Genomic DNA, 72,089 nt, shown 5'->3' with positions numbered 1-72,089 from the left:
CCAACCCTTATGAAAATTTTGCATCGGTTCTTACAGACAAAGAAAATTTTTTTAACCAAGCTGCCTTGGTCAGGTTGTGGGGAGAGGGAATATTTCATTTTTCTTCTTATGTACGCATAGTTTATTGTTTTCAGAGGCCTCCACAGAATTTTCCTTTGAGATTATAAACTCTCCAAACTGAAAGTACAACTGAACATCTGTTGTAATGCTGGGTGAAAAAAATTATTTCTCTAATAAGTGTCCTATTCTTTGAGAACCTTTTATTATTTTCTCTCCCAAAAGATTCTGTTTTTTCTGCCTTGTTTAATTTTAAAATCCAAGAATCTATTTACCTAGGAATTAACTGACATTTGAACTTAAATAAGCAATTTACAATGAGAGTGAAGCTCAGCAAAGTGGAATAAACGCATGAGTTGTTCCAGCATAATCCATGCAAACAAATAAGAGAAGTACTTGCTACAGCTCAAAACTTTCAGACATATCTCACTGAAACAAATGAAAATAATTTGAAAACAAAATCAAATAAACACATCCCAGATTTAATGGCCCTTTGAATTAGAGGACAGCTTTCAGTTATCGTGGAGCAACCAATTTGGGTTGCCACAACCTGGGATCCAACCTGCCTGCTCCACCCACTGGGGCCCGTTTGCTTGCTGCTAATTGAAGCCACCTTCATCTCTGCAAAAGCTGGCATGTAACTTTCTGAGGGTGAAAGAATTAACTTTGAAATTCAGCCTTGCACATAAGAATTCTTCACAGACCTTTTAATGTTTTCTGTTAACCTGCCCTTCCTTCCGTGTCATTTTGCTCTATATGATGCTGTCATTTTGTATAAAACTGCTCTTATTAGGGACAAGAAAAATTTTAATGAGGATGGAAAGACATGTAAAGACATTCTTCTAATTGGTCTGTAGCAGAGCATTTCTGTAGTAGGAGTGACAAACTGATGAAACCAAAGGCAGCTGAAACCAGACTGCCCAGGGAGGTGTTCAAGGTGAGACTGGATGTGGCACTTACTGCTGTGGTCTAGTTGACATGGTGGTGTTCAGTCAAAGGCTGGACCCAATAATCTCAGAGATCTTTCCCAACCTAAATATTTCTGTGATTCTGTGATCTCCCCCCAGCAGCAAGTTACCTGTTTGGCCATGGGACAGAAGCAGTTGTGTCAGCTGCCCATCCATTCCTCTCAAAAGAAGTTTGCTTTGAATTTTTATGCTAACCTGATCCTATAGCAGGAAGACTAACTACTTGTCTCTTCTTCCAGACTTTAATAATGCCTCCTGACTGATTCTTTTAAAAACTAATAAGAAGGTAAAAATTCTCCTTCATCCTCCTGGACCTGATCAACTCTGCTCCAGCGCCCCACGCTCCTGCAGGCAGACAGAGTGGCTGGGGCACTCAGCAGCCAGACAGACCCACTCCAAACCACATTTCTCCACAGTGCAACATCCAGAAAGGCTGCACAGTTTCACACCCCATCTTTATTTTCTTTTTTTTTTTTCCTTTTCATCTACTTTACCAGATTTACTCCGCTTGCCATCTCCATTGTGCAGTTGTTACTGATGCTGGAACATCTGAGATGTTCAAATCTTTCTGAAAAGGCTGTCAGTCCTTACTTAAGAAATCATGACAAGCAAATGCTTCAGGAGACCCAAATGTGATAAAAATAATTTCAGGAATCAAAAAGTCACTATTTTAATACAGTCTCATTTCAAATAAGCTCTATTTTTTCCCAGTGTATGTCAGCAATCATCAAACATCATCTTCTACAATGAAAAACGTGCACACCCAGCTCACAGGCATGCTTGCACTTTTTTTCATACCCCTTGGTTTTGCCTTTTTATTTTTTTCATGTTGCTGATTTATTGTTTGTTTGTTTTCAAGCAAGACAGAAATAAAATTAACTTTCCATATGGAGAACACCAGCCACAGAGCACTTGTGTCTGTGCAGTACAAATGCTCAAGAATAAACTGCTTCTCCTCATCCAGCATGCAGAGTGCATATCTCAGGCTGTGCGGGTAGAAGCTTAGAGCTTCAGTCAGATGAAAGATAATAAAATGAGCTTGGGCCTCATTAACTTACCCTGTTGATGTGAATATTAACATAAATTAAAATCCAAGCTCCAAAAAGAAAACGCAGTCCCAGCTCTCATCACAGGCAAACTGCAAGCAGTAATAACTTCCTTGAATTAATTTACTTCATCATACTCTAAAGCTACAGTAAGGCACTCAACATAAAGGCCTTCTTCACATGGTTTTGGAAGTTTTGTAGCCAAGTGCAATTTCAAGAATTAAATCTCTGGTTATGCACTTTGTTTATGGCTTTGATTAATACCCTGCTGCTTTGGCTTCATATAGAGAAAGAGTCTAGGAAGGCATTTTTCTTTCTTTCAGGACCTAGTTCAGCTTGATATGCACAAAAACATTTATGAACATATCAGAATCTAGACAACCTTGCTCAAATTAATTTAATGAGGTGTATTGAAAATGATGAAAAGATGTTTCTCATTAATTTCTCTCTCTTCTGGAATAATGCTTTCCTTTTACTGATGTTCAGTTCTTTTACTCTCTTCTAAATAGATGTTATATTACCTTCATTATGGTTACATTATTAGTACTTCACTAGTTATGCAAATAAGGACTCTTCATATTATTTCTCCCTTCTGCTATTCCTACAGGGGATCTGTGTTTACAATGTAGTCTTTGTACTTATGAAAAAAAACTAAGGTGGAGGGAAGAAAGGAACTGCTGGATTTTTTACTTATAATATGAACTTCATGTTTATCATGGAAGTTAAAAAAAGTCTTTAACAACTTAACAAAGGGAAAAACATTTATGGAGATCATTCATTCCTCCTAAAGTTCGGTTCAGTCTTGAACTGTCCTTCAGGAAAGCATCACCCTCTCTCTGGTGTAAGAAGTTCAACGCATTAAGTGGTCATCAGTAATCTTCATCCAAAATCTTTAGGCCATTTTTTAGCTTTGCTGATTCTAGTCACCAGCTGAATATTTAAAAAGTGCTTTCCCCAGAATCCACTGCCTCATTTGACTACCATCATGAGAGTCGTCTGCCACACCACAGGACACTGCTCTGTTCTTTCCTGACGTAGCTGACATGGAAAGACACTGAAGTTGAGTTTACCCTCAGATTCCCCATGCTGAATGGCCTCAGATTTTGTTCATCGTGGAACTTACCCCACTCTTTAGGATACAATTGCCAATTTCTCCATCTACATTCAGGGTTGTAAGCTGTCCCTTGTGAACTGTGATGGTCTTAAGACAGACATCTGTTCCTGCCTTTGTAGCAGAGACATTTCCTACCAGTAGCTTGTAAGATATGTCCTTGTGTCCCTGTAAGGACTCTGCAGAAGGGTAGAGCAGCAGATCAGGTGGTTTTTCAGCATGTGTTTATTTAGTTGGCAAAGATGGATTTGGATTTTTTTTGGCACATCAAGCTACACACTGCATTATGCACTGTAGTTTTCTTTATATTTAATACCCAGATCACTGGCTTAGCATACAATGGATTCCTCTGCTGATGACAGTCCTCTGTCATACCTTCCTTCTGACTCTGTTCCCGATACAGTTGCTGTGGGCAGAGCTGCATCTCCCCAAAGACAAGCTTTCTGCATAAAAAGCATCCCACAGTCTGCTAAACTGCTTTTGCACCTGTCAGGCAGTCATTTGGCTACCCATAAATTACATTATTCCTTCTTGCTCTACGTAGCATCCTCCTCATATTTTTTCAGTGCTCTTGATGAGGGCTTCTGCCTTCAAATGCTAAAAAAGTCTCTTCTACTTTTTTCGAACTACTCAATTTCATGTTTTTGTTTTCTTTGGTGGCCAAACATGCCACTCACAACGGCCAAGTGCATCAGACCACCTAATAGTTTGCTAGATTGCTGACTGAGCCCTTCTTTTGCAGGTGAAGTATCAAGAAGAAAACCAAGAACAAAACTTCTTCCAAGAAGATGCAAGCCAGTATTGCTATACAGGCCACGTTATCTGCATTTTCTGAATGATGACTCTGCTAGCAGGACTTCCTGGGCTGTATTTTGGCACCTCTGATCTTGGTTTAGCTATGGCTGCAGAATCACAAAACAGTTGGTATCATCTGCTTAACTTGTTCTTCAGCCTTAAGCTGGCAGGTTTCAGTGTATATGGTAAAGGACTAAGAAAACACAGTGATTGTAAGTGTAACTACTTTTGTTGGCTTGCCAACAAGAAAGACTGGCCAAACAGACTAGCAGGGTACAAAGATAACCTCTCCAAGCCAAGCCAGGGCTGGAGGAAGGGAGTCCACTCCCACTTCTGAACTCTTCCTGGTGAAGAATTTCAGTGACCAACAGCTCACCTCAAACACTTTCTTCTAAAGGAGATCTGGCGCTCTTGACCTTCAGGGCACAGGAGAAGTGTGTACAAAAGCCCACATAAGTTTCATAACACAAAAAAAGGAAAAGTGCATTTTTTTCATCTGAAGTCATTCAATCATTTGGATTACCATGAGTCTGATGGTCTTCTCCCATCTCCCAGAATTAGCACAAGAGAAAGAGAGAGCATAGAATTCACCAGCTCATGTGAGATGCAAGGTATTTTCTGTGTAAAGTCTTTATCCTGAGAGTTACATAAACTAAATGATTCAATGCTCCCTGAAATTGCCATAGAAAAGGCTGACGATGAAAAGTGCTTTCCCATTCCTGCCTCAGCACTCACCATTATTTTCCACCATTATATTTATGCCACTTCCCCTTAGGTTTACTCTAGTGAAACAAGTCCATCTTGTCTATAAAAGAGAATAGGCTGTTGCCTTATTTTGATAATTTTTAATCATTTTTAATTCTAGACATGATCAAGAGTCTGGAAATCAAATGTATCTTTAAAAAAAATTAAAAAGAGAACTAGGAATACCTGAAGAAGGAAAAAGGATGGTTTTCCCACTCTTTCTCCTTGGGAGAAAATATTTTTACAGATGGTTTTTAGATCAACCTGAGCAATGTCTCAAGTAATGTAGAAACAAGCAAATAAAAGTAAGAAAACAAACCAAAACCAAACACAAACAAAAAAACACACACACACATGCATTACAAAAAAAAATGGTGGCAGAATTTTTCCACCACTTGCCCACTCCTCCTCCCCCAGTGGTTATGTTGGTCAAACCTGTCACTGGGCAAAACACATTACTAGCAGAGGAAGAAGACAATTCAATATTGAATCATGGTTATTTCATATGGTTTCCCAGATGGAAAACCATAAATCAGGGTGAGGGTGTACTGCAAAACAAAACAGTCTGGAGAAGGGAGAAAACATATGCATGGATGCATATATTAAAAGCAATTTGAGAAAACCAATTAGACATTTAGAAAATGACAGGCAATGAAGAATAAGTTTCCACATTTTTCCTAATCAAAATTTTGCATTTGAAACTGTTCTCTGGATGTATTGACAATTTGAGTAGATGTAAGTTCATTGATTTTTCAGTGCAGAATTAAACCTCCCTGCTGCCAAATTTGGAACACTGAAGTCCTCTGTGCAAAGCTGATACGGAATCCTAGGCTCACTAAGGTTGAAAAGACCTCCAAGATCATTGAGTCCAATCTTTGAGTGACCACCACCATTTCAACTAAACCATGTCACTAAGTGCCACCTCCAGGTGTTTCTTGAACGTATCCAGGGAGGATGACTCCACCACCTCCCTGGAACAGCTTCTCCAATGCTAAACAACCCTTTCTGTGAAGGAATTCTTCCTGATGTCCACCCTGAATCTCCCCTGGCACAAGTTGAGGCCATTTCGTCTTGTCCTGTCCTAGTCCCTTGGGACAGCTTTTCAGGGAGTTGTAGAGAGTGATAAGGTCTCCCCAGAGCCTCTCTATCTCCATATACATACACAACCCCAGCTCCCTCAGCCACTCCATATAGGACTTTACTCTCCAGACCCTTCACTCTGTTACCCTTCTCTGGACCCACTCCAGCGCCTAATTTGTCCCTTCTTGTAGTGAAGGTCCCAGAATTGGACCTGAAATTTGAGGAGTGGCCTCACAACTGTTGAGTACAGGGGGACAATCCCTGCCCTGCTCCTGCTGGCCACACTATTCCCCACACAGGACAGGATGCCATTGGCCTCCTTGGCCACCTGGGCACACACTGGCTCCTGTTCAGCCACTGTCAATCAGCACTCCCAGATCCTTTTCCGCCAGCAGCTTTCCAGCCACTCTGCCCCCAGCCTGTAGTGCTGCCTGGGGTTGTGGTGACCCAAGGGCAGGACCTGGCATTTCACCTTGTTGTACCTCATATTGTTGGCCTTGGCGTTGATCCAGCCTGTCCAGGTCCCTCTGCAGATCCTTCCTGCCCTCCAGCAGATCAACACCAGGTGTTATCTACGCTCACTGACATGATCCCCTCATCCATGTGAGGAGATCAGAGGGGATATGAGGATATTAGTCAGGATTGGCCCAAATACTGAGTTTTGGTGAGCCCCACTGGTGATCAGCTTCCAGCTGGTTGCAGCATCATTCACCATGACTCCCTGACCTGGCCATCCAGGCAGTTTTTCACCCAGAAAGAGTACACTAATTCCAGCCATGGATTTCCAGCTTCCATAGAAAAATGCTGTGGGAAACAGCAACCAAGGCTTTACTGAATTCCAGGCACACACATCCCCAGCCTTCACCTCGGGTCACGGGCTCATGTAAGCAGATCAGGTTGGTCAAGGAGGAGCCGCCTTTCCTAAACCTGTGCTGGCTGGGCCTGACCCCCTGGTTGTCTTGTCCATGTGATTGCACTCAAAATGGTCTTCTCCACAAGCTTCCCCAGGCCTGGACTTCTCTGGATCCTGCTTCTGACACTTCCTGCAGAGGGGTGTCCCATTTGCTAATCTCCAGGTGTCTGGGATCTCCCTGGTTAGCCAGGACCAATGACTGATGCAGTGTGGGGATTCTGCCAGCTCCCCCAGGCACTCTGATGAATGTCACCAGAGACTTGTGAGTGTCAAAGTGGCTCTGCAAGTCACCAACTACTTCCCCATGAATCACAGGTCATCTGTTTTGCTCCCTGTGTCTGTGTAGAAGCTCAGGGGGCTGGCTGCCCTGAGGGTAACCAGTCTTTCTGTTAAAAACTGAGACCAAGTGTGGGAACTCAGCACATCGCTTCTGATGTCTAGAGCTACTGAGAGAGCCCTTGGGGGGCTCGAGAGTCTTAGAATGTTGCCAAAAGTATTTGGTGGCTTGATTTTGACTCTTCGAGAGATGTACCACTTGTATATGGGGATATGAGAATCACTGGGGTTTAAAAGGTATAGAAATAGTATAATTACAGGGCAAAACACAGATTTTAAGATTTTGGTACAGGGGGGTTATGGAGACAGGATGGAGGAATTTGAGCCTGCCTCATGGTTCTCCTTCCTTCTTCATGTCTTCCATTTTCTGTGTGACGCAGATATTTTTGATAGGTTCTTAGTAAAGGTACACTTGGTAATAAAAATGATAAGTATTGGGGACAAAAGATAAATATGGTTTACATAGTCTTTGTTATAAAAGGATGCGACCGCCCTGTGGGCAGTCAGAGTGCCTTTGGCTGCCTTGCTGGTCAAACCCCAGCTGGGCAGAAAGAAAACTTTGTAGATAAGAAATAATAAACAACCTTGGAGACCGAACCTGAGAGTCCAGCCTCATCCTTTGAAGCCCGATCAGAGTGAACCCATCTCACCCTTGTCTGGGCAGAGACAGACAACAGCCAGCCCAGACAACCAAGAAGGCATTAGATACCTCAGCCTTTTCCTCATCCTCAGTGGCAATGTTCCTCCCTGCATCCAATAAATGGTGGAGATTTTCCTTGGATCTTTATTTATTGTTAATATATTTATTTAAAAAAATATATTATCTTCCATAGCATTCCAGATTGAGTTCTTGCTAAGCTTTCACCTGGTTTTCTCTGTACATATTCTAACGAGACCTTGTATTCTTCCTGAGTTGCCTGCCTCTTCTCCCAAAGGTCATAAATTCTGTTTTTTCCCTGAGTTGCAGCAAAAACTCCCCGTTCAACCAGTCTGATCTTCTTCCTCAGTGGCTCATCTTTCAGCACAAGGGGACAGCCTGCTCCTGCACCTTTAAGATTTCCTTCCAAAAGAAGCTCCAGCCTTCCTGGATCCCTTTGTTTACTAAGGACTGTTTCCCAAGGGAACCAGTGTCCTGAACAGTCCAAAAGGTGCTCTCAAGAAGTTCAGGGCAGTGGTTTTGTTGATGCCCCCTCCTGACTTAACCTAGGATTTAAAACGCGCTCATTTCATGGTTGTTGTGCCCAAGACAGCCTCTGACCACCACACCTCTCACCAGCCCTTCTCTGTTTGCAAACAGCAGGTGTAGCAGGACCTCATCCCTGTAGCTTCACTTACCAGCTGCAACAGGAATTTATCTTCCACACACTCCAGGAACCTCCTAGGCTGCCTCCTCTTCTCTGTGTTCAGTTCCCATCAGAAGATCAGCGAGTTAAAATCTCCCATCACCCATATTCTTGAGCTGATAAGACATTTTGCATAAATATTGTTTTGGTTTATCATGTAAGAATATTTTGACAGGATGTTCTGGGCTCATGTATTTTTTATAAATTTCTGCTCTTTTGGTAAAGCAGAAATGTGGGGTGAAAAGCAGCAGCAAGTAGCAATTTCCCATCTAGCTACTACAGAGCATACCAGGATTTACATGTAACTTCACCAATAGCTTTCATTGTCCTGCCTTTTTACATTCTCCTTACTATGTTATTGTTGGGGGGTTTTTAATCATTAACTTCAAACTGACATCCTTGGGCCAACTCAGTTTTAATTTAGGAGTATGAAACAAAAATAGCTTTATAAGACAAGAATTGAACAAATGAGAAATGAGCATATGGCAAAACCCAAGCCCTTTTAGCTGCTCTTTGAATGTAATATGATTTATAACACTGGGGTTATGTGGTAGAGTTTAGAGTGCAAAGCTTACTAAATAATGAATACAGTGCTTCCGTGTAATTTTGTTGGCAATGGCCCTGAACAATTTTAATTAGCTTCACCTCCCATTAACAGCAAGGACAGCTGGGGATGTGCAGCCTTCCTACAAGAGTTCTGCAAGTTGACTTATATAGATTTCATTTTTTTCTATCAAAACACATGTCCACCAGCACAAAAGAGCATGGAGGAGTGATGACAAGCCACCAAACTCCAATATCCTAATCAGAGCGGAGCACCCCAACCTGGCTATTCCCAGGCTCAGCCCACTGTCCTGGTACAAAACCCATCATCAAGATGAGTTTTGGTGGGAGAGCCCTTCTGGATAGCCTCACAGACTGAGGGGATGTTACTCCCTTAAGGGATGGGAAATTCATTGAGGCATGCCAGGGAGGAGCATGTGGGGATTTTGCAAGGCTAACTACAGGTTTTAAGGGAGGAACAGTGAGGGATAAAGAAGGTTTCAGGGAAATAAGCACAGAAACCCCCCAAGAAATAGGATAAAAGCAGTTGATTGTGTGCAAACAGGTAATTTTTCAGCACACTCATCAGGCCATGCCTGACTGCAATAGCCTCTCCTGCCTTCTCATTGAACTCCATTCCTATTTTCCTGGGTGAGGACCTCTCTGCATTATGTCCATGGAGGCCCAACTATCATTGATAAGAGACCATGAAGAGCAGAACCCCTTTGTCTGGGATGCCAGCAACTGGAGAAAATAACACACCTGCAGACACGCACGGGTGTGTAGAGCGCTGTGTAATCGCCGGCAAACACGGAGTGAGACTGGCCAGCGAGCAGGGTGAGAGTCCTGGCAGCCAGAAGGGCTGTCCAGATGGGCTGGATATTGGAGAGACCAGAAAGTCTGAGAGCTGGCTGCTGCAGGAACCAGGAACCCAAAATCAGCTCTTGGAGAGATTGTGGCCAATGGAGGTTGGCTCAGACACCTTTGCATGGTGTGTGCCAAAGGCACTGGAGAGCAGAGGATCCAAGGACAATTTGCTGGGTAGTCTGTGGGTCTAAGGGCAGTGGCTGGAGAGATCCCTGGTGTGCCTCTGCGTGTCTGAGCACCAGCACTGGATAGTCACAGATGCCATCTGTCCCAAAACTTGGGCTGATCTTGGCTTGTCTGGTGATATGTGTAATAACAGCTGCTTCTTTACTCTTTGCCAACAGTGGGAATTTTTGTCTGGATGTTTAGCCGGACAAACCAGACCTCATCTTTGCCAGGCCTGGAGTTAGTGCCATCCTGTTGTTCCCTTCTGTGTTTATGTCATGGCAAAGTCCTTCCATGGCCTTAAAAGTGCTTGAGACAGGGAACTGTGCTCTCTAAGTCCTTACAATTCCCTGTGTGCCTGCAGGACATACCTGCCCAGCCTGGCTGCTGGGGACATGGGGCTGCAAAAGCAGTCTCCCCTCCATCTGGCTACCAGATTTGGCAGCTCCTGACAATTTCTTCCTGAGATGGCAGCTGAAGGGTGCAAACAGCCCCCCACATCATTTCCTTGAGGAAAGATTAACAGGACATCTTGCTACTAACTCAAGGTCAGACAGCAGCTGTCCTCTGACACTGACCTTACCTGTGCTGGTGGAATCAGCGATATTTATGTCTCTTGCTATTATCTGAAGCCTGGTGTTCACCTACAGCATTAGCCTCAGCTGCAGTTCCAAAAGGCATGGCTTAATGAATGAGTTTGGAACTCTTTGCCCTTAACCACTTAGCTGCTGCCACACGAAGAAATTGCATCATTTCTGTTCTTCTGCCCATTTACCTCCTCTGCCCCACCAGCCAGATTCCAGCTTGGTATCTGTTCCCTCCAGTGCAGAAGCCTTCTGGCAAATCCCTACAATGAGCTCAAGAAATGTCTGTAACACCCAGAGAGCAGCATGCCTCTGCCTGCCACCCTGGTGGCTGGAGAGCAGACCTCTGCTCACTTGGGAGGCACATCCCAGTCTAATTCCTAACATCAGGGAAATTTGGAGAGACAGCTGTAAGCAGAAGAAAGTCACCTCAGCACCAGAAACCTGCTGATTAGATGATGACAAGGGCTAGGTGTGCTCAAAGAATTTTAACCCTGCCCTTCCTCGAAGCTCAAGCCCTTTCCAGCCTCCACACCAGATACAGAGAATTTCTCTAGTGAGTGTGGATAACCCAGCAAACAAACACAGCCCAAAATGCAAGACTGACTGTTCCTTGCCTGGCCCAAATTTTCACTTATTTTAAAGGAGGAAAAAATGAATAGGGGTGTTTTGGTTATTTTTTAAATGAAATCTATTATAATATCTGTATTATTACCAGAGATATGTTACAAGGACCATAAATCTGGGCTCACAGCTCTCATCACCTTCTGTTATCTGGTAGCAATTATCAGGGGCAAGGGGGTGGGGTGGGGATACTTTATCACTGAGGGAATAAAAAAATTGGACCTATTCTGTTTCAATATTCCAATTTGCTACAAAATGTTGATATTCTTGGACAGCAGATTCTTGGAGTCTTGCCAAATGGGAGAAGAAAATCAAAATAGTTTTTTGTTGCTATTACAAAGAGTACTGTATATTTATAGGTCTATAACATATCCTCACCTCTTTAACAGTCTGTCAGACAGCTGGAAGTTTTCTAAATTACACAAAAATACCAGTTTTAGGTTCTGTCACTACAGAAACTTAGAGCAGCCAAATCCAGAGAACAGAGCAGAAGTCTACACCAAAAGGATAAGCCAGATGGGAGGGCTCTACATGATGGCAGACTCCACAAAACAGTCTGACTGCTCAGAGAAAGCTGAATGAATTACTTAAGGTTTTTCCTTAGACATGCATTCATGTTTGATGTGGAATATGTGAGCCCAGATGTTTTCTCGTGTTGTATTTTAAAAGAACTCTAGCCACAAGGGATAAAGCAGTAGCTGGTGAAGGGTGCAATGGCTCCAACTACTTTGCTGAGGAGGAGAAACAGCCAGTGAAACTAATCAAGGAGAAAGAGCAAGCGGGAAAGGGACTTGGAGATCAATTAGTGTCTTGTACACCTTGTTTTCCAAAACACTTTCCCCCCAGCCTGACCCACCATCTAATCAAGAAGTGTTAGCCAGCAGGAGATGCTCGGGTGATGTCTGTACAGCCAACACCTTCTTCCCATAATTACAACGCTGATGGAGCTCCATGCACAAGCCTGCTTTGGCAGCAGTGGAGATCCTCAGAGCAAGGGGCAGCTTTAGAGGACAGGTAGCCTACAGCTATTAATTTATTTGATTGTGTCTTCACTGTTATTTCACTGCTGACTGTAATGCAGGTTGCTTGAACCTTCAGAGACATAGCTTTCTGGAGGGAGCAGGCTAGCTTTTGCAATATCACAGGGGTTGTTATAATTGTGGTACTTTTCATACCTGAGGTAATAAGTAGACTATTCCCCAGAAGACAGAATTAGCAACAAGGACAGAGCACACACCTGGAGCAAGTTAATTACTCAGTACAGGACAAAAGCTAATAGCTGTGAAAAAAGCAGCTGGGGGGCTGCCCAAAGTGTATTTAAGGGACTTCACTTTTAAAAACCACTTGGTCCTCAAAGTAGTCTGTAATCAGATATTCAAAACAGAGCTAACAAAAAGAAAAAAAATCACTGAGTTTCTGAAATCTTAAGGCAGGAGGTCTTCCTCTCAAGAAAGGGAGGATGTGCTGTCTCTAGACAGATTTCTAATTTAGGAAAATAAGTTCTCTCTATACAAAGATTTTGGCAGGCCTACCTAGCTCTTATCAACTTTGTTTAGCTTCCTAGCAAGTCACCACATGATGTCTTTAATTACAGAATTAAAGAAAGCTTCTAGCTAAATGGCTTACTGACAAAGATGTCTGCTTTTAGACTACATAGGTGTAGTCTATAAAATCGGTACTCAAAAATTCATCCAAACATCTGGGCTCAGAGGTAAAATATCTAAGAAGAAGACAACAACCACACATATCCTAATGTCAACCATTATCAACCATTCATGAACCCTGTAAGTCTCACCCATCAGCCTCTCCTGATCCACTCCACTCTTTTCACCCAGGAAATTTTGCACCAAAACCTTCAGGTGCACAAGTACAGTTCCTGGAGGACGAGCACTAAAGCTATTTCCAAGGTCAAGGTCTCTTCTGTTGAAAATACCATGTGTCTAAGCTTTCTTCAGCTAAGCTGTGAGATGTCAGCTTTAATGCTTCAGGCAATTGTAGCTGTCATCAAATAAGAGAAAGTTGGCCTTTAAGATATTTGAGAACTTTAGCCATTTTCTGGGGTATTCAATTTGTAATAACAGGAAGCAAACTCAAGATCAATACGTAGCATAGAACATGGGTTAATCATAATTTTACTGACAGGCTCATTCACACAAGAAAAACCAGTGCATTTGGAGAAACAAGGTAAGCAATGGCTTTTAGAAAGACTGAAGCTCTTCTGTTGGGTACTTATTTGCAGAAATAGGGCTGGTCCTATTCCAAGAGGTTCTCACAAAAATCTTGCACTTAGAAATTTAGAAGTTAAAATGTACTTTCTGGGGGCTGAAGAAAAAGCTGGCTGCAGGAAGTGGCATTATATAAATGAATTTTAAGCAATGAGAAAGATAGAATAGGGGAGACAACACATTGGTATGGAAAACCTGAATCAATCCTAAAACCCAGAGCCATTGTTATCCTCTTCCCTTGGCTTCTTCACAAGCAAACAGTAGCTCCACCGTCCTCCTCACAAAGCAGCCCAAGTGGAAAGTGATCCCTGGAGGTCATTTACTGCGACCTGCCTGCTCAGGCAGGGCCATCTAGAGCCATTCACACAGGACTGTGTCCAGACGGCTCCTGAATACCTCTAAGAAGAGAAATTTCACAACCTCTCTCACTCTTTCTGTGCCTGTGTTTGATCACCCTTGACCATAAGGAGATCTTTTTGATGTATAAATGGCATTTTCCCTGTTTCAGTTTGTGCCCATTGCCTCTCACCCTTCCACTGGAAAGCAGTATCCTACCTCCAGGGATCACATCAAGCCAAGGCCTCTGATGTGCCAAGGGTATTTGTTTGAGTCACTGCAAGGGACCATGTCCCTACTGACACCTGTCCATGGCCCCCAGGCAGCCTCTCTTGGCTGCCTCATTCAGTGCCTCTCCTGTCCCACCCTGCATTTTCACCTTCTTCTAACCAGAAAGAAAAGTCAATACAGAGCTGCCTCCCCACATCCATTTTCCTTTTCCCGGTCTCCTTCCCTGTCCTGTTGCCTGGGTTATTCCCACTCAGTGCCTCTTTCCTCTCACACCCACCACTTGCACCTCTGCACCATCTCTTCTCCTTTACTAGCTGCGCCCTCACATCTGCCCCACAACTCTTACAAGCTGTTCCAGACAACCAGAGGTGGAGGCGTTTTGTTCATGGCAACCTCACTCTCAGGAAACCCAAGTCATTAAGAACTGCAAGAGGATTGTACCAAGCAGTTCAGCCTAACCCATCACTCTGATACATTTGAGATACGATCAGGCACTAAATCACACCAATATTTCTGTTTGTCATTTTTACTCCCTCTCATTATCTTACTTTTATATTTCCTATTAGGTTTCCCAGCACAAGTGTCAAATTTAGCAGCCTACATTTTCCTCTGTCTCCACTGGAAACCTTTCTAAAAACTGGTGCTGTGGTTTTAACAACCTTATAACATCAAACTGGTTTTAGACAAGACTTTTCAAGCTACTGTAGGCAGATCAGCTTTTGCATCCTTCCGTTCTCCTTTGGAAGACTTGGGTGAATGCCTCCCAGTCTTGGTGATATGGTAATATTCATTTTGTCTATTCCTTCCATAATCTTTTCCGCAGTCACTTAGGACTGGGCAATTCAATGTGTGACTTCTTTATGATGTGCTAATCAGAGATAAGCACTGCAGTCAGGATCCTTTCCCCTGAAACATCCACCCTTTTTGAGATGGTGGGAAAGGAGTGCAAACACTTTGCTCTCTCACACACCCACTCCCTGCCTACTGAAAATGTATTTTTTAATGCCCACACTCAGAAGAAAGAAGTAGGAGTGCTGCAATTTTAGTATACTCATTTGGTTGAGAATTTATACAACCTGCTTGCTTTCTGCTTCCCCCACCCCAAAGGGTCAGAGAGCCAAGCAAGATGCTTTCAGCTGCTCCTGGCAGATGCCTCCAGTGGCCAAGGCATGCGGGCATCCCTCCTGCATTTCCCTGGCACTGCAGAGCCTGGACCAGCCCTGACGTGGGCTGTGGTACAGTGCAGCCAAGTCCCCTTGTACCAAGAGTAAACCTCGGCTGTTACATAAAACACACAGATTCCCTCTCCTGCGCTGGAGAGGTTTTTGTTTAGCTCCGACCCCTGCCCTGGAGGATGGCACAGATGAGATGTAAATCCATTCTTGTTCCACCAGCAGAAGAGGTGGATCCTGCCAGCTCCCTGTTTCCCAGGCCCAGCTCTGGCATACATTTGCACACTTGCACTCGGGGCTGGGCGCGGGCGGTGTCTGCCTCCCGCACGTCACTGTCGTTTGCATCTCTCTCCTTCCTCAGAGGGCTCTTACAGATCTGAAAAGACCTAACTCCACTCCACTGGCTTTGACAGGAGAAAAAGCCTCCCTTTCTAAGCCTCATCTTATAGGAATGTCCATGCAGATTTTTAAAACGTATATATAATGTTTAAAATATACTACAGTATCATTCCACTGTCTTTTATTGAGGAGGACTGATGTGGATTTCCATTGTTTCATTATGCAAAAAAAAAAAAGATAATAAAACATTCTGCCAACCACACTGGCTGTGAAAATTAAATGTTACAAGTGACCCAAATAAAATTTAACCACTATGTTTCTCATTCTCTCCCAGTGAAGCCATCACCAGCTCTGATCCCTGACTACAGATTATGGAAGCAAAATTTCCCATGTACTTCAGTTCTTTCTATATTTTTAAATAAAAAACAAAGCAATTAATTTGATGTAGAGTGATTCAGATATAGGATTCTAATCTGCATTTCTATAATCTTTGAATAAAATACTTGTTACTGCCTAAATGGTCATAGGTTTGCCACCTGGATGATAATCCTGGTGCAATTTCACACTGATTATCAAGGACTGGCATAGCAGATCAGAGAAGCTTCATAGGAGACTCTGTAGCAGTCTAGGTGATCTGTAAAACCTTATTACTTCCTTATTTCTTCATGTTTCTAAATCTGCTACATATAACACAGCAAAACAGAATAAAGAAGTAAGAATACTAAAAATTGTTTTAAGCAGTGTAAGCAGAAATGTAGTGAGGGTGGTGATGAGACCTGAGAGGAACCTGCTGATGGATTTTGTTGTCAGAGAGCAAGACAATTTCATTGCCAGGAAGCACTTAGGAGGAAGGGGGAATTGCTAACAGCAGACAGCTCCACATGGCATCCACACTTCTTCTTAACTGTGTGCTTGGGCAGCAGTGCAGAGACATTACCTAAGAGCAGCTGATGGTTAAATTCAGTACATCCACAAAAACCATGAGGGACCACTCTTAGGTACAGGATTTAAATTACATAGAACAAAACTTCATCAGAAATCCCTTACTTTGAAAAGTAAGGGCTGTGGTTACCATTCCTAGACCTGATTCCTCAACACACTGCTTCTGCTATTGACAGGGAGTCTGCGCTCGGCTTTGTGCCAGCCTGCTGTGGTCAGATTTGGGCGTTGTAAACCCTCACTTTGAGCTGATTTCTGTCAGCTCTGAGCCCACCACAAGTGGAGAGTTCAAGAGAAGATCACAGCCAGTTCCCCACCAGCCATTAACCTCTGCCTCCCCCAGACCTTCCCCTGGCTCAGAGGACCAGCGCACAGCTGTCGGAACCCAGGGCATTCCTCTGGCTGCCCTGGAGGACTCGAGCCCTGCCCAGGGGGCTCAGAGACCTTGGCACAGAGCCCAAGATCCTTGTGCCTTTGATTTAGCCCTTGGAAAAAACAATTACCAATCTTATATGAAGAATTACAAGCCATGACAGTTTAAGTAGAATGATAGTGAAAAATAGATTTTTTGGGGTTATTAGCATGGAGGTTCAGGCAGCAAGACGGAGGAATCTGGGCGTGTCCAGTCTTTCTCCTTCTTCTTCTTCTCTGCCTCCATCTTCTGCTGTGCTGTTGGCACTTTTAGATTGGTTTAGAGTAGAAGCTCACTGTCTAACATAGGTGATAGGCAGTGGAAAGTGATTGTAAATATTTTACATGTAGTTTTTAGTATAAAGAGATAACACCGCCCCGGGGGCAGGCAGAGTGCCTTGGACTGTCTTGCTGAACAGACCTCGGCAGGTCAGGAGAAAGAATTTTATAGATAAGAAACAATAAACAATGTTGAGTTGACTGAAAAAGGAAGAGTTCTGACTCCTTCTTTCACCGCCGGGCTGGGAAAAGAGACTTTCTAGCGTACCTCAGGGTCACTCTGACCAGCTGAAGTCCCAAGACACAGCCACTCCTGTTAATCCTCCCTCTTGTCTACAGCTGTCCCAGCAAGAGGCAGGTTTCTTTTGCTTTCCTCATCCTTCCCTTCCAGGCTGGGATCCGGGACAGCTTCTCCTCCCTCTAAGCACAAGGGAAGAAGCAAAGGTCTCTCCTGAGCACCCTGGAAATGCAGCTGATAATTTTCACCCTGCATGCACAGGACTCCAGCTGCACATCTAACATTATCTACTAGGACTTAAAAATGCACACCCAATGGATCTCTTCAAGCCAAATAAAATATAAGTACCTGTTCCATCCTTCAAATGGAAACAATTTTATACTTTCCTATAAATTATTAGCTGTTACACAACCTCAATATTTAGTTCCTTTCCTCAACTAGTTAACAATGTTTCCAGAAATGCTCATTCCTAGAATCATTATTAAATTGGAAACAACCTCTAGGATCATTGAGTACAACCATAAACCCAGCACTGCCAATTCCATCACTTAGCCATGTCCCTAAGACATTTACACATCTTTTAAATACCTCCACAGAGGGTGACCACCACTTCCCTGGGCAGCCTGTGCCAATGCTTGACAGTCCCTTCAGCAAAGAAATTCTTACTAATATCCACTCTAAACCTCCCCCAGTGCTATTTGCATTTGTCCTGTTGCATTTTACTTGGGAGAAGAGACTGACACCCACCTTGCTTCATCTTCCATCTCCTGGTTTTAAAGGATTGCTAGAACACAGCAGCCGCAGCAGTAGTCAGGGAGCATCAATAATTAAGCCAAAATTGGGATAATCTCCTGGCAGGAAACTTTATTTGTCACTTAAGTTTGAAGTTATATTGACTTTTTTTTCTAAAAACAGTTTGGGCCATTGTTTGCATAGAAGACATTTTAAAAAAGTACACTGTGTTGTATTTATTTTTGAATAATTTTGATATTACTTGCCAATGTGTGCCATACAAATTTCTGTTCTCTTTGCTGCATGTCCCACTATATTAGGAAAGGACTTTAACAACTATCCTAATTCCAGAAAAAGTAAGATAACAGTACCAAGACGGATTCCTTCTGTCCACTCTTGCCATGCTCAAAATCACTGAATTGTCTTAGTGCATTGCTGCAATTTTTTTTCAAAATCCCATTTCGCAGGTTGCATTGGATTTCTTAGATGCACAAGTGACTTTCCGCCAATGCTTGGGCACAGAAAACCATTCAGCAAGAACATCCTACCAATCCTGTACTCCTAATGAACACACAGATTTTACCTGCCCTCTGGAAGCTTTACCCTGTGGATAAACAAAATTTCTCCTCTTTCAAAGCCTGCTGCAGCCCCAAGAGTCTCCTCAGAAAAGCAACAGCTCCCCAGCCATTCTGCAGCCAGGTAATTCCAACTCTGTGCAGAAATGCAGGATAATTACAGCTGGATTTCTACACTCAGCCCACAGACCTTGCCATCTCCTGGGGAGCAGAGACAACTCTGGGAGAGAGAGGGGATCTGTGGGGACAGCTCTGGGAAAATCTGAGCCCAGGGAACACATTCAGCCACACATCAGGTTTTGTTGCTGCTGCATCTGCTCTCTTTCCTGTGTGCTCTGTCTCTCCCCCGAGGCAGGGATGCTCAGAGCCGTGCCTGGCTGCAGCTCTCCAAGGCAGGAGTGCAGCAGACACTGCTGGCTGCCACGTCCCCAGCCACAGCTCCCTGCCGCGTGTCCTGCACCGCAGCCTGCTCCTGCTCCTGGCCCCCTGCTCCACACTGACGTGTCTGCCACGCTCCTGGGGCCACTCATCCGCCAGGCACACACACCTGGCCCTTTCCAGAGCCACCCCAGAGTCAAGGATCCTTGTCAGCACATTATGGTGGCTGTGCTGCTGCCAGCCTGGGCCAGGTCCCTTTGTTCTCACACATGTGTTGCCATCAGTGTTGTTCTGCCCATGGCAGAAACCTGATGTTATCCCCTGTAGTTTTATGATCAGTTTAGATTTTAGTTACTAATGAAACCAAGCCAGGCTTGAAAATACACTTTTTCTTCATATGTCTGGGAATTAAATGGAGCTGCTTCACCAGCAAGAAAGCTGTTGTACTCTTTCAGGTGCCTAATGCTAAGGTCTCGCTTGTACTTTAATTATTGTTACTTAGTTTGTTCAGGAAGTTTTCACTTGCTTGTTCCTCACTCTGCAGGTCAGAGATGTCCTTTCTGGATACAATCCAGTCTGTTTGGAAGAGAAGCAGTAAGGAAAAGTCATAATTTTTCAATAAAGCATCTTGTAATCATTTAGAAAATAAATTGGAAAAGTGTTTTCAGATAGTCCGTCTAGTGAAGCAGAAATCTGACCGAGGAACAGGGAAATTGTCTGAGAGAAAATGTGGAACAGGAGTTTAGTGTCATGCCAAAAATTTCCGATGGAAAAAAAGACAATGCAAAGTTGTGATCAGTATTCAGTTCAGCTTACTGGAGGTCTGCATGCGTTACCCTCTGCATGTCCTTCCCTCTTTAATTATCTTGCCAGCTTCAGTGGCTCTCAATCTCAGGGTCACCAAAGCTACTTGCTGGTAACCTGATTGCCAACAACAGCAAAAGACCCAGAATTGCCTGTTTTGATTGTTGTTTAATTTTCATTCAATTCACAGTCAGTCCATGGTGAAAAGGGCTTCCTAATGTCTTTCTCATGATCTGGAAATTCTCACCAGTGAGTGAAAATAGCTGACCCTCAGAAGGGAGTACAAGTCCAGAGCTACTGGTCACTCAAGGACACCTAAATGCCAGCAGCAGCTATTTCCTTCTAAAAGAGCCTGTCCCAGATGTTCACTTATTCCCCCATCTCCATCACCCTTAGGTGATACTTCAGCTTCTTCTGGTGAAGTCGACTGAAAAATACTTGCTGTTCAAAGATCAAAGTAAAGCAACAATTAAAACTGGGTGAGGGTGTTGCTGAAGTTTAAAGGAGAAATGCTGGAAGACATTCACAGAGAGAAATGTGGAGATGATGGGCATGCCATTTTGCAGCACCGGAGCTCTTTCTGATGTGTGATTTCACACGGCCCTAACTGGCGGAAAACTTTCAGAAGACTTCTCCAAAACAAAAATTCAGAAATACTCTGAACTTCTTTAGGCACAGCTCAATCAGGCTTGAGTCGGGGGATGAGAAGGGGGAAATTAAAAAATATAATGGAACACAGGCCAGTACCCCTCACTATGCTCTCTAGCTTTTCAGTGCCCACCTGTGAGGTAAGAGCAACTCCGAGACTGCTGCTCTTGCAAGCAGCCAGTTTTCCCTGGGGCCTCTAGATCGGGGTGAGATGACAGCAAGGAAGCTGCAGGGGCCTGTGAAGAAAGCACCACTAACACTGAATTGGCAGCTCAGTGCAGGAGGCAGAGCTGTCAGGCATTTAATTTGTCTTCCTCACACAGGTGCTTCTCTACTGCAGCCACCACCAAGGTCCCTGGAAGACGGAGTGTAAGGGAGGAGGGCATGTGAGAAAAGGTTTTGGTAGCTGGCCAGTTCCTAATGCTCCCCCTGAAATATTCAGGGAAAGAAAATTATATATTCCTTCAACTGCCTCTTCTCTTTCAATTCTTGAAACTCAGTCTCAGTGGTTTTCCTTTGTGAGAAACCCTCGGTAACTAGGAATAGCTTCAGGATATTTGAGGTGTCATCTTTGTGACATCAGCACAGGGACATTGATAGTTCCAAGGTGCTAGGGAGAATTAGGTGGTGGTATTACTGTGTAGAAATAGTAATGATCTCATTCACAAGAACTGGGGAGGGCCAGAGATGTGCCATTTCATGAAAAACTGTAATATCAACAAATATCTGTAACACAACTCCAAAGAGTCTCTCAGAGTGGCTTTTAAATAATTGATGAGTTTAGGTGCTGCTGAATGATGATGCTCTAGGCTTTCAGGCCAAGTTTTCTGAAGTTTACTATAGACTCCAAACAGGGAGTGCATTCTAGCTTGAAAGCAGATCTGAGTGAGCATCGAGCTGCCCTGGGATCAAAGTTTGTTAATATTTCAATGTTTCTAACATGACGCAGAGTGCATGAGAAGTATAAGCCTTGGGGACCATCCTGCTTAATTTATGTAGTGAGTCACTACCCAAAAGCAAGGCTGTAGCTCTGCCTTCCCGATGGCACATTAAATTCTGGCTATTCTCAATAGCCCAATACGGAGGATCAAAACAACCTCTTCTTCCCCTTCTACATTTTTAGCAAAGACAATAGAAAATTAAACCGGTTCAGGACAATAATAGGCAATCAGGAGAAGATGTTGGAGCTGACTGTCATTAGCTATACCGCTTTTCAGTCTAGTACAGAGATAAATCAGATCAGCATTTGGCAAACAAAGCAGTCATGCTGGTGCTGGAATAATTGCACACATTGTCAGAAATGCAAGTAAAGGCCTTCAAATGTTCTGCCTACTTAACATCAACTCTGCTTTATTTTAAATAGTCATCCACAGAGAGAAGATTATTTAGGGAAAAGCAACACAGTGAGCCACAAATGGGTAACAGTAATCACAAAAAGCTGAGCAGAGCACGTGTGATGGGCCACACCGTGGGACATGCAGTAGCAGGCTGGCTGCCCAACTGCAGGACACACAGCGGGGTCAGGAAGAGGACAGACCTCTCAGGGCTCCTCTTTGCCCTAACAATCCCAGGCAAAGTGCTGGTTCTCCAATTTCATGGGCAGAGGGCTTAGGACAAGAATCTCCCAGGAGAGAGGGTGATGTAGCACAGCTCTTTTCTCTGAGAAGAAAAAATTTGCCGGCCTTGGCCTGCAAGCATTAGCTCTGTGGTGAGCAGACTGAAATAGAGTCCCAATCCCCAGATAGCTTTGGATGCTGAAAACCACTGTGTCACCAACAATGGTTTTGGCCCTCCCACTGTCCCTGCTGCCCCTTGTAATTTTGTTTGCTCAGAGCAGGATGCCAAGATGAAACCCAGGACAAGTAATTTGTGGCCACATGAACAGTAAGGCTGTTGATGAGAAGGGCTGTACCTGTGCTCCTGACAAACTTCCTGCAAGTCCCAGGAGGTGTCCTAGGAGGTGTCACCCACCCAAGGGAGTCCATATGGACCACAGTACATTAAAACTGTTTCTGCTTTCTCCCTGACAGTACACAATACTGGGCATTAAGGAAAGATCATCTGTGCAGTGGGCATTTGACCCCAGTTCCAGTTTCTGGCCTCCCAAAGCAATGAGTTATCTTGTCCTACCACAGCTGCTGCCCTGCAGTGCAAGTGCTGGATTTCCACGACTAGGGTGTGAACTTGCAATTTTTTTAAGTGAGTTGAATGCAAGCAAAGGCTGTGAATTTGGCTTGAGCACCAGTTCCTGAGCCATCTCAATTTTACAGCTTCTGGTGGCAAGATTTATACTGAATTCAGCTATTTTAGGCGATCTTTAATCCCCAAAGGAAAAAAGGGAAAGCAGGTTGATGTTCTCCTCAGATAAAGCAACAGACCTCAATATATCAGGCAGCCTTTTTACCTGACAAAGAAGCAAAAACTGTGCAGCTCCATGTATTCTAGTGAGTGGTTTTTACCTCGTATGGAAGGCTGTATACACTGATACAAGGTTTTATCCTAGTTTGAAAAGACCGAAGAATCTGATTGTTTTGCTGCAGCTTTGTTCATCCCATCACAACATGATTCCCCAGAAGATTTCACTAGGAATGATGCACTGTTCTGTTTGTGTTCTGAAAAGTGGCACATCTCAGAGATGCTGCAACATGTCACTGGCTTGGTGTTTGTAAAAGAGGCTCCACAGCAGCCAGACAAGCCAAGGGCTTAGGAGGCAGAATGACACTGTGGGGGCCAGCTAATCCTGTGGCAACCTGGAGAGCACTGTTTCCCAAAGCTGTTAAAGATGCACCAATCATTGATCTGGGCCTGCAGTGGATCTCCCAAAATAGCCTGGTACTGACTATCCTACTGGAAAAGGGAATAGCTCAGCCAAAAGCCTGCAAGCATCTGGCACCAACATGCCTCCACATGTCGTGAATGCCTGCTAGCAAAGCTTCATATGGCCATTATCCTATGAAAGGTTCATTTGTATATCTGTGCCACTTGGGAAGTGAATATTGTTTATACCAGCCAAGAGCTGATGACAAAAAAGGGAACGTCTGCCTGGGACATGGTGTGCTTTCAGAAACCAAAGTGCATTGGTCTGCCAACACATTGCCATGAGACACGGCAAACAGCTTCATGATTTGAACACGGGACTGCCACCACAGCCAAAGTCATAACTGGCCAGTGTCAGACATCAACACAACATTGTACATGCCTAAAACAGGGTCTCCACCTGGCTGCAGCACAAGGTGGGAAGATGTTTGGAAGGAAAAGACCACAGAGAACAGCCCCAAGCTGCTGCAGCCCAGCTGTAGGAAAACTGGGCTTGTCATCACTGCCAGCTGAGGAGATGGTGCAGAGTATGAATCTCAGACCTAAAAGCACATTGCCCTCTACATTGACCTCAGAGCCTACTGCACCTGTCAAGAGCTGCTCCTATCACAGGGTAAACTATGTCCTGGTGACTCAGAGAGCACATACGGCACCTTTAGAAGGAAACAGGGATACAACAGCGTCTTCAAAAGCATATGTTCACCTTTCTCCCACGCCTACGCAGAAGCACAAGGTGCAGAACATGTTCCACGCACACGTCATCGTCACAGCCACAGCAGAATACAGTCTGCTCCCAGAGGGGCAGGGGTATTGCAAACATTGAGCCCTCAGGCAAATCTCAAAACTCTGCAGTGCCTTCATCTGTTGTAGTTCTGCCCATGCTGAAGCTGTGCTCAGGCTGAAACCAAGGATTTCTGCTTGCTTTGGGCTGGCTCTTCAGCTGGGTCTGGGGCACCAGTTCCCACCCTCAATCAAACAGCTGCTGGGGAAAAAGGGGATAAAGGACAGTTCTGGGCAACATTTTTCTAACATTTGTTTCCTCTTAGAGGCATATCAAACACAAATTTTCATTTGCTTTCTCAAGACATATAGAGAAAAGCAGGTACTACTTTTTTCACACAACTTCTCTTATTGGCTAAGAGACCACATTTTGATGTCTTACCAGTCAACCCCACCATCACCGTAATAGAAGAAGACTCAGAGCCAAGACCAACAGCACAACCCTGCAAGCCCTTTTTTGCTTCTGGAGAACCTCTTTTAGCCACATTATAGTGAGTGAATTGTGGAGGAGAAAGGAGAAGTTTCCAGCTTGTTTTGCTTTTTTTAAAGACCTTTCTGGATAACCTGGTTAACCACAAGTCACTGCACTGCTCAGTAACTCAACAGAGTACAATATCCCCTCCTACATTATGCAAAAGGACAAGCTGAACAGCAACTGCACATTCCTCTAGACTTTAAAAAAATCAATTATTTGTTTGTTTTTCAATCTGTAAAATCCCGTGGAGACTTTTGCCTCTCTGGCTGATTTTGTGGGCAAGGACAGCTGTAAAGGGTTTCCAGCATCTGCTACATCTGTGGGGAAGCTTTCCACACAGTGTGAAAGCCCCTCTTCTGACGTGGCTGGAAAGGCTCTCACCAAATCACAGGAGTCACTCGCCAGCCTCCTCTGTTTTTACCAAGTCAATAAAGGAAATTCTCACCACTGTGATTGACTGATACTTTGATGGAGCTGAAAAGATGCAGGAGGCATAAAATCAGCTGCTGCACAGACATCCCAAGCATATGCTGCCAGTACCTTCAGTCTTGGGTTGCAGCCACCCTGTTATTTCAGTACTGGATTTATCCTTTAGCAGCAAGTGCTAATTGTTCCACACTGGGCTGTGATGCTGAGGCCTCCGCAACTTGTCACTGCAGACCAGAATGATATTAGAAAAATCAATTTATGACTTAAATAAGGAAACAAAAGACTCCAAAGACAAGATACTACACTCTGTCCCAAATATCCAAAAGACAGCATTATAAGCCTTAAATGCTTCAAATAAGAGTTTTGACTTGTTTCAAAACAAAAAAAAAAAAAGAAAGAAATTATTTGCCAGAACTTTAAATAAAACAGTTTGGTTTGTTAGGCACTCCCAGATAAGCATAAATAAATAAAAAGAATTCAAAACCAGTAATAAATACCTCTGCATTGTTGGAAATATTGTAGCCTTGGGGAAGAGGCAGTAGGTTCAATGAAAGGAAGAGTACGGCTGCCATAAAAAGGACATTTAATTACAGCAGGATCTTTTAAACTGGAAAAGAAATCCATGAGCAGGGAATATGCTAGAGGTCTATAAAATCAGGCCTAACAAGGAGACAGTGAAAAACAACTAATCCTTTTCTTTTCTAATATAATAACAAGGAGGCATTAAATGTTCCAAACAAACAAGAGATGCATCTTCTTATTGGCACAGACTTACCCTGAGGATTACCAACTAATCACAGGGGAAATTATGTGTTTGCATGGATTCAAAAAGCAATTAGACAAACCCATGGAAGGAAAAGGAAATTCATCAATAGCTAATAGGCACCACAGCTCTTCCTCTGGTTGAAGATGTTCCTGAAACATAAGTCACTGATGTCTGGGAGAGTTTGATCAAATGATCCACTGTGATCATCCATCACTTAAAAATCATAGAATCATAAAATGGTTTAGGTTGGAGGGGACCTTAAAGTTCATTACTCCCACGTGCAAAGCCACATCCAGCCTCGCCTTGAACACTTCCAGGAATGGGTCGTGTACAACTTCTCTGGGCAACCTGTTCCTGTGCCTCACCAGGCTTACAGTAAAGAATTTATTCCTAATATTTAATCTAAATCTACCCTAAAATCTAAATGACAGCTGCTATCAGGAGGCGTGTGAGACCTCATTACCTTAAACCTCTCTCAGGGCATCCACATGGTTAGACAGCCTTTCAGAATAAAAAAAAAACCAGAAAACAAAACAGACAAAGAAATTTAGGTCCCATTTTACACTTCAACAAGGTAAAGCAACAAGATTAATATTTTCTTACCTCTTCTTCAGACTGAGTTGTTGGGGTGAGGGACAATGTCTATAGCAGACAGTAGGACCCTGTGGGATTAGGAGGGCTCACTGCTTTTTGAAGTTTACAGTTTCCCAACCCAACTGCAGGATAAAAATGGAAGAATGCTTTCAAAATTCGTGTTTCATGAGAAATGCTTGTCACTGAAACAGTGCTTTTGAACAACTCATAGGAGATAGAATACCTATGTTTGAACATATTTGTAATTTATTTTGAATTTTTGGGTATACATGACAGGTGCTGCAAATACACACATCCTTTTTCTTATATTGCCACCTGGTGGTCCTGGGCATGTGGAAACAACCAGCTCACTGATTTTTCAGTGAAATGACCACAGTTCAGGCATTTAAAAAAGCATCCATTTCTTTCCCTCTAAGATAGATGGTAAGCAATTTCTTAAATCTAGAATTTTAGGGGTGAGGGGTTGTTTTGGGTTTACGACCAACATAACAGTGCCTGTGTCAGCTCTCAATTATCTAAACAGATGGCTGCAATGGCCACCCCAAGTCCCAGGGAAACAGAGATGGATTGCAGCCCTGCCGTGGGCTCTGGACACCTGCCTGGGCTGGGTGCCTCGCTCCCTGGGGCCAAGCACCCCACACTCAAATGGAGGCAGGAGATGGAGGGAGCTTCCAGCCAGAGCCAAACCATCTTTCCTCTGCCTTCTCCACCTCACCGGTGGTGGAAGGATGAACATTTAGTTAGTATGCCAGGAGCTCTGTTGTTCCCAGGGGCAGTGTGCCATGTGGCCAGAGTTCCTGTCTGGTGGGGATGTTGGAATACCCTGCACAGTGGGTTTGGGGAAGTTCCCAGCTCTGCAAACATACATTAAAATCTGCAGCTCTGTCTTGGGATCGCATCACCACCACACACAAGCAAGTACATGCAAAGAAGTAGTGTAGGAAAGTATATGATAAGGTTAAAGAAAAGAGAGTTATACATTTGGACTCCTAGGACAGGAAATTGTACCACAGACTTTAGACACTTAGTCTATTGTAGAGATTGTGGGCACTTGTCCAGTTTGGGGTTTTCCCAACACAGGAAAGATGATGTTAAACTGGAGCAAGTGCAGCAGAGGTAGAGGAAGCTGGATTAGTTGCCCTGTGGAGGAAGGCGGAGGGATGGGCCAGGTTAAACCTGGGGAAGAGAAGGCTTTGCAGGTATTTGGTAGCAGCCTTCTGATGCTAAGAAGGACACTGAAGATGATGGAGCCCAGCTCTCCATAACAAAGAGATAAAGGAAGGTAAGAGAGGCCATGAAATAAAACAAGAGAGGTTCAGAACTGAGAAAAGAAGAAAAGTTTCCATCATGAAGGCAGTCAGCAGTCAAACTGTGCAGTCTCCATCTTCTGAGATTTTCAAGACCGGACTGGCAGAAGTTCTGAGCAGCCTGGTGTGATTTCACAGTTGACCCTGCCTGGAGCAGGTTGGAAGACAGACTTCTTGAGCTCCCTTCCAATTTTAATAATCACATGATCCTATTGCTCTGTGAAACATAATGTTTTTATTACAGCTTTGAGCTAGTAATTTTCAGTACTACTAATCTATGGAAATGCACTTTTAAGCAATTCATAGGAATTGCAGAATTTGACATCAGAGACATAACTCCTGTTTTGAGCTATGACAATACCTTTTACATGATAAAACACACCAATTTTCTTTTTGATGGGTAGAAAAAGCTGAAGCTGTCATTTGTCTAGTAGCAGCTAAGCAAAACAAACATTTCTACCTTTTATTAGCTTTAATGGCCTACATTCCACACACCTGTAACTACAGGGGTGGTCTGCCAGCCTGAATCAATCCTCCCCAGCTGTAAAGGGGCTCCCACTTCAACTATTCCCAATGGACTTAGTGACCTGGAGCTATTATTGAAGGCACAGCAATGTCTGAGATATAGGGACACTGTGCACATACCAAAGAAGCAGCAGTTTGACCAGAACACCCACAGGAGATTTCTACATCACACTTTTAGTACCTGTCAAGGTCAGACAGACCCACCCTGAAGAACTACCCAGGGCAACCTACAGGCATCTCAGGAGCTTCCCTGCACTGCAGAGAGAGAATCATGTGTCGCAGCTCGGTGCTCTCTGTGGACAGTGGTGAAAATTTGTAGCATCCAGAGAACTGAATAGAGGACTGCCTGCCATGTCAACGGAAAGAGAACAGGAAGATCCTACACGCTAAAAAGTGTGTCTGTGGAGTACAGATATTCTCTCAGAGAGGCACATCTTTATATGATAACTCGCAGGAAGGAGACTCTCAAAGATTATGAAACAGAGAGACAAACAGAACGATTGCTTTATCTTGAAAAGCACTTGGAAAGCTTCCCTTTGGGAGACTGCAGTCAATTCATTTTTGCAGAGGAGAAAAGTTCCCCCCACTGGCACGTAGACAGCTTATGCTTTAGCAAGGGAGGAGGGCAGGCTGCTCACACGTATGCCAGTAATTTGTTGTCAGGGAGAAAGGAGGTAATGCTGCTGGACACGCTGTGTAAACACCAAAAGCCCAAAACCTAGGAAAGAAAGAAACAGAGACACAGGAGGCTGAACGGAAAATACCAAGAGGATGTCATACTTGATACACTTGAATTCTCCCAGGATCATGTATTAGAAAGTATTGGATTATCTTACAAGAACAAAAGGAAGAGATAAAAGGCTGTTGAGAAAATAAGGATTGCTTACAGGAGTATTTAGGGGCCTGCAGGAATGGAGAAAGGACCAAGAAAGCAAATTGTATTCTTAGAAGAGGCAGTGAATAAAGAGAGAAAAGTCCTTAGAAAAAAAGGACTATGTGGCAGGACAAGATAAGTGTTAGCACAAGCTTTTGAGGCAAGAGGAACAGCTCCTCTGCAGTAAAAAAAATCTGTTTGTTGCGTCCTTTGTTATTTCAGCTGTGATCTGCTGGAGTCTGTACAAGGGTGACACCACCGTAACACGGCAATTACCTTGGGCACAACACCTTCCCTCATCTGTGCAGCTGTAATGTTGGCTGAGTCCTGCAAACACCAATTACATGGAGCAGCTCTCCTTGAGGATTTCAGGGCATGTCTGGTTGGTAGAGCTACCCCAGGATACTGGAGCTAGTTCATTATTATGGTACAGCATTGGGATTTGTCACATGCTCCACCCTAAATTCCCTCCAGAAAGAGAGAGAGATAATTTCTAGTTTTATTATTGCATTACAGCAGAGGATGAGTTGCTGCAGAAAATAAAATTACAATGTTTGGATATTGAACACAAACTCCTCAAATACAGTCACTAGAGCCTGTCACACAAGGTGACAGCAAGAGCTGTGCTTCAACAAGAGTACCAGGGGCTGGCAAAGGGAGCCCACAGGCTCCCCCAGCTCCCTACAGCAAACACAGAAGCAGGATGAGGGAAATCTGGTGGTTGGCATGGGAGAAAAAGGCAGTTCCTAGCTGGGGGAAGAAAAGTGTCCTTGAAAGAATATCCCACAACTGTTTGAGGGTGTGACAGTGCACAGGGCAAAAATGGGAATGTTTGGACGGTCAAGGGCTGGGCATGTCACAGGGTAAACACGCTGTCCTGCCCTGCTGCCTCAAAACTACCACTGCAGAGCCTGATAAGGACTGCTGATAAAAGAGCAGCAGAGGAGCATTGCTGAACTGCGCTCAACAACTCCACCTCCATCAGCTTCCAGCACACAAAAGGCAAATTCTGATTTTTGTCCTGTCAGTGATTTTGCCTCATCTTTTGTACAGCTCCAGATGCTCCTTAAAACACCAAGTAATATTTTTGCTTCCCATTTCAGTTATTTTAAAGTTTCCTTATTGGTAACAGCCACTTCTTTAAAGTGAGATTTGAGTCTAAATGAGGACACAGCTGCTTCCTGCTCTTCTCTCAACTCTGTATTAGCTGCAGTTGGCAGTGAGCCTTGGAGCATTCTCATTTCTTCACGTTAAATATTTTGGAAAACAGATTAGTCAGAGTTACCAAAGCGATGTTTTCAATAGCTCAGAATTCAATAATTGACTTCCTTGAAATTTTCAACCGCTTCTAGTTACTTCTGAAGTATCAGCCCACAAGAGAGACAACAGCAGGATAGCACTTTTTTTAAGGCTTAGCATGATGCATAACCTGCTCCTCCTTTGCTATTTCATAACTGAAGGAATTAACATAATCAATAGCTTGGCAGCAGTGTTTAGGGAGCTTGCCACGTGGAGCCCAGGCAGGAGTTCCTCAGGCTGAATGTCAGCATCCCACATCCTCCCAGTTTACACAAACAGCTTGTTTTGTCCTCCTCATCCACCAGATACCACAGCATGCTCACCTCTAATGTCAGTGTTAGCATGGCTTGTTGGTGCAACACAGACTTGAGGATGCCTACACCTGCATCCTGGACTGAAAGATTTAAGATTGCTTTGGACAATCTCAATAATGATTTGATTTTGGTTACAAACAGCAAGGCCCATGGCATTTCTTGCTTGCTTTGTCACACAAACCTCTACTGCAAACCAAAAGAATCCTCCTCCTTTAGGCCTGATTACATAAAACAGTTTGTTCACATCTTTGACCATAAAGTCTCTTCAAATTTAGCCTAAAGCCAGTAAATACTGATAATATGCATCCAAAATCTTCATGGGATGGCTTTACCTCAAACGTAGCAAAAGGTAACAGAATGTTCTTTACAAAACTTCAGTTTATCCCATCAGTTTTCTCAACTCCATTTTCAGTGGCACTGTACAACAAGCAGAGAATTTCAGAGCGCCAGGTACACTGTTCATGCCTTAGTATTTTTTACATGCTGATTTACATTTTGAGAATACATAAGTGGATTTATGAGAAGATAAAGGTGTATATTAAAGTCACACCTACTAAATGCATAGCAAAGTGATGTGTGAGCAAAGAAAGTATCATACATAAAATATTAATCATGTCTCGAGGTGTCTAACCTCTAACTTAATTGAAAATTTAAAGTGTGTATTATAAACATCTAGACTTAGGAGACCAACAGACTAATGTTCCAGCATTTAAAGCTGGAACAATGAATGTGATTGAGTCACCAAGTCCCAGGGGTCATGGAGAGGGTTACTAAATCCTCCAGAAGCTGATGCTTGTTAATGACAGTATTTCACAAAATGAAAGAGAGGGACAACCAATATGATATTTCATTGTCAACTATACCCAGAAGTGGCCACATAACAAGATGTACTACTATTGGAAAGAATTGTACAGTAATATCATCAAATTTTAAGATACAAGATTACAATTGCAACACAGAATTTTGGCAGCTTTTTAAAACCTCGCGAGCGATAAGTTAAGTCTTTATCTTGCCAGGATATAGTTGCTTAAAAATTTCCAGACAAGTGAAATACAATACTCAAACGCTTGAATGCTAAAGCACTCGTGTAAGGAAAGCACTGGGTAACACAAGTAAAATGTAGCAAATTATCTTTATTATTAAGCCTTTTTTTTATTCCCCTGTCCCCATTTTAAAGAATTGTTTTGGTTTTTTTAATGGCTGAAAAACAGAACAGAAAATAAAGAGCTATAATACAAAACCTTTCAAGGCATAAACCATAATTGCTCTGAAGACACTATAGCCCACTCTGAGAGAGCCACACTCTTAATCTAAATATCCAACACAGTAGAAAGTTAAACAGAATTCCAGTTACCTCTGCACTGCCAGTTACAGGTAGCAAGCAGTTCTGGAATAACAATTTCACTCTCAAAGTTTAACTAATTTCTAAGTTAGACTTTGGAACCAGATACAGACCTGCTGACGTGAAGTCTTTATGAAATACTCTCAGTCTATTAGCACTCTACTGAAATTACACTATGGGACAACTAAGTAAACTTGTTTTCACAGGAGCAAAGAGGGAGTCATCAAAAGTCAGAGAGAGCCCAAAGGCATTGTAAGGAATGGCTGCCTCCTTTTAGCTCCTGCCTAGTGATATCCATAAGCTTTTCCAGTCTGAACTGTAGAGGACAGCCCTCCAACAGTCTCAGGGGTGGCTCTTCTATCACACTCTGCTCAGAGAGGGCTCACAGTGGAGACACCAGAAGATTTAAGTGGACTCTGAGTACAGCTTTAAGCCCCACCTGACCAAGAAGAATAAGGGAATAAAAGCAAGCAGGACTGTCCAAGCATCTGAACACAAACTACTCCTTCCAGAGTCAGGTGGCCTCAGACTTGGACCAGGGCTGTAATACACATTCAAGGGCAATCAGAGCAAATTCCACGTTTAACCCTGATTTTTGGCTGCACATGCCTGAACACACATTGGCAGCACTGGCAGATCCTCCAACAGTTAACTTTAATAGCAAAAGGAGATTAAAAAAATTCAGTATTCCAAGTGGAATCTCAAGCACAGAAGTACCCAAGTATCAGCAGGTTCCCACCTACCCTTCGACTCACAGCAAACAAAGCTCTCTCATTATCCTCCCATGCCCTACCCCACCTCCCATCCCTCAGTTTCAGGATACTCACCAAACAAAACATATACTTCATATTCCCAGAACTGCAGGATTAGAAAAATATTTGACATTTCAAACTCCCACTAAAGTTGCTTTAATAAGTTACATGTAAGATATTTTGCTTTCCACAGCAGAAAATAGAAAATTCAATAATCAAAGTGGCTAAAAGTTGAAATGAAATGCTGTGAATCTGTTTGGCACAAACAGGCCTGCTGTCTTTGCTAAAGAGCAAATCTGTTGACATTGAATATTTTAACACAGTGATCGGCTCCACAACTTGCAAGCTGCAACCACTTGCTGCTGTTCTCATCATTATGTCCAGCTCTGCCTGCATGATGTCTCCAACATAAGCGTTTCACAGCAAGAGCATGACTTTGGCTGCAACAAAAAGAAATCCATACGTAACTGCGAAATGTTAAACACAGTTGGGCATGTGACTGTAAACATCAACATTCACGTAATTAGTACTCTTCAGTTAACACTACCAACTGAGGAAAAACTGACTTGTGACAACCAGCAGGTATTAAGTTCTTATTAAGTAGGGTCATTAACACTAATGACATTTTTTCCTCTCACTCATCAATAATTCAAACAGCTATTGATTTTCAGTTTCACCACATTAAGCTGGAGGTCAAGTATCTCAGTTACTTAGATATGACAGATTTCTGGCTTTTAGCCTGCGATTTCCTGTTATCTGGTGTCTCTTTCCCATTCACTGCAAGCACAAATAGGCCAAAGTCACCATCAACTTCCATTTCTGTTACTATCAATGCCAGTGTGTGATAGAAGAACCCAGGGGAGTGCTTCAAGTGAAACATTCCAAGTCTCTCCACAGAGTCTCTCTAGCTGTCACCGCAGCAGCCCCACATATAGCTTGTCATTCCTTTGGTTTCTGCTGGAAGCTGCCCACCAAAGCTCGCAGTCATCCACTCCTAAGGGTTTCGCTGATGTACACAGACAGTGATCCTTTCCACTCTCTCGTCAGTGTTTTCTATCACCATATTTATGACTAAAGGTAAAGCTTATTTTTTAAGTAGGCCAACAAAGGGTAATACTCCTCAAAGCTTTTGCATAGCATGAAGTATTTTGGGGTTTAACCCCCCTCTGGTTTTTGTTCGTATCTGTTGGAAGGTTTTTTAACACATCTAAGTAACTAATATTTTTATTTCTGGGTTTTGCTTCAAGACATCTTTAAACTTTCAGGGATCAAACTTTTCCTAAAAAGATAACAATTTTTGATACAGAAATAAACTAGACTTGTACATTTTATACTATAAGAACAGAACTCCAGCACTGTTAGTTTGAAGAATAATATTTCATTGCTCCTAACTCACTTCAAAAGACATACCTGTTATCTATCTCAACACCTGTGGTCCAGTCAGCCAGTGTCGGTTCTTTCCCACTTTGCTTCCATGTGTACAAGATAATCTTCCCATTCTCTAAGCCTACTGCAACAATGTATCTATCAAGAGAATAATTACATTCATTTCACTAGAAATTACAGTAGACAGCTCAGTGAGCAGCTCAGTTCTAATGCAGGATAGAAAGAATAGCACTCAAGCACTGTTGTTGCACCTTGCCCTTTAAATCAGTATTTACTTTTCCAAGAAAAAAATTGATACATCAAAGCTGCTTCACAAAAAAATTAGCAAAGCAGAAACCTGCTACATATATTTGGTTAGGAAAAAATAAGGAGGTTATCACAACATGAAATCAGTCAATATTTTTTAAGAATTAATGCGTTTCAGGTGTGTTCACGCATCTCTCCCTCCCCTCTCGCACTTTCATTTTTCTCATTACACTGCTTGGAGAAGTCACCATACACCTGAAAGGGTGACTAGGAAAGAAAAAAAATAAAGGCCATTCTGTTAAAGAATGGTCAAAACAATTGACAGGTAGATTTTGGGAGCTGTTTAGCCGCAGGAAACTAGTTGACTAAAGGGATAAATACTAATTTCAGATTAAACACAAAATGGTATTACAGAAAACCAGCAATACCTTCCATCAGGAGTAAGCACACGGCTGATACCAACAGCAGTCACAGAATCCTCAGCATCCAGCACTGTTGAACAAGGCTTGATTGAATCCAACTCCTTCCCTGCAGTAATTACTGGCAAATCACACTGGCCCCAGATAATGACCTGTAAGCAAGAGAGTCATCTATGAACTTCCACTCTAATCTTCTTGTAAATGCACATACAAAAATATAAGCAATAACTTCATTAAAATAATTTCAGGGCACAGTGGATGACCCTAAAAATGGTAAAAACACCCTCTACCTACAAAGATTTGACTTTGTAGGCAGTCTGTCTGATTTCATTAAAGCTACTGACAACAAAACCAGATTCTGTTATGAAAGTTAAGGAAAAAATCAAGACCCATAGAATTAGGTGACATATGCTTGTCTCACTGCATGAAAAAGAAGGGAGAATGTCCAACTGGCAGCCCACAGTCTTGTATATACATATTCAAGCACTTTATTTAGCTTATGAAAGTATCACTGATTTCTGTGCTAATACATGCAATAAAATTTTTGTGTATATATAAAATAGAGGCTCATTAGAAACAGTGTTTTTTATTCTAAAAGGCGTTTAAAACAACCCCGGGCTTTCTAAATTCCTTTAACATTAATTACCTTTTTGTCCCGACTTCCAGTAATAAAATACTTGCTGTCTGGTGTCCAATCACAGGACCAAATGATTCGACTGTGAACAGCTGTATTTTTATCTGTGTATGCACAGCAAGTGAAGACTGGTCCTGGAATAAAACATGTAGAGGAAAAAGCCTTGTTTCAACTACTTTACATATTAAAAGTGATTGTTACTCTCACTTAACTTTATGTCAGAACTGCAAGAATACTTTGACATTATTCCACTCATCTTTAAAGCAACTGGGAATACTTAGGACTATATGAGGTTTTTTCCAGCACTTACCACAGTGATAACTAGCACCTGTTCAATACCATACCAGTAAGGCCTTATAGCCCTAAAGCAGTAGGAACAGTTCAATCTTTTAAATTGATTTCTTTTTTAGAAGAATTTAAGTATAACACCTTCAGGTTATTTCTATCAAGTTTTTTTAAGAACACTGACTTCAGAAGTTTTTGAATAGCGTAACATTTACCTTGTGTTCACATTTCCCCAGTAATTTCACTAAATTTCACTCCTATTTACCAGTAAAGTCCCAACTGCTTAAATCATAATGGTCCAATTGTAAAGATTAATGTGTTCCCAAAGAGACAAGCTTATATTTCAGCTTGTATACAATCAGACACTATATCTGATCAGCAGATCAGTAAATGAGAATGCTCTTCCTAAGTAGAAAAGGTTGTCATTTTGGAGCATAGACTTTAAATAACCACTTGTTGGGATGCCAATAGCAGCAGTTTTGCTTTACACTGATAATGATGTTATTTGTAGACAGAAGGGTTATTGATGAACAGATGAAAAGAAGATTTCCTCTACTTGCTATGAGTATTCATGATCCTTATCCTGAACCATTGTGTAACTACTGTAGACAATATGCCAGGCTATAGAATAGAAGTCTGAATAGAACAGAAATTCAAGCCAGGATACAACTGGACACTGTCTGAAGGGGCCAAAACTCACTGCCAAGCCTCTAGGAACATTCTATAGAGCCCAGTAGTGTTTATATGCTATTAAGCCAAGAGTGCAATGATAATCACTTTCAGCACAAGCATCTGTTCTAGGATTCTATTAAAGTGCTCAATAGCAATCTCCTCATGATTTTGCAAGGCTCAAAGTCTTAATGAGAAAGTCAACTGAATCCTTACTATCAGCTCTTTTTCCAGACATAGCCAGTTCTAGTCAAATTAATCAATTGTGTAGGATTATCAGAAAGCCACACCAAAGACAGAGATTAATCCTGTCAAGAGTCTCAAAGTGTCAGGCCATGCAAGCAGGGACAAGGCAGCCTATGCAGGATATGGGTGCAGCACTGAACCTTCCGGCTATGCCTACACACAACTCTGCAATGAAGGCTCCTTGACAGAATGCCAATCTGAAGTTCAGCTTGTGTACTTGATTTCAGTAAGTCAAACATACAATCACACGCAGAAGGCACGAGGACTTCATTACATCCATCAATTAAACACTATCTAAAGCCTGATTATATTCTTCTCTGCATTTTAATTTCCTTTTTATGTTTCCACACATTAACTGCATTTCTTAAATTCACAAGAGCCAACAACACTAATAATTCTTCAAAGTTGAAAGCAAAATGTCCATTAAAATATTTTATCAATTCTCTTTCAAATATTTTGCAGCCAAAAATACTAAACAAACTGCCGAGTCTACAAACGCATACATCCACTTCACATATCTTACCTGACTCTGAGGAATCCTCTTTCCTCCACAGTGACCAATTCCTGTCTCTAGAAACAGCTAGTAAAAAGCTGTCATCAGGAGAAAATGCCAGCTGAGTAACAGTCAGATTGTGAAAAGACAAACTCTGCAGTTTCTTCCAAGAAGTAGTGCTCCACAAAATAATTGCTGCATGTTCTTTTTTGGAAGCCTGTATGGATGGAAAACAGTATCAGTGTGAATTAATGAGAGCAAGTATAAAAGTCACACATTTCAAAGTAGTAAGATATTAGACAGCTTGTTTTTAGGCTTGCAATCCAGTAAGACCCAGCCTTCCTCTGGGAAGTTTCAACATTGTCTCCCTACTTTCTTCTACTGCTGACAATATATCAGTAAGAAAACATTCCAGACCTATATTTGCTAGAATTTATCTTACTAATATCTTCAAATGACTCATACACAATTAAGGAATAATAACTCATTGGCAATCCACCCTCACCTTTGCAAGACAACTGTCACTTCTACAAAATCTTTCACATTTTGTGAAGGGAATTCAGCCCTAGAAATTGAACAACACTTTTCACTAGGTGGTGCTAGAATCTTTTCTTACCTTAAATGCTGAGGCAATTTTCTTACCTTACATGCTGAGGCAATTAGAGTGTTTGAATTATTGCAAGCAACACAAAAAATTTCATATCCATGTCCATATCTGAAATACACATGAAAACAAATTTAACACATCACAATCATTTCTGCAGTATGTATCAAAGTTGTTATAATAATTTAAATCCCTTTTCAAAAATGAAAGGCACCTGCCAGGAACTTCTCACCACTGTTTCTGTATTACATCCTAAATAATTTGTTCAGCTTTCAGTTTAAACATCTGCACAAATTCTTCCATTAGAAACTGGCTACAGAAAAATCTCTCCAGCCCATTCCACAGTCTTAAAGCATGAGCACTGCAAAAGCCACCCTAATGACTAACAAAGCAGATTAAAGCAGCATTTAATGCAGCCATATTTTTTTAAAAGCAATTTTAACACTACCAATAAAAATCATAAGCCACATATTTGAAAACCACTGAAGAAATATGCCACAAACACACAGTCAAAGGATGCCTATTCTGTGAAATACTGCAAGAAGATTTCTGAACTACAAGACAAGCATTATGTTGAAAAAGGAAAAAAACCTCTGTAAAACCCCCAAAATTTCTAGCCTTCTCCAGAAATACATTTTTTAATCAGTCTTCACATGAGTTCTGCTGAGATCCAAGCTCACATATCCAGACTGATATTTAACTAATAAGGAGAAATTCCATACAGACTAACACAACTTAAAATCAGTCACAAAAAAGTTTGGAAGTAAAGTAAAATTGGAGATATAACCTATAAACTGTAGACACGTATCAGCTCAATACCAGCTGGGTGGGGTGATTCTCCTAGTTCTGAAGAGATGAGTAGTTCTCTTAATAAACTCCTTGGTCAGCAGTGTTAACTTCCTACATGGGACTGATGTTCATGGGATTTCACTTGCAGCCAGAACAGCCTTAAATGACAAATTACTGACCAGATCTGTCGAACCAAGTCCAAAGAATCATCCCTAGGCATATCCCATCAACAGACTGCCAAAGCCCTGTCTCAAGACTGGGGATGCACTGGCTTTTATGAAATGTAACTGTGCTTGGACCTTTTAACAGGGAGAGGGACTGGTGTGTACCCCTAATTGAAAAGTTAAGTTGTAAATTTGAGTGTGCCTTATAATGATGAAGGTACTACTGCATGTCTTACTCTCAATTTGCCACCAGAAGGAGTTTTATCATAATGCTTACTTTTAAAGCACATTCCTGGAGACTGTTTTGTAGTGAAAACCACTGCAAACCAATTTTCTAAAACTAAAAAATATTTATTGTCTCAAAAGTATAAATTTCCTGAAATTCAATGACGGGAAAATAACCTGTGGAACAAATCCTCAGGTGTTTTGGTTTTAATCTCCTAAAAGTAGTATTTGAAGAGCAGTTGATTTCAAGCTTCTGCATGCAATGCTTCTTTTGCTAAATTGAAATGTCAAAATGTAACCATTCTTACTAAATTAACAGAAAACATAAAATATTGTCTCTTGCAAAGTTACATGACTTTCTTAGGACTATCTTAGGTCAGACCAGCAGCTGTACAGAGCATTGCTGTCTCCAGTAAAGAGAATTAAGCTATTGGCAATAGGAGATGCTGTTTTTTAAAAGAGTGTATATGAGCCCTGACAGCATAGGAGCTACAATACAGTCCCATCCTCTGATCCCATAAACAAAATCTGATTTCTTCAATACATAGCACAGCACCAAATAAAGGTACACAATGGAGAGAAGTAACTACATGAATGAATAATGAAATGATATTTTCAACCACAGGCAATTTTGCCTCAGCATTGAACAATGCACAGCATTTTTTAATGCACAGGTAGACTGAATGGACTTTCAAGTGTCCAGAAAAATGAATACAGTAATTCTCTAGTGTCAAAAATGATCTCTTCCAACTTCCAAGTGTACTACGTGAAATGTACATACATAAAACACATATTTATGTCAACACTCAAGCTTTAATCTCAGCATGCTGCACATGAACTCTCTATGATAATTTTCCAAGTGGGATAAAGATTAGCATATTCTCACAAAATTTACCATGTCTTTAAAGTTATTATATTATGCAAAAATTCAGCCAGTTCTTCATACTAAAACCTCCTCAAGCAAACACTTTGCAAAACCCAACAGTAATCCTTCAAAATTTGGTGTCAAGTTAGAGCTAGGAATACACAAATGTCAATGACAAACAAGCTATTTTTAGCAAGTCAGTGCCTCACACTGTTCTTCTGCTGCTATGGCAACTTGAAATCTACATTATGCGATTTCATGTTACTTCTTTCAAGATTACTCTGACCAAAAAATCTGAGAGTCTATGAATGCTTTATATCTTGTTGCTCTTGCATAAAATGATCTATATCATTAGCTGTGTCTCTAAAACCAGAAAAAACTGCTCAGATAAAAGTCATCTGAAGACTGTCATAAAACGGAGTTATTTTAATGAATGCAGGATATAAAGGCAGATAAGCAGTACTCCCATAGCAGAGTATAAAATATTAATGTCCCACTACACTTTGTGAAATGTCAAAGGCAAATGATGAAGAATTTTGGCCTTGGCCCCTTTTCACTACTTAAACATCCTTTATCAATCTACTTATGTGAATTCATTAGCAGCCATAGAATGCACAGAAGAAACAAAGTAACAGTAAGAAATTACAAAATGTGCAGATATGGTCTAACATCCACTGGCTTTCCTCCTAAAATCATGTTAGAGTACAAACACAGTAACAGCTTAAAAGCATTCAAAGCATATTTACTGCCCAATTGAAGACAAAGATGAACTCCCACAGAACTTCTCCCTTGGTCCAATGAAAGCAAGCTGCTTATCCTTTTCCCAAAGCTTTTTATTTCCTTCCTCACAAAAGTGGTGACTTTAACCACCAGCAAAGGCCCAACAATCTTCTTGTTCCAGTCTGAGATCCCTTTCAGGAGATTCATAAACAAACCAGCAAGAGATTGAGATTATTCAATTTCTTTATGCTATACTTTGATACTAAAACTTTAAAGATTTTGAAAATATAGCCTCATGTTACTGGAATCCTTAAGGAATCATGTGAAAACATTCATGTGAAAATTGTTGTGAATTTCAGAAAAGGAGGAAAACAGAGATGAAGAATTCTAAAACCCTGCAACCTCAAAACAATTATCAAGGCCATGTAACTCCATTATCTTTGCAACTGACAGCCACTCTGCCAGAATTCAATACTCAAACTAGTCTTGCAATCATCTTACTCAACACTAATCACTTTACTCTACCACTAGACACACAAGTTTGGCTGCTGGCTCCATCTATTGCACCTTACAGCTCTGACAGGAGTTAGGGACAAGCTCCTCCATTGATGCCTCACCCCTGCCATACCACATCTGCAAGCCTGCGCCGTGAAGTGGAAAGTAGCAGAAAACTCCTTAACACAGAGAGACCTGCAGTATAGACAAGGCTTTAAGGAGAAACAACCAGCAAAAATAAAACTGTGACACATTAGTTCTAACTGCCATTTTCTTCACTGTTTCCTAATTTTTATATATATATAATTTGTTTCTTTTACAAGCAATACAGCATACACTAAGTCAAATGACATAGTAAAATAGGAAGAGATACAAGACCAGGCTTCATTAACATGTTGCAACAGCTTTCAGGAAATTTTGTAACAAAGAAGAAAAGGAAAAATAAAACTTACAACTTCTGAATTTCAGGCCATAAGGTATTCTGCAGCAAGTGATCTTCTGGTGGAGGTTCTAAAAAAGATTTGTACAGCCTATTCAAATTTGATTTTTTCAAATCAGCTAAATAATGCTTCAAGTTTATATTCAATTAACCTCATCCTCTATTACCTATAACAGAAATATTCTCATACCTGTAAGGATCAAGGGTTGAAAATAAATCTCTGGATACTGATTTGAAATGGTATTAAATGATTCTTCATCCTCATCTGGTTGAACAGCCATATCTCCTATTAAAATAAGGACTTCATTAGCTAGACAACATATTAGAAAGGAGGGAAAATGTGAGGATTTATCATACAAGTAAAAAAAAATCTATATTTTTTGCATGTAGTTGAAACTAGGTTTCTCTGCTTGTAGAGTTACAATAATATGAATACTAGAAGCTAGTTATTATAGTGCATATGAGAATGAGAAGGTTTTAAAAAAATAATAATGTAACCTTCATTTTGAAACTGACCTCTCTCCATCAGCACAATCTTTCAGAGATTCCTAAAAAGAATTTCACTGAGCAAAGCAGACACCAGAGTTCAACCTGTGTCTCCCCAGTGTTAAACCTTTCTGTATTTGAAACAGTTTAAGACAAAAACCCTGATACAAGTAATGAGTTCCTAAATTTAATGTAGATCACTATATAAAAACCCATATTTGAGCAAGTGTAGCTACACTTGCAAACTTCAGCAAAAATGCTGAAGGCTCAGTCCTTAGCTTTAGGCAAAAGTATCAGAGGTAACCAAAACTAGTTAATTGTAAGTTAAAATTCAACTCTGTCCATCCTTGTGAAGGTATTAAGAAAAAGATACAGAGACGGGGAACAGTTTCTCTCAGACAGAATGTACCTTTTTGCCAAATGTACCTCTCAAGCACAGCAGTTTCAAAAAGGTACAGAAAATGCAAAGCAAAGACTATCTTCTCATTCATCCCATCTTTGCTCTCTTTGAAAATGAAATGAGCAACATTCATCTGAGACCACTATCTGATCACCAGGAAGATTGCTCTGCAGAGTGAGATCATGTCTGTGGTGTTTTACCCTAAGCCATCAATGCTGACAGCACTGTGTGAGCAGTGGTGGATGATGCAGGGAAGTTCTATTCGTGGTGCTGCTTCTAGTTGGGCCACATGAAATCAATGGAAATTAGTTATTCTCTATGTGGGAATAATCTAGAAGAAGGAGGTTTTGTTTCCCCTCTCATTGGAAGAACTTATGAGTTAGCAGGGAAAAAAAACTTAGCCAAAATATATTTTACAAGTTATTTGAAGTACAATCAATTGGTTTTTCTCTACAAATTATTTAGGAAAATTTGGCTTATTACCATTGAAGACCCTAGAGACAAAGCTTATTAAAATGCTTCCTTTTGTAGATCACACCTTCTGATAAAGTTTTAGGCAGAGAAAAAAAAAAAACAGGTCTGACCTAATTTTACATTCCACTATAGCGCATTTTTACCAGAGGCTTTACGAAAAACCAGATCCCTGGTCTCATTCCCAGTGCCAGGAAAATACTTTTTATCATTCTAGGGAGATGTCTGACCGTCCTTCCCTGTTTCCCCACAATGTAATCTCTACTGGCTCTCCAAGACATTAGCTACTGCTGGCTAACTAATTCTTTCTTACTTGTGTTTTTTACTTTCAAACACCATGTTTAGGTGCTAGCAAAGAAACAAACACTTTGCATGATTTTATTTCTAGATTTTGAACTTGCAGTCAAGCCTACACTTACAGACCTAATATGTACACTAAAACAATCCCTTAAATAAAGTTTCCACATGAAACACCACAACCATTATTTCTCACTAGCAATACCTTCAAAAACAGCTTTATTGGATAATCCCAAAGCTGGCACAGTTGCACCTTCTGGAAGATCAGATGACTGCTGAATTAAAGAAAAAAGAAAGGTTATGCACAGATTGTGACGTAGGCTTGGATTTCAAAGGCCACAGCTTGAGGAATCCCTGAGAGTTTCTAGAGTTACTTTCCTTGAGAAGTGAAGGGGGCATTTTGAAAACATACCCTGGACAAAACAAAGACCAGTTCTCTGGCAGGAAGGGAGAAAAAAAAAACAAACCAACAACAAAAAAAGCACTTTTCTAAGGCCCCAGCTCAAGGATTTTCTTCAACACTAATTGCAGGTTTTCTTCCACAATTATATTTATTCTAGCACATACATGACAATTAATCTATTAACTGAGAGCACTGCAGTTTTTAACACAATAGAACTGGGAAATCATTGTTCTGAAGTGAAATAATAAAGCAGCATTTTGGAAAAGAGAACAGAGGGTGACTGCCTGTGACCACAACTTGAAACACAGCTCAGTAAATTGTACTGAGATGTGGCTGGAATATATGTCTGTTTAAAGCAGCACAAGGGAAAGACAAATCATCAGACAGAAAATACTTCCATAATGGTATAGGAAAAGAGTAAAAATTTAGAAAGGGTAAGTGAACTTGGGAACCTTTGTGTAGAGATAAAAAAAGATATAATAGCTGTAAGCCCACTTCCTTATGGTATCAGAAAGTTCAAAGAGAGACTGTTTTACTGAATTAAATCAATATTTTAGGTGATAGCTTAAAATGTACTTAAATGTTCATAATTAGACGAGAAAATGTATCAGAGACCCAGACAAGCATAAGGCCTCTAAAACAAAAATGGTTCCTCATTACGACCCAAAGTATAATACAATCCTATAGATTTGAACTGATTATAATCCTATTCAACCCTTTTAGAACATAAAAGTGTTTTTTGGTTTCAGGTACTTTTTTGGGGAAGGCATTTAAGCCACATTAAGAAAAAGCTTCCCCACTTAAGTGAAAAAAAGCTTCCACAGAAAACAATTTCAAGAAAGCTATTTAAAAGCAGCTGTATAATTAGAGCTCATAAAGCCTTCCTTTTAACCAAAGCCCATGTGAAACACTTTGTGATATGAATCAAAAAACAGCACTCAGAGCACGAGCCAATAAGAAAAGTCTAAATAAAGTAAAATAATGACATCTGCAGCCCTCATAAAAGCACAATGTTATTTGTACAATGGTCATTAATGCAAATGCTTACAAAATCTTGTGGAATTAAAGCACTAAGCAGCTACTTATGTAACTTCTTGCTATCGAAAATGATTCTCTTTCTATCCCAGATATTTCAATTGTTAAATTAAATGGAAAGGCGAATCAATCTCTAAAAAACTACATAAAAAGCCCTGGTTTTGAGTGAGATACCCAAAAAGCATGCAAGGCACTGTACAGACGCAACTATCTTAAATGAGGTCTGCTCAAAAAAATGCACACAAAATCAGAATTAGACCTTAATGCAAAAGAGGAGCAAACAAGGGATAGCAGCGCAGGACAGCTGACATACCCCCAACTAAGAGCTGGAATGTAAAGGCCTCAAGAAAATTTCCAATGCCAAGAGGAAATAAAACGAGTACATATTTATAAATATTTGTATGCAAGAATAAAAAATAGCGCTGAAATCTTTATGCTATTTCCAAGCAGGCAAATGCAAAAAAAAAAAAATAGTAATACCAATATATAACCACACAACAATAATTAGAACTAGGCAAGACTACTACACCCTTAAATTAAGGGAAAACACATTAAGAAGCTTTATTATTTGCTTCATTCCCAAGTGTGCACAGTGGTCTACTTTGGTTTGAGTTACCTAAAATTTACACACACTCTTTTCAGTCTTTTGACACAAGGTCTTGTTTGGTTTCAAATAAACCTGGTTTCAAATAGAATATGTTGTTTCATATAAAAACACCATAAAAATACATATGAAACAACACGTGGAAGTAAGCAGAAGAGAAAGGAAAAACAAGGTTACAGTTTCAGAACTTTTACAAAGTTTAGTGCAATCTGACATTTTCAGAAGCATTAACTTATTTTACATCTAACTGGGTTCTCTTCGTGTAATATTGCTTTAGCATACTTACACGGGAGCAGAGCTTCTCCATTGGGATACCAGTGATGTTACTGAAATTTTCTATAAAGTTCTTGGGAGCACGGAAAACCCGAAGCACTTTTTCATCTGCTCCTGACACGAACTCAAACCGGCCGATCATTGCCAGACAGCGCAGGTCGTATCCGTGCACTTGAGGCCTGGCAATTTCATGCCACGTCACCTAAAAATGAGCAGATACACAGCTAAAACACAATTCTTAAACAGAGAAACAGCACAATTAAAAGTTCCAAAAAAGCACCATTACTCTACTTGCTGAATTTATTAACACAAAACAAAGTCAAGAGCGACCTTCTACTGATGTGCATAAAACTGGTGCTCACATACATCAGTTGAATACTCTTTTTCCACAAAACCATTCCTGTAATTAGTAAACTGCGTCCCTGCACAGATGTGTTTAAGGCACTTAGTGTGACTTCTTCATGCTAGACAGTCAGGAATAGAACATAATTTGCCTAAGTAAAAAGAGGTTTGTATCCTACTACTTCCAAAACAGTAGGTCTTGAAAGACCTAGGAAAGGTAGTGATAATTATCCTGCTTCCTTCATCTGTTCTTTCACAAAGAACAGCAGCACTGCTGTCAGCAGGCTACAGCAGTTCCTACTGCCCTCTTTTCTTTAAATATTTGATTCAAGTGAGACCATTTGATAGAAGCTTTGCAAAAAACTGACAAAACTGTATTAGATTCTAAGTGTCATTTGCTATTTCACTCAGGTGACACTTCAGTTGGAAAAATCCAGTGTGTACTTTTGAGTTAACAGCTAGCAGAACCAGAATCAATTGAAATAACTTAGAGTACTTCAGTATTCCAATGCCTATAGCCAAGACTAGATATCATATGAGTATAAGCAAAGGCAAGATATTGACTGTAAACTGCACATATCACCCTAAAAACTCAACTGAGTTTTGAATGTTGAAGTTTCTGATATGACCTGAATGGGAATTTGAGACATCCTATAAAACCTCATGATTTCACAAGGGCATGCATTCTTTAAACAAAGATAAAATCAAACAGTGCAACAAGCCCTTCTTACCCTTTACTGGGTACATCTTAGCATAAAACACAAAAAACTCAAACCCCAAACAAAGACAGGGCTACATAAGTCATGCAATAAGCTTCTTCAGAAAATCAGGATGGAAATTTGCATGACAAATTGAAGCTGATATTTATCCCTCTTTTCTGATATTCTGATATCAGAACTGAGACTTTAAGAAAGGATGGCTATTTGCATTCAACTCTTAGTTTCCTTTTTACAGGGAAAAGCATGAGCTGTAATACTAGCTTTCCATAAACATCTGAATCATCCGTTGTGTCTTGTTAAGACAAACAAAGGACGTCACCTGTTGTAATTTTTCAGATGCTAAACAGTGTAATGAAGAAAGTAAGGCATTTGAAAAGCCTGTGTTATCCAAGTTCCTGAGCATCAGAACTAAAAACTTTTTCAGGGTTTAGAAGTTGTGAATAAACATCTTCAAATTACCCATTTCTATTCCAACCCTCCACTTCACCCATCCAAAAAGGACACTACGGCTTTCTCCCACACCTCATGCACCAGCAAATACTGAAACTACTTAGATTTACACCTGGTCAAATTAGCCAGGTAGCTGCTCTGTGTCAAAACAGGAAGGCAAAGTACAAGAATTCAGTTCATGCCTTATTTGGATATGAAGACTACAATCACTCTGCTAAATCGATTTATTCAAAGTTTCAGGATGAGCTGTGCAGGTAAATCACACAAAGATCAGTTCTTTCAGAAGACAGGATAAAAATTAGCAAGCAGCATACATAATAAAGAGTGGTACTTCAGTAGGTCACAGAGAAAGTGACATTGACAACCCCTGAATGCTGCCAATTTACACGATGTGCTAGTCCTGAGCTTTGTTTCGTTATATTTAATGTATCCTCCCGAGTTGAGATTAGGGTAAAAAGCAGGGAAGGGAACTGGAAATATCCTTCCTACAACACAAGGCAAAACGTAGCTCTTGAAATGGGACTGCCACCAATCCTGCATGGCCTAGAAAAAAGAAATCAAAGAACTGATGGCAAATTCACTCTCTCAGAAACATCAGACCTCCTGTGCTGGTCTAGATTACAGAAGCTTTCATGAGACAGCTATAATAGCCTCCCCAACCAATGGCACAGGGCCTTATATGACTACAGTCAGTCTAGTTTCTGCCAGTTTCCTGAATAGAATATTGGTACTGTTCTGCAAGAAAAGGTTGTATTTGTAGAGGAGGAAAATGCATGAGAAACAAGGAACAGGAAAGTCTGCATTTGTAAACAGACCTTCCCCCAGCCCAATGTAGGAGGAGTGAGCAAGCAGCTGTGTGGTCCTTAGTTGCTGGCTGGGGGTTAAAACAGGACAGGTACATGAGCTGCACTCATGTACTTCAGATAACCATTCTAGTAAAACTTAGTCATTAACAAATTAATGTAAAAAAAATACAGTGAGAACTTTGTTTAGATTATGTTTGTGTAAAAAAGCACAAAGAAAGTTGAGTTTATTATTACCTGCAGCAGTGTAGCCAATTGTTAAACACTGCAATAGGTGGTAATCCGTACCAGTCGTATTCCTCCTTCTGAATTACTGCAGAGCCTGTTTTCCAAGACTCTGAGAGAACACTGACTGAAGGTAATCTGGACATGGACTCAGGACTGAACTGCAACCATACTGTGTGATTGCAAAAACTCTACAAATAATATTTTTAAAGTGAAAACAGCACATACTCAATTACCAAACCAAGCAGTTTTAAACAGATCATCACCTGGGGAACTTTTAGGTTTGAGTTATATCCACACAACTCATTCCAAACTCCGGACTGACCAAGCCCACTTAACAACACTCACAAAATCTTTGAACATCATACCTCTGTTTCTTCCTTCCTTTTCCATGGAGCAAAGAGCCTCGTAGTTTGATCAAAGCCCACACTGATGACAAACTCTCCTTCTGGATCCCACTTCACATCTTCTACACTGTTAAAATGTCCCGAAATCACAACTTCTGGAGTCCATTCTTTCTATGAGAAGAGTTCCACAAAGAAGTAAGGAGTTTTTCATTTAACTGATTGGCACATTCTAAGCAAAATAAAACTATAAATGTGCTTACTAAGAAAGAAAAAGACATTGGTAAACAGCAAATGCTTAGAACTCAAGAGAGGCTGAAGAGACACAAATACTGATGTATTTCTCCCATTTGAAAGAAACTTGTGTTATTTGTTCAGCTGTGAACAAAGCACAACCACAAAGGAGTTCAATCTATTCAACTGACTTCATGATCCCCACAGGTAAGAAACAGGGTTTAGAGCCTGGAGGATTTCAACCTTCCTTCTGTGCAAGAATGAGACTCCTACAGAATATTACATTCTGAAAAGGACTATTTCAGTCACTAATTTTAAATGATACTGTTACACTTTCCTATTAACAACAGAAATTTACTTCAAATGACTTAAAAGTACAATTCTTTTAAGTAATGCTACTAACAAAAAAACCAACATACCTTATTAACTGTAGCCTGTTTCCAAAGGTGTAGTGCTCCATGGAAAGCATGAGCAATGATCATCAAACCATCTGGACTAAACTGGCAGTCAAAAAATCCGAGAGTATTGCCACCCACTTCACCTACTCGTACCTAAATTAATGAACAGAAGTGAAATGTACATGAAAATGGCCTTCCATTCCTGCAAAATCATTCTTCCTTCATGAGATGAAAAACTACCTCTAGACAAAAGTTCACATTGCACACAAAAACACATTCGAGGAATATTTTAATTGCAAAGTTAAGCACTGAAATGTCATGGGAATTAAAGCTGTGTGCCAGTTGAATGGAGCTTCCCTTCATAGACATCTCAAGATAGGATTTCTCCAAGGGAAAGAAAACACTACAATAGATGAGATGCAAACCCAAATGTTCTGTGTTTCAGTCCAGCTTGCTGGATGCAACAGTTCCTTATCATCTGTTGCCTGGCTACTGCTCCGTTGCACAATAAAGAAAAATGATCCCAAGAAACAGTATTCCCAAGTACATTTTTTTCCTACTCAATTTCCAAGATTCCCTAGCATACTTTCACTTTCCTGTTTCTCTACAAACACCTACAATTTGATCCATACTCCTTCTGTAGCATATTCTGGCCCCTGTTTTGTGCTTCTCTTACGACCTCTCACATATGCGCACATGCATACACACATGTTGCTCTAGTGGCCTTACAGTTGCTCTAGTGCCCTTCAACTATTTTAGTTTCATTAAAAGCTTAGTAAAGTTACATTTTCATGTTTTATTCAAGACATAGGACCACAATTTCTTTGAAGCTTTCAACTCCCCCATTCTTATACAGCCTCTATTAAGACCAAAACAAAATGAACCAATGTCCCATTTTAAATGGCCCTGCACTAGTAGTTCCGTTTTATTAGCACTCATTCAAAACAATACCACTCATATTGAAGTGACTTTGACACGCCATGCTAGAGGCAGAATTCTAGTCTCAACTCTGAGCAGGGGAATGAATTTCTGAAGACATCTTGTTCATCATATCATGATGAAAGAGAGAACCTGGGATGTTCCCCTTGTGCCCTTCCTCCCTGCAGGCTTCCAGCTCAGTTTTTCCTCTCTTGATGCAAAATGGATTTTTGCAGTTAAAATGTCTGATCTGAACTTGAAGCTACACATTTGTGGTCAAACCAATGCAAAGAGAATGTAAAATTAAAGAATCACAACTTACAACAAGCTTTACTACACAACCCATTTTTAGAAGCTTGTGAATTTAGCCACAACTACCTGTTACACCCAGGGACATCAAATGGCATCTCTATGTGATTGCCCTTTTATGAACTAATTTCTTCTTCAAGCACAAAGGCGTCAGAATTTTTCAATGAAAGAGAAGAAAAATTAAACACCCTACTGTAATTTCTGCTTTTTCACCCAAGAGACAATTGGAACTTTCTTTGTGACAGGAAAGACCACAAACAATGGCTGGCATAACCCAACACAAATAACTTCAACTAACTACTGCAATTTGGAAAAGCAGGTCAATTGAAAAGACATCAATCAAAGCACTGGAGAAATCTGGTTGTACTACTTGTTTATTTAGGATGATCCACATCAGAACAGCTTTCAGAATACTACATGAGTGACACATGAGTATTCAGCTCAAATGGAAGAAAAACCTAATGATACAGCCAATGATGAAGTTACTGTGAAACCAAGTTTGTGAATTGCATGTCAGCTGCTTTGTGGTAACGGCTTAGTCAGATTCCCACAAGGATGAACTGCAAATAGTTCAGGAGGGTGTCTTCCTCCTCTTACCAGGAGCACATAGCATGCATTACTATGCAGCACCCGCCTTGTACACTCTGAATGACAACTGAGTACAAACACCCCTAATAAACTCCACAGTACAGCAATAAGAAAACAAACAAGCAATAAAAATCGTTTTGTATCCCTTTTTTTTAAATACAGTTTTACTCACAACAGAGCATCAGAAGGAGTATTACTGCAAGAAAACACTTTGCTTTTTTCTGCCAGAATTTTAGAGAGTTTTTGCTCTCTACAGTACACACGATGCTGGAAACACAACTTGCATACAGCATATATTGTGAGAAAGACTGACACTTGCCTGTTCTAGCCAGACTCCAGATTCTTTATCAGGTTCCCAGATGATCACAGTTTTGTCCATTGATGCAGATAATATCCTCATTGGTTGTTGAATGCTGCCATCTACAGTACAAGGAAAATTATTACCCTACAACCTAGGAGCATATGTTCTGAAGAAATTAGGTAATACTGAAATATAAACACATTAAAAAAATTGTTCAGCATCAGAGACATGCAATGCATTTCTTATATGCCAAATTTACGGCCTCTACATTCTTGCCAGGCATTCTTTAGGAGATATTGTATTCTCAGCCATAATCACCCAAAGAAAAAGTAAAACACGTACATGAGAACAACCACATTCCAGTTTTCTCACCCAAACTTATATTGAATTAAATATAATTTGGAGGAAAAGCTAGAATTTCACAAAGAGAATGCTCAAGAGTTCTCGGTTCCATTCCTTCAGTAAGATTTTATTGAGCGATCTACAATTTAAAATAATTGCCCAGTATTCACTGTTTGGGTTTTTTTCTCAAATTGTTAGGTATGCTACTGACTTCAGCAGATTCTAGCAACTAGCAGTGCATACAGTAACTCAGGACTGCTCCCCAGAATGCAGTGAAACACTCCAGAAATTTAGCCCAAAGAGGAAAGAGGGAACTGGTTCATCACCAGTTGTGAAACCTGTAGGAAAGCCACTGAGGAACTCTTTCTTAATAATAAGAGATTTTGGTAGGCATCTTATGAGGTGATATGTTAGCAACAGACTTCCTACCTTATCTTCTGCACTGAGAATATGTCCCTCAGATCAGTTTGCCTCTAGTGAAAATCTATTTTAGGGAACCCAGCATTGGGCAGGCCACAGAACAGAAGCAGCTTCACATATGTGGAAGCACCTGGAAAACTTCATGGTCTAACAGGACAGTTTCCAGACTGCAGTGCAAGGCTGACAGGCCCACCTTGTGCCTAAACCTTGTTCTAAAAGGCTAAATCTTTTAAAAGAGAAAAGTTTACAGACCAGATAACTAAACCAATATTTTTAAAGCAAGTCCTGTGTCTTTCACTAAGTGTATTTTGACATTCTAATGGCACTCTGCTGTTCAAGTGCTGTATATACCACCAAAGCTGTCCTTTGTACTGCTGAAGTCACCTGCCATCTAACTCTAAAATATATCAGAAAAAAAGACACCTTTGGCAGTACAAATGGTAAAGAGTGCTCTGACAGAGCAATGTCAAATCAAGGATCTCCTCTTTTGTCAGGCAGATACATAACAGCAAACCAGTACTGTAAACAAGGCTGTCAGAATTTAAGGATTTCAAAAGAAAAATAAATAGTAGAGCAAAATTTAAAATTAAACTATAAATAACACTGTTTCAATGGGAGTCTGCACTAATGCCTTAAAGTTACATGCTTGAGAAAAACTGATACTCCAAGAATCTACTCATAAAACATTATTTGCAGAATTTAAAGACTGTCATCTCTACAGGAACAAGCGAACATGCAAACACAATACAAAGACACATGACTGTACTCTATGTATACGACACAACGCTGGTTAAGTGTTTGATATCTTTTTACCTTTGGAAAATGAAGGTTGCCAGTGAACTGCATATACCCAGTTTTCATGACCAGCCAACACAGACTCCAAAGAAACTGCATATGATGTGTCAGTATCTACCACAAATCAGAGAAAAGCATATTTCTTTCTAAAAGCCAAGAAAGACCAGGTCATTTCTGATATCTTTAGTTTAATCAATTAATTTTAGTTTAAAATAATCAACTGCTTTCAACATCAACCAATATCTCAAAAGCCTCCTAACTCTGAACAGTTTCTTGAAATCCTACTTTGGCAAAAGCCCTGAGGATCAGATTTATAGTCACAGGTCAGTGTATTGCTTCAGAAGGGTCTCTGAGAATTCCTGGAGAACTCTAAAGCAGCATTGAAATACATGCTCTAAACTGGCACTACACATACTCTTACATATATTTGCATCTCCAAATGACTGCAAACACAAGCATTAAGACACTTCAAACAGTGAATCAGGATTTGCAGGAAGTATCACGAGCATTTTTTACACATCCCTTCATTATATTAACTAGGTTGCCAAACCATTTACCCTACAATGTCAGCAATACAAGCATCTGATCTTATCATGCTTAAACAGCTCATTAAATGACCATAAAGTAAGCTTGCACATACTTATCAGTTATTTGCAGCAAGTTTCTAATCTTTAAGTTATAGCAGCACCTTTAATTCATTGAATTCAAAAGAAAATGAAAGCTAAGCTATTAAACTGGAGAACTACAGAACAGCTTCTCTCCCCCAGACCAATAAGTGTCCTACGTATTGCATTTGGAATATGCATAACAATAACAACCCATGTTAGTATTAAGCCCTCTCACTGCTTTACCATTTTGTGTAATGGCTTTAAAACAGTAATTCTGCTTTCTTAACAGCTAAAAATAATGCGGCCAACACAAAACACACACCATGTCAGCTTCCCCAGAACCATGAAAAGATACACAGGTGAAAAGTTGCACCAGAGAATTTTAGAGCTGTTACCTACCTTTAACAGTAAAAATATTCTCTTTCAGTTTTATGGAATCATCTTCAGTTTCTGGAAGCTGCTTTGATTTTGTACATACTTTCCAAATTCTTATCAAACAGTCCTGAGCACAGCTTGCTAAGAAAAGGTCTTCACCTATTTGTTTTCAGAAAAAGAAGAAAAAATAAATAGAGCCATATTTTCATTGCAATCACTGCTATGATTAACCTACCATCTTTCCATACATGCACCTAACAGCATTATCCCAATTTTTCCTATTGTACCCAGTATCATAAAAAAATTCAGTTTTATTTCAACATCAATTCACGTTCCTTACCATTCAAACTTAAATTTTCCCTACTACAATTCAAATTCTCTACTATTTTATAACTAGGAATATGTCCATGATTGTAAGATGTGGAAGATATGGTAAGCACTGTACATGTAATACATATACTTCCCTACTATCTATGGGCCTTTGCTTTTGGAATTCTATCAGTCTCAATACTTGTCAAAATCTCCTTTCCTCCTTTTCTTTCTCCAGGCTTGTAACATACTCAAATTCCTTTTTCTTTGGTGCCATTGCAGTAACTATTTGATTAGTTAATGTCTGAAAAGATTCCCCTCATAATTTCCCAATTAAAAATAAAAGGGGGGGGGAGGGAAGCAAGAAAAGAAAATATAAACATACTATTTCCCCCTACTCTTCCTCACTCAGGTACAGACATTTGTATATTGAAAAGGAAAAGTTGCTAAAGTCCCAATTTGTTTGCATTTAAGTACCAGTCAGGAAACATACCTGAAACAAGCAAGAAAAGTGTTTTAAAAGTTACAAAGTTTCATCTTGATCTTTAATATTAATTACCACCACCTCAAAAAAACAAACATCACCACCACAAGAGCTTAGGTGCTACACTGCATCAAGGTCAACTGTTGGAAGGGTAAAACACCAGTACTGCCACTAAACCACTTTGCTCATCTTGCATACTGACCACAGACTGCCCACTCCACGCCTCTTATCCAATCTTCATGGCCAGGGAGTATTAACATTTTCTGAAACTGAATAAAAACTCCTGTTACATCACAGAAATGCACCTAATGACCATGCACTTATCAGCAATAAGCTTTATTTTTCCAAGCCTTTTATATTTATAGCTTCTATTATCTGAAACAGAGGAAAAAAATAACCCACAACTAAGGATCGTAACTTACACACAGATTTGAGATGAGCTTTTTTTCCTTCTCCGCCATTGGATAAGCAGAGGTAACCCATATATGAGCAGGAAAGGATGTGAATTTAAGGTGCACACCTTCAAGAAGCTACAGTCTCTCTGTGATACCACTAAATTTTTTTAAAGTTAATCAGGCTTACTGTGGTACACAAAGAATAACATAATGCAGGCTTGATGTGACAATTTCTCATATTTGTGTGAAGTGGATACAACTGCAGATGATGAAGAAAATGAATACAGGTAAAATCAAGCATTAAAAGGAAAGCAAATGCTTTGACATTATTTTCAAGAATTAATTTATATTTATAATAGAATATGATTAATAAGAATCAGTTATGGCACTGGAAATATTCTCTATGTTTCTTAAGTTTATTGACAAAATTTCGAAGGAAGGTATACATCAAGAACTACTGATGGAAAACTCTACATGAACATAGGCTCAGGAACGCTAGACTGCAAACACAGTCTGGATTCCCTTTTAAGAACTTTCACTAGTAATTTATTTTCATTTATAACATATGTAACATTACTGTTTTATTTTGACTCCAGTACAACTATTTACTCCTTACTTAGAATTTAACCCATTTCTGCTTTTCTTTGCCCAGAAACAGCACTATTTCCATGACATTTGTTTATTCCAAGTTGAATTCCAATGTCTGAAGTAACTGTTACAGTTAAAACACTAGTGTAGTTTAGTATGAATAACTTATCACATTATTTCTGGCATTATAGTCTACTAAATACTTTACCTAGGCCTACTTAAAACTATGACTAAATGACAGCCTTTGCTATCAGTACAAGTCTGCAACTGAGGTCTCTCTTCTAATCTGTGACAGGGAAAAAGAAAAAAGGAAAAATTTGTATGTGTATGAAAAAGAATCCATACTCAGAAATTGGTGCCTACTGGACGTCCTCACCGTGCCTCTCTCTTTGATCCAACATTTCTGATATTCCCCAAAACCACCTTCCCATCAAACAGTGTTACTCTGCCTCTCCTCATCACACATTTGCAGTCACAACCATAAAATGATTTCGCATGGAAAAGACACTAAAGATCATCTAGATCCACCCTCTCCAGCCATGAGCTGGGACACTTTCCATTAGACCAGGCTGCTCAGAGCCCCATCCAACCTAGCCTCAAGCTGCTCAAGGGATGGGGCATCCACAACTTCTCTGGGCAACTTGTTCCAGTCTCACAGTAAAGAATTTCTTCCTAATATCTACTCTAAACCTACCCTCTTTCAGTTTGAAGCCATTGCACCACCTCCTGTAACTCCACGCCCTTGTAAAACATCCCTAAAACTACAGAACCATCTATATATGAGATATATGACCAGAACAGGATACATGATCAGACTAAGCTGATCAGATACTTCCATATCAGAAAGTTTAGGTCTTAAGAATGTGTTCTCACAGCCACCTAAGCCTCATTTGGCTGGTCACTTCTGCAGCCACTGGCACTTAGTTAGGGCACTCCAGAGAGATGTTTATGTTAAACACCAAATGGGTTATGTGTAAAGGCAGGAAGGAACAGTCCAGGAAGTGACATGAAACAGCAACCTAAAGATTTTTCTGAAGATGACATGCTTCTGACAATACATTAAAAATATCTTCAGCAACTGATACTTCAGATAATAGATAAAACACATTTATATATTCATTTATATGATCTTTGAGAAAATGCTCTGTATTTTATAGTCATCAAGGTTAGTTGGTAACCTTTTTTCTAACAGAAAGATTTGCTTAGGCTGAACAGTTGCTAACATCCTTCTCTTTTATTGTTTCTTTAACACTAAAACAGTGTGTGTATCTCCTGAGACTTGACCCTAGTATTAATCTAAACACACAATCATTTTCCCTTTTCAAGGTGTTGTGGGGTTTTTTATAATTACCCATCTTACATCAAAGACATCTATTAAGAAAAGCAGCCATTTGTTTTCCCTTAAAAGAGTAAAACTAATTATTTTGAGATTATTAATACTGCCCCAGATTTCTAAGTCATTTCCTGAACAGGTTTATAGGCACTACTTAGCTTGAAGTCAAGTCCTTTTGTGCTGCAGAACAAGCATATCTAAATAGTCAGCTAGAAGTCTGTATTAATTTTTATATGCTTACATTGAATAGACCCACTAACCTATTCACATGATTTAAGGTGGAGGCTGCTGAATTTTATTACCTCCTATTCACTCATGGCAGTAATCCCAGCACCAGATGGTGTATGAGGCCCCAGTGCTGAAGAGACATACCCCTAAACTCCTGACAATGCATCCAGCCCCTCAAATGGACTCATGCTGCTTTCCCATCCCTATAACATCATCCTCCACTCTTCACCCATCTGAGCAGTGTTAGCAGAGTGGCTGGAAAACAGAGGTGAACACAAGGGCTATTATCATATACAGAAGGGAAGCACGAGGAACACACCATTCTTAGTCATCTGATTTACTTGTAGGTGGTCTGTGAGGAGCCAGGAGTTGGAGCCAGCAGTCCTTATGGGTCTCCTCAGACCTGAGATAGTCTAAGATTTTATGATTCAGTCAAAGTTTTCAAAATATTAGTTCCCATAAAAATAAAAACTGTTGACTGAAACTGAGAAAGGAGTAGTGTATGCTGTTATGCGAGGATTTTTAGTATTGTTTTTGCCCTTTTCTTTGAAGTTCATGTCCCTTGGCATCCTATATTCAGTTTCTTCAGATGTATTCAGTTCTAAAATTGAATCAATATAAAGGTTTGTGCAGATGCACATGGTCATTACTTTTAGGTGATTCAGTCAAAGTTTCTATTATTGTCTACGTTCTATACAGACCAGTGTTTTGAGTTGTCATTCTTCTCTTTTTTTACAGAATTTGTTTTTATAGTCTCATATTTCTTCTCTGTTTCAGTTTCTACTTGGTCCTCACTGGATACATAAGAGGTTACAACACCAACAGTTAAATCTAACAAAACCTCCTGGTCTGACTACTTCACAGGCTTTCCCATGCCTCTTACCTAATCTCTGAACATTGTTGCTTAGCAGCAATCTGGTCTCTTTCCTTTTAAGCAAAGAATAAAGCTGTTCTGTAGGCAGCACAACTAATGAAGCTGTGGACATGCCCAGCACACACTGCACAACTAATTCTGCCCACACTTTGGGCACATATCTTACAGGACCAGGCTAGTAGCCTGGGTAGTAGTTTGGTAAATTTGGCAATAGTGGTCCAAGTCTTCTCGTTTTATCTCCAGCAGACACTAGATGTGATATCCCTCCTCTATGCAGCTGTTAATCTTGACAGATTAGAAAGAGTCTGAATTATCTTTGATTCATCCCCCTATTCCACTTCTCAACTATGCCAAACTATTTGGGTGGAACCCAAAACACACGGCACACCATCTTCTCAGAAAAACAAAGCTCAAATAGAAATGTTTTGGTTTGAAACTCTAATTTAATCTGCTGGTTTACTTACTTGCCCTCCACAGACCACATCTGTAGATGTTATATCCCTAGCAGGAAGGCATATTATGGTTTCTGAAAGATTTTTCCCTGGATACTTTTATAAATCAATACCCTCTTCCAACAAGCCAGACATTCATTTTCTCTGTACTATATAACACAGTAAGGGATCTGTGGGTAAGGAGTCTCAAAAGATTAAACGTGTGCCCACTCAGTTCTAAAAACCAAGCAGTTTTTAATGAATAAATACATTCTGACTGCAAAATTAATGAGTTTACCAAAAGGTACCCTGAATTAGCTAAGTAAAGATGCCTCATCCTCCCTCAGAGTCTAACAGAGTGCCCTTTTAGGTTTCATAAGAATGCCCTGTTATGAACGTATGTTCTACCTCTGAATTCATACTCACATTCATAACCACCTTTTTGAGGATGTTAACTAAAGGAAGTGCTTTACAAGTGTCACTGAATTAACTGAACAGAGCTACAGGCCCTTACCAGTAAGGGAATGACACAGGAGCTAAGATTCTAATCACTCTCCTATGCTAAGTTCCAGTAAAAAATGGCAAGGCTACACTTCCTTCAAATACCTTTAATACTACTAAGGAGCCATAAGAAAGCTGTCAGTAGATCTGAGAAAACCTGATGAACGAGATTTAGCAGCTAGGCAAAAATTCATGTCAGAAGGCTTGCAAGGAAGTTTTAATTCTGTTAATAGCTGTAGAGCACAAGACAAACTCTTCTCTTCGAGGCCTGCATAGTCCACTTAGCTATCAGAGATATTCTGGAAAGTTAAGACAGACACCAACAAGCAGTCCCACCTCCTTTTAGAGATACTCTGAACACCAACTCTGCCACAACAGCTGGTGAAAATATTTTCTGGAATTGAAACCGTGAAAAATAACACATGCAAAACAAAACTGCTCACCCCTTGTATAAATCAAGTTTCCTACCTCCAAAAAGAGCACAAATTTGCTTAAAAAGCTTAAGGGGGAACTTGTTTATTCGAGTTAGCTTCCTTTACCCTCCACAGACTGACTGCCTTTTAAAATGGCAGACTACTGTTATACCAGAAAGTTTGGCCAACAATGGGCAAAATAAGTCATGTATCTCTGAATACTTTTGGCAATCAAACTGTATATTGTTAACCTGAATCATACAAGAAAACAAGTTTCAAACTCTGAAGAAGAAAAACCAACCACATAGTCCCTGAGATAAAAGTCTTTCTTTAACACATTGAGAATCAATAGTGGCATTTTGCCACTGCTAATTCCCAGAGAATTCATTAAACTGACATAACTTACAAGCTACACAGGAAAAAAATAAGAAAAAAACTAACCAAGCACCCTACTTTTCTTCTCAGTGGTCAAGAAATCTATTAAACATAGAAGAAGGGGATGAAGTACTTACCTTACTGGCAACAAGAGCAACCAAAAAAATCTTGTTACTGTACATGGCAGCACAAACAGGCAAAATTATCAATAAAGCAGCTCTTTTATCTCTCTCTCTCAAAAAAAAAAAAAAAAAGAATAAAGGAGTATCTATTCTTTAATCCCTAAAGGGAATGTGTCTGAGCAATTGCAGCAGACTAAGTGGTTCTATATATGCTAGTTTCAAAGGGGGGTTCTAAATGGTAGCTTCACTGGTGCAATGGGAGAGCAACTGTGATTTGAAGTGGTTTTTTTAAGGCAGTGATAGAAAGAAAGAAGTTATACTGGCTCTGTTTTGGAAAACAGTCATTCAACACATGCTTTAGAATCTAACAAAACCTCTGAACAGATGCAAGAGAGGACATAATGTTTCTGTACTGCTCAAAAGGAATATTTATCTGTATGAAAAACTAAAAATGCCAGCTTCCAAATAACACATGAAAAATTGTGCTTTTATAAGATCAGATACTCCTAAAAATACTTTTTTTTGATGTTCAAAAGCAGTCAAGCATAAAGGGCACACTTAGCAACAAACATAAAATTCCTCAGAAGTCATAACAGTTTTATTATAAGAATTTATAGAATGAAAGTAACATCATTTCCATATGAACAACTCAATGCCTGGATAATTAATAAAGGAGGACAGTTGCAGCTATTTTGTATCAGTGGGAATAGAAACTGGCTATCTTCACACAAGGGAAAAAAATTAAGAAAAACACTTTCATGCACTGAATTCAACTTCAATATTCTGTATGTGTATTTCATCATTACCTAGAAAAATGGATGAACTATTTGAAAAAAGGTTGTTGTATGCAATGGCTATGTTAAGACAGAAGGGACTTACTGAAAAACTTGGAAAAAACCACCAGCACATATGAATAGAAGCAGAAAACTCAGTAATGCTCAGAGCAAGAGACAAAAATTTTAATTACCTGACCATTCTGCTGTATAAACAAACTTATTTTGCAGTCATCACCACCACAAGCCAGTATTGGTACTAGAAAAGAAAAGAAGGTCTTCATGTTTTTATAAGATCTAATATTCTAGGACATGAAAAAATATAAATAATGTACAAATCAATATAGAAATATATTGAAATATAATAATACTAACAGACAGGCAAGTGTGATACCACTTTTTTAATGTTTTCTACATTAGCTGTCTAATAAATTAGTATCTTAAGAACATGGAACTCAAAAATTATTTTAACTGCAAATAATATCTATGAATATTTAAGATGCTAAAATGAGCGGTTTGCCTCAAGCTAATATATCTGTAGGAAGTTCAAGTATTAGAGTTTTTAAGTAATTTTTCACTCAAGACTACTCAAGTCAATTCACTCAAGTAACCTACAATGTGCACAAACTCTGTAAGTCTATTGAATCAAACCAGAGAAAGTTATGTCTGAGGGGGCTGAAAAAAGAAAAGTTAGGCAGTGTATTAGTTCTTCTCTCCAACAGAAGAGGATGAGGAAAAATAGTTAACACTTAGTTCACTCTTCTTTTTTTATGTCATAAGGAGGAAGAGTTACTGCTAGGGACTGAAACAGTAAAAGCAAATAAATTTAGTATAAAACTATGAAGAAATAAGTTAGAAGTTAAGGGCTAGACATTTGAAATTCTCAAGTCTGGACAGAAAACCAGATACTAAATTTCACTAAAATCAACTACCTCTTTTAACAAAAAGCCTCCATGACATCCCTTCATATAGAAAATTTTATCTTTACTATGGATAGATCAAAAATCAACTTGAATATTCATACTATGTTTATCCTCTATACTAATCTCTTCTTTCTACTTGTACCAAATCTGTGCCTAGTTATCCACTGTTCCTCTTGCACTTCTCAGCCACATTCCATATTCTCATAATTACATCACTTGCTTCTCTCTCCAACCTCTAAGTCACAATTAATCTCCATCTCCTCCTCTCTTTAATAGTCTCAAAATAAGTTTAATAATAGTCTCTAAAAAGTTTAATAATCTCTAAAAAACTGCTTTTCATTGACGGTTATGAGCTGCTTTGAATGAAGACCTGGTCATCAGGTCCACAGAAATTGAGCAGGAGTGACGTTTTCCTCCATAAAACACATTACAATGGATGTTCTTGAAGACATCGTCCTTTCCTGAGAAACACACTTTATGGAATTACGTATTTACTCAATGGAATGAAAGTTTAATTAAGAAAACCAAAGAGAGAATTACGATTTAGTTGCTGTTGCAGACAAATGCAAATACTTTCACCCAAAAAGTTCCATCAAGAAATAAATATCTGGCAAAAATGGACTAGTATATAGTTTTTTACATAAACACTTTGTGGTATTAAAATTTGGATCTGTTGAAGATAAAATTCCTGCAGAGGAAATAAGAAACTTAAGTTGGATAAGCAGAGCTTTTCCAAGTTCACTTACTCTTTTTTTTTTTCACCTGTTGCAATTCAGTTCTGAGAAGACAATTATTTACTGTCAGAGGTCACGCTACATCATGACAATGATCCAGGTCGTAGGAAGAATCAGATTATATGACAAATACCTGATCAAGATTTCTAAAAATAAATCCTATTGCCAGGATTTTAGAAGCAGAGTTTGTGCAGACACTGTAAGGCAAAAAGCAGGCAAGCAACCAAAACTGCAAAAAGCTCTTCTTCAAGGCTAATCAGCAAATGTACAGAAACTCCTTAATAAAGAGGCTGCCAGAGAAGCTGGCAGATGTTTAAGCTGCATTCCAGCTGCAAATGACTGGTCAGGTTTTAATGAGCAGTCTATCAGATTTCCCTATTTGACTTCTTGAAAAAAGTGGTTCAATTTTTTTTTAAATAATTTATTTTCAAGGACAATCAGTTAAAATCCTAGGCATCAGGAACTTCTACTGAAAATTAAAGCACCCATTGCATTTGTATCAATTTTCAGTGCAAGCCCCAAATTTCTTTTCTTGCTGAAATTAGAGGTTACTGTAAATACTTCAGGAAATGTAGTTTATGATTTTCAGAAAAGTAATTCTGTATTTAGTTCCTAATTTAAGAAATGCACATTGTTCTCAAGAGAAAATCATCTTTGAATCCCTGTGCAGCTGACAACTTAGCCTTCATAAAGATTTCTGAGCAACTCCTAAATTTATCACAGATAATTTTTCCCCAAAGATCATTAAAATTCCAAATTGCCATTAGAGATTAATGTTTCTGACAAATGATCAGCAGCAATTTTTAATAATATATTTTAGCTACTTTATTTAGATTTCAGAATTAACATACTCCTCAGCTATATGGACTACTATGTCAGGTTTAGGGAGAAAACACTGGCTATACTTTATTAAAAGCCCCTTTACAGATTTCTACAGGAAACATTTCTGTACATTTATGGTTCAAAATCTAACCTGTTTCTTTGCAATTTTATCAGCAGAGGTCATCTGTATTGGAACTGGAACAAAAACAGCAAATGTCTAGAAGTTTTTTTTTAATCCCACACAAAATGAAATTTTTGTGCAAACTGAAATCTTGAAAATTGAAAATTATTTCAGTTCTTGAGAAAAATAAAGAACTCTTTTTCAGTTTATGAGCACTGTACTGCTTTGGATAACTAATCTGAATTGGGATGGGAAGAGTTCATAATAAAGGACTGTCCTGCTCTCAAGGTAACTTTAGCAATACAGGGTTTGGAGACTCTGGAAAACAAAATCCTTGCTCTTCCACCATTCAAAGAAACATTTCATGCAATTTGACTTTCATAAACATTTAGTTTTAAGAACTAACATGATAATTTTACTTCATGGTGTTTTCAGAACGTATGGTTACTTCTCTTATATACAACATGATTTCAACATTGAATGATGCACTACTCTAGAGTGTTACAGTGAGACCTTCTTACCTGTACAGTATCCTAAATGAAGATACAATCTATTGTTTTGCAATGTGAATGTTATACTCAGACACACAGGCACTTCACTTCTAAAGAATATTTACACTTGCAGTAATGATTTTAATTTACCCTCAACAAGCCTCAACACCCTCAATTTCACCTCAGCAAGCACATTAGTGTATTTACAGGAAAAGAGAGAGGTGTTCTTTATTGGTGCAGATGCTGCTTTTGGTATTAGACATGCTCTGAAAACAGACACTGGCATTTCCAAATGGGACAACACATTGTGATAGAGCTTTCATTGTTCCCAGAATTATCTAAGGCAAAGAAAAAGGTATGCTTGTAGGCATATAATCAAAACAACAGATCAGTGTGGAATGTATGCAGCAAAGAGCTGAAAATTCCAAATACAGAAAGAAAATTTAGCACTTTTTCAGCTGGGAGCCTGGCAGGCCTCCATCCAGCTCAAAGATTCAAATGATACTTAAACACAAATTTAATTCAACACATGTATCTGGCTTGAGGATACATCTGCTTTACCAAAAAAACTTCTACCTATTTGCACAAAAAGAATATGTCTGAGGCAGCCCACAAAACCTAACCTTTCTGTTAGTAGAAATCTACATAAACCATACTGAACAGGTTAAAGTAGTTCAGCATTTCAAATTTTTCCACATTTAAGACTGAACAAACAAATGATAAACACTGCTTGGGAACCCATGGTTTTCAATGCAGGCCTTCAGATTTTTTCTGAATTTTGCCCTTCAATTCAAACAACAAGAACAAACATGGGCAGCAGCACCACAAGGAGCAGGTGGAACTAACAGCATCATCCTATCCCATTCATTTACAGCATTGTTACCCTGGTTTAAAGCTTTCTATTGCAAGAGTTCAACTAAGCAACCCCATCTGAGTGCCATTTTGAAGACACTGTAATCAGTCTTTGTTTTTAATTACTGAGAAGAGTTCAGAGAAAATCTTTAGGTACAAGAATCAGCTTAAGCGGATTTCACAGGAAACAAAAACTGTGGCACACAGGTCTGGAGTTAGCAAAATGAAAATCTGTTTGGGGGATTTCTTAGATTTTTCTTCCTGCATTGATATTCAAGATGTGCAGCTTTACTTACCATCGCTGCCAGGCAAGAAGGATAAGCAGACATCCATAACAAATCCATTTCCAAACTGCAGAATTTCAATGCATTTAGCTGGAAAACAGGAACAGACAGTGTTGATCTCATTCACTGTAACTATTACAATTACACTGTCATTTCCTTCTATATTATACAGTTAAAATTTCCCATCCATTTTTATTTTAAGAAGCTGAAAAAAATCTACATTTTTTTCAAAAGCATAAACAATAATATCATCTTCTGTGTGGCCAAAAAAATTCATCCAGTTAGTTGGGTTAGAAGATAATACTGTGTTAAATCTATACAGCTTCACTGTGGTAACACACCAGAAGCAATAAATATTACAAAATATATCCTGTGGCAACAGCATTCACAACAAAGGAAAATAAAACTGAATCCATTTTCTACAACAGCAGCTAGAGAGTTGAGCAAAAACCTGCAAACATCCCTGAGATCCTGGAAATTGGTAAACTAGTAATCGTTAAACTAGTAAATAAACAAGAGATAGCAGAAAAAACCTGTCTACAGCAGAACAATTCGTCCCTCTATCACTGTAACCCACACCAGCAAGAAAAAATGGAAAAGATGAGACTTCGTGGGGTTCTTTGGGAGCACCAAAAATGCCTTCCAGAACATGGGACTGTAGATTGTCAATTCCCACCTCTCTCATGTAGGCAAGGCAATAAGAGATCTTCAAAAAACTCGAGAAGGAAGAAAGTAGCTAAAGAAACGCAGTCACCAAAACTCAACCAGCCTTAAACAACACCTTAAAACTCAACTATCTATCCAATTTATTTATTATGTATTTTAGAAAGCTGTTTTCCCCTTTTCCATGCAAGAACCTAGTTCAACAGAAGGTCAAGATCCCAAACTTCATTGGACTCAAGCCAATAGGAAAAAACAAATGACTAGTTAAACTTCATCTTTCTAATGCCAGCATTAATCATTTTAGTACATAATTCTACTTCACACATGCATACACCTAGTCTGCCTCCACATTACAGAGCAAAACAATGGTTCAGATTATCATAACCTGAATACATATTTTAAAAAAAATAAATTCAGGCCACACATCCCTGATGAAATATAAAGATAAATCATTCTGCAGAACAAATCTGACCCAAGGCTTTCCAAGAGTAATAGTGCTTTGATGTACTAAAGTCTGAAGATAAATCAGTGTAGTTGCATTACAAAATGTTAGTATTTAATACCTAATGGATAAGCATTCATCATTCTTATTTAGCCAGTATCTTATCCCTAAGATTAAAGAAATGTTACCTTCTGAACCATGCCGAGACCAGATTCTCACAGTAGAGTCAGAGGCTGCAGAAGCTATTAGCACATTTAAATTGGGTTCATCTGACTGGCAGACAGCATCCACAGCAAAAACAGCTTCTGTGTGGCCTTTGAGAGGAATGCTTTTCACAAGCTGAACACATGAGAAAATTATACAAAGTTTAAATTCCAATAACTTATGTGAGAAAACTTTTAAAGCCACTTTAGGAAAAAAAAAAAAAACCTTAATATTTCAGGAAACCCAGAGAAGAGATACAGCAGCAATGAATATTAACTTAATAAGATTTTGCTCAAAGCTGAATAGAATTAAATGCTCCTGTATACACTACCCTCACTATACTATAACCTCACCCTTCCTTGAGGGAAGTTGGAAACCGTACTGAAAGTTAGGAAGAGCAGTTTTCCTTCCTTTTTCTCCTTCTCTTGTCCCTCACCCTAAGGAACATCTTACAAAAGTTTGGAGAACCTTAGTGAAGGAGACAGATCAGAGAACACAAGGGAATAAGTAGCAGCTACAGCAGGTCTAGTAGCAACGTTTAGTGTATTCTCATAAACCAAAATCCCAACATGAAAAACAAAAAAGCTAAAGTTAGACAATGAATACAGGTGATTCAATTTGCAATCTGTTCCTCATAAACACAAAGTGAGAAGCTTTTAATTTTGCAACCAGCAGACATCCAACATTTATTCAGATTTTACCATAGACAGACTTGACATCTCTTTCCAAAATACAGCCTGGTAGGCCTCAGTGAGAATTTTTGATTGGTTAAATACAGAACTTTGTTTTTAAGAATTTACACTAGTCTAGAACTCCCATTAAAATGTGCACATTTAGCCACATTCTTTTGAAATTATTGCCATATGGCTGAGCACCACATCAGCAGAAAAAGTTTATTAAAATGTCTGTAAGTTAACTTAAATAAATGCACGAACAGTTAAAATGGATCAGGATGAGAAAAAACTTATTTCTGAGAAATTTCCCCATCAGAGTAGGTTCACTTCCCCCTACTATGCATTCTCATACCTTTTAAAATGCCAAGTCTAATAACCTACTTTGAGACAGATGATGAAATGGGTTACCTACACAGCCATTCCCAATCCAGTGCTTAATAAGCAAGATATTACAAGTTAGATAATAAAGTGGTTTTTTCATCCAAATTTCAGGTCATTCAAAAGGCTCTTTCATACAACACTGAATCTCTTGCCTTATATTTTACAGTACAAATAATAAATTAGCATATCTCCTTACTTTTCTCCATTTCTCGGAAAAAAGCCAATTGTTGCACAGATTTTTTTTTTCATTTTTGTTAAACATCTACTCCAACTTGTATATCATCCTGGTAAGACAGCTATATACAAACCCCACATTGTTGTACAGATTGATCAGAAACCACCAGAAATGGATATAAGGAAACAAGAAAGAAGGATACAGAAAATGCCAGCTCAGAATGGTCCTCATGGTTTGAAGGTTTTAAGGTGGTTTAAAGAAAACTGCCATGTGAAATCTGAAAGCTGATGAGTCAAGAACAGACAAACAGAGTCCTTCAGATACCTAAACAAATCCACTCAATGACTGACAGGTTCCTTAATTTCTTTACCAATGCTGATTTGAAAAAGATGAACCACAGAAAAGAGGAAACATTTGTAGTAATACATAGCAAGACAGAGTACCAATAATTTCAAGGATATACACACTGGGTTCAATAAAAAAAAACCAAACAAAAACAGTCAAAGTTTTTGAACCAGAAATACAAACAAAACAGAAAATATGTGTTATGTGAGAAACTAGTGCAGAGGGAGATTTGAAAAGAGGTTATTCCAGCTTACCTGATTATTCCATGTTACTGTATCTTTCCATTCCCAAAGAATAAGTTGTTTATCAGATCCACCAGAAATTAACTGTGTTTCAGAAGCTAAAAAATATGCTTTGGTTAGTTCAGTGTGTACTTAACTTTGTAACAGCAACATAAGCAGTTCTGCTGGTTACTACTCACAAAATACCACTGGTAACCAAAGCTGCCACCAAACTAAAGTATGGTTAATGGGAGTTGCACTGTGCAGAACAGGTTAAGAGCAACGATATTCCCTAAGAAAACACAAAGAGAAAATTCACAGGACTATTTAAAGTTCTGTATGAAAGCAGTAAAAATACCTTTCCAGAAGACTCTTAAACCCAACAGTGTAAAATTATCATCTTTTGAGGTTTTGTTTGGTCTTTTTGGAAGATAGGAAAAAAAAGCAAGTGAATTTAAACAAACAGAATTCAAAGCTTCACAGGAAAATTTAATTCTCAAGTTCCCTGAAAATAACTTCTTTTAATCACTTTTAAAAAGAATATGTTTCAGTGCAACCCATTGAAAGGATGGCAGTTTATATCACCCCTAAAAACTAATGGTTGCACCTCAGTACTTCTCCAAAAAAGGAAGCAGCACATTACATTAACAGTCTAATCAACACTCACATTTCTCTTCTTCAGTGAGAAAAGCCGAAGGGCAAGAATATATGACTATGAAAAGCCTGCACTAAGCAATGTTTAGTCCTGGAATTACTATCCAGCAAAAGCCTCATAAATGTCTCAAACTTTTCTACCTATCTAAAGATTCTTTTCTCTGAGCACATAACCTCTATGCAGCCTCAGAGCTTTATACTCAGAGATTGCTGAAAAGGCATTGCAAATCAGTTTACAAAGTCAAAACAGGCAAAACTCCAAACCTTACTGAAGAGACTGGTAGAAGAACAAGCAGAACAAGCCATCGACCTGTATGAGCTGCCACAGCCACAGGCAAACATCCTCCTGGGGCACCCCTGGCTGTGGGGCCAGGAGCAGAGATCCCCTCACCACGCAGCTCACCCGGGTTTGGCAGCTCGAATTCCTGCAGACCCATCTGTTAACATGAGGCCACACCTGGAGTACTGTGTCCAGCTCTGAGCCTCTCCATTCAGGAAGGGCACTAAAGTGCTGGAGCAGGTCCAGAGATGGGCAATAGAGCTGATAAGGGTCTGGAGCACGTATTTCATGAGGGGCTGAGGGAGCTGGGCATGTTTAGTCTGAAAGGACGGAGGAGCCAGGTGGGGGTCGGTCTCCTCTCCCAGACAGCATGTGACAGGATGAGAGCACACAGTCTTAAGCTGCACCAGGGGAGGTTTAGGTCGGACATCCGGGAAAATTTCTTCACAGCAAGGGTGTGAAGAATGGGCTGCCCAGGGAAGTTGTGGAATCACTGTTCCTGCAGATATTTAAGGAAAGAAGGGACGTGGCACTGTGGCACTCAGTGGTCTACTTGACACGGTGGTGTTGGATCACATGTTGTGCTCAATGATCTTAAAGACATTTTCCAAACTAACTGATTGTGGGAAAATCCCTCCTGGGAAATTAGGCTTGCTTAAGGCGAAAGGATGCGCTGCAAGGGTCGCAGTTCCCCATTTCCTTGAGCGTACAGCGCAGCCTCCCCCGCCTCCTCTGCCCTGCGAGGGCAGCAGCGCCCGCGGCCCCAGGGGAGCCGGAACCGGCCCCGGCCCCGGCCCCACCGCTACTCACCGCGGTCCCGCCGGCGGACCCAGCGCACGCAGTTCACCCTGCCGGCATGGCCGCGGAGGGCGGCGACCGCCCGCCTCACCTGCGGGACAGATAGACAGCACCGAGCGTCAGGGACGGGTCCGGGTCCTGGTCCTGGTCCTGGTCCGGTCCCGGTCCCCGCCCAGAGCACACCAACTCACCGCCGGGTCGTAGAGGATGACGTCGTGGCAGCTGCCGAAGGCGAGGAGGCCACCGCGGCCCCAGGCCACGGCGCCGCCGCCCGCCCGGTTGGCGCAGCAGGCGATGTGACAGAGCGACACGGGCGCCGCCATCTTGGGCGCCGCCGCGTGCGCGACCCCGCGCGGCTCCCGTGGCAACGACCCCGCGCGGGGCGGGACCTGAGGGGGCGGGGCTTGGGGGGCCGCCGGGCAGCGCGGCCGGGGCAGGCGGCTGTGGGGCGTTCGGGGGGGGGTGGTTATCTCTCCTGCACCTTTTGCCGAGATCTCAAGGGTTTCGAAAGTGTAAAACTTTTCTCTTTTTTGGCTCCCGTGAAGAAATTTCTCCTAATGCCCGACCTAGATGTCCCCCGGTGCAGCTTTGGGCTGTGTTGTCCTGTCACTGGGTGCCTGGGAGAATAAAGCGACCCCCAGCTGGCCACAGTCTGTTTTCAGGGAGTCACAGGGATCGGTGGAATTCCCCCTGAGCCTCCATTTCCACAGGCGAAACAACCCCAGCTGCCTCAGCCACTTCCCGTAGGATTTACCCTCTGGACCCTTCACCAAGTGGATTCCACCTGAGCTGCGAGAGAGCTGAATATCAGAGATGGTGTCGCTGATACCCATTCCTGGGCTGCCTCCACCACCTGTGAAAAAGGTGGTACCACCTCCTGATAAAGAATCATGCTCAAATTAAGTCTCTGACGTCGGGATGTATTTAATATTACCGTGTATGATGTCCCTAAAATTACTGTTGTGGAAAGCACGAGAATTTGCAACTGAGCAGTGGCCAGGATCAGCGGCTTGATCTGAATATGTTTGAATACCTCTGCTTTTCAGGGAAAAAAAAAATAAAAAGATGAGAACAGACCAATTAGTGAATTCCATCTGTTACATCTTTATCTTTTAATTCTTTGATATGTTTATTGCTCCTCCCGGACAAGAAATTGAAATCAAATCAAGAAAAAAAAATACTGCAGCGGTATTCTAGTTTTACTTGCATGGTCGCTGGCCTTGAGAAACGGGGTCGCAGTGCAGGGTAATGCACTGGATAAAGTGCTCAAATTGTATCAGCCACTTGGCTTCACAGGTTCAAGGACTTTGCTGGTTCCCAGTAGCCACAGGTGCAAACAGCTGCCCCACAGGCTGAGTAGGAGCCTCAGGAGGACCTTCAAGAAATCCACTCCAAATGCACTGCCCCACACATGAGGAAGGCCGTGGAACAGAAGCCAGGTTGAAGTATAAATGGAGAGCTCAGCTATGCAAGCATGGAAAAGGAGAGAAACAGAGGTGTGCCTCCTGTGCCCAAATCACACCTAAGATATCCTGAAATAATTGAAGCTGAACTGAAAAGCTGGAAAGTCTGGGCTGGAGGGAGAAGCTGGCTTTATGGGGTTTTGCAGGAGGTGGAGATAGGAAGAGAAAGCAGTGAAAAGCAAGCAGGCATCCAGAGGAAGCACTCTGCATAGCACATGGAACATTTTGGGCCTAAACCTTTCCTGCTGGGCCTTTATCTCCCCGTGTGCTCAAATCCTGTAACCTGACACAAAACCACTGCAGATAGGCACAGTTGTTTTCCAGTGGGTATGAGAGGAAGGAAGCTGTGCCTGATCACACAGAAGATACAGCCAGAAATGCTAGCTGCTAGGGGAACAAATGACTCCTTGCAGAAAAATGCGTGGATCCAGTCATCAAAGCATGCCTTGACTGAGGAGTGCTGTCTTGAGCTGCCAAGGATGGCTGCACAGCAGTCAGGTTGCACAGCAACCCTTCTCAGCAGGCCTTGCCAGGGCTGGAGTCAGGGCTCTGGCAGAAGGAGGTCGGGCACTGCCAAAAGCTGGGTCATGTTATAGGAGTTGCGGCTGTTGCTGTGGGAACAAAGCTGGCTCTGGCTGTGATTGTCGGCATAGGTGTAGACTTTTCCAAGGTGGATTGGGTGAGAGACTCCTCTTCACACAAAAAGTTAACCTGACTGATAGATAACCTGCTGCTTTTGCTGTCCTGTAAACAGTTTTACTGGGATGCTGCTTGTATTGGAGAGATTAGGGGTTGTGTCCTGCCTGAGTGTGCAAGGGTATTGCAGGATTTTGTGGGGCTGGTCCTTGCACACCTCAGGGTGCTTTCCCAGCCCATTTGAGATACCACATTGTGGAGGGCTGCTAGTGCCAAGTATTGACAATGATTGCCTCTTTTCCCCAAAAAAAGGTCTGTCACTGTCACCCCTGTGCCACACTAACAGTGTCCAACACTGAGAGAACTGGGATAAATCAACATATGGACTTAATAGTGCCATGAGGAATGCTGTAGCAGCACCATGGTGCTATGCCTAAAGAAGCACGGGAAGGTGGATTTATGTCTGGACAGATCAGTGCAGATGAGCCTGGTTTCTTACTTTTCATAAGTACTCTGCCTGACCA

General features: G+C 40.5%; 1 protein-coding gene across 3 annotated transcripts; it reads right to left on the bottom strand.

The window, feature by feature from the left end:
- Positions 1–31,793: 31,793 nt before the first annotated feature.
- ELP2 (elongator acetyltransferase complex subunit 2) lies at positions 31,794–69,790 on the bottom strand. 3 transcript variants are annotated; one of them, XM_084207575.1, is made up of 22 exons: positions 69,658–69,790; positions 69,479–69,557; positions 67,768–67,853; positions 65,923–66,073; positions 64,642–64,719; positions 60,597–60,661; positions 54,572–54,638; positions 53,601–53,735; positions 52,612–52,707; positions 51,055–51,155; positions 48,942–49,073; positions 48,313–48,462; positions 45,419–45,607; positions 43,296–43,365; positions 41,627–41,722; positions 41,450–41,507; positions 37,778–37,850; positions 37,166–37,352; positions 35,455–35,576; positions 34,818–34,960; positions 34,168–34,281; positions 31,794–33,197 (listed from the first exon to the last, which is right to left on the bottom strand). In XM_084207575.1, the coding sequence occupies exons 1-22, from the start codon at positions 69,787–69,789 to the stop codon at positions 33,041–33,043; spliced, it is 2,481 nt and encodes an 826-aa protein (XP_084063701.1). In that variant the 5' UTR covers position 69,790; the 3' UTR covers positions 31,794–33,040. The 3 variants fall into 3 exon arrangements, with proteins under 3 accessions (XP_084063701.1, XP_084063702.1, XP_084063703.1); XM_084207576.1 differs by having other exon boundaries at positions 43,296–43,362; XM_084207577.1 differs by lacking the exons at positions 67,768–67,853; positions 69,479–69,557; positions 69,658–69,790 and adding an exon at positions 67,371–67,416 and having other exon boundaries at positions 65,923–66,039.
- Positions 69,791–72,089: the final 2,299 nt, after the last annotated feature.

The sequence above is a fragment of the Fringilla coelebs genome, assembly GCF_963513975.1.
Source record: "Fringilla coelebs genome assembly, chromosome: 1".
In the NCBI taxonomy this organism is placed as follows: domain Eukaryota; kingdom Metazoa; phylum Chordata; class Aves; order Passeriformes; family Fringillidae; genus Fringilla; species Fringilla coelebs.
Note: the sequence above shows the minus strand (reverse complement) of the source record. Positions and strands in the feature narration are given on the sequence as shown.

Excerpts from the sequence above, each read along its gene's own strand:
- ELP2 (XM_084207575.1), bottom strand. The coding sequence starts at position 69,789 with ATGGCGGCGCCCGTGTCGCTCTGTCACATCGCCTGCTGCGCCAACCGG. Across the intron at positions 60,662-64,641 it reads CTTCTTGCCTGGCAGCGATG|TACCAATACTGGCTTGTGGT; the intron begins GTAAGTAAAGCT and ends TTTCTTTTCTAG. Across the intron at positions 34,961-35,454 it reads CTGGAAGTCGGGACAAAAAG|GTCATTATCTGGGGCCAGTG; the intron begins GTAATTAATGTT and ends TCTTGCTTACAG.